The 70,815-nt window shown below is 48.3% G+C and overlaps 2 protein-coding genes across 3 annotated transcripts in view; both read left to right on the plus strand.

Moving 5' to 3' along the window:
* The first annotated feature begins 10,404 nt into the window (after window positions 1–10,404).
* Window positions 10,405–50,370, plus strand: DGAT2 (diacylglycerol O-acyltransferase 2). Of its 2 annotated transcripts, XM_023736570.1 has the most exons (8): window positions 10,405–10,650; window positions 27,600–27,728; window positions 33,545–33,652; window positions 34,061–34,131; window positions 40,986–41,190; window positions 42,707–42,881; window positions 44,255–44,457; window positions 48,527–48,822. In XM_023736570.1, exons 1-8 carry the CDS (start codon window positions 10,611–10,613, stop codon window positions 48,679–48,681), a joined length of 1,086 nt encoding a protein of 361 aa, XP_023592338.1. In that variant the 5' UTR covers window positions 10,405–10,610; the 3' UTR covers window positions 48,682–48,822. The 2 variants fall into 2 exon arrangements, with proteins under 2 accessions (XP_023592338.1, XP_023592339.1); XM_023736571.1 differs by lacking the exon at window positions 27,600–27,728 and having other exon boundaries at window positions 48,527–50,370.
* A 14,150-nt stretch (window positions 50,371–64,520) lies between these two features.
* The window catches only part of UVRAG (UV radiation resistance associated), a 363,460-nt gene continuing 357,165 nt past the window's right edge, over window positions 64,521–70,815 (plus strand). The window contains exon 1 of the mRNA XM_004381978.3: window positions 64,521–64,823. Coding sequence (XP_004382035.1) covers window positions 64,707–64,823 — 117 coding nt within the window. The 5' untranslated portion in view covers window positions 64,521–64,706. The remainder of the gene's footprint in view (window positions 64,824–70,815) is intronic.

Consider the following 70,815-nt stretch of genomic DNA (forward strand, 5'->3'; position numbering starts at 1 on the left):
GGCAGTGAAGAGGCTAGCATAGCTGTCTATGCAAGAGAAGTTGGCATGGCCCAGAGCAGTAGGGGTAGAGAGAACTGTTTCCTCGTTGTTGCTGTTGGAGGTGTTGGCGTGTGTGTTTCTGTGTGTGCTCCTGAGTGCCTGCATCCATCCACAGAGAGTCAACCTAATAAAAAATGCCAACTCTACTGTTTCACCACCTACCATACCCAAAAGTCTGGATAGGCTAAGGTTACCAAAGAAAGGTTGAGAGACATTCAGCAAAGCATGACTTTATATTTCTTCCTCTTCAACATGATCCTGTCAGATTTAACACTCTGATGTAGGTTGTCAGGGTCTTCTGACCCTGGTTATCTCCTCTAAAATATTTGCTCTCCTGCACTGCTTTGTGTCTCCTGCATGCTCTGTGTCAATATCCTTGCACAAGTCACTGATTAAAACACACACACACACACAAGGCCAGGCTGAGGGCGGGGCCTGGAGCCACCAGCAAAACCTCATTCTAGGATTAACTTCTACCTGAGGTAGCTATTCTTCCCTGGCAGGGTCTTCGCCAGCCTGCTAGTCATCGTGCAGGCTCAGGAACTCTGCAGAGATCCATGGGCCTAGGCCTCAGCCAGCTTGGGAATCTAGTGTTGCCATCAGAGAGGGAACTGACACACTGAAAACACTCCTTCCTGGTGACTCAGGCCCAGCTCCTGATAATCGACACTACCTTCTCTCTGGCCCACAGAACATCCTTCATAGTATGCAGTTTATATCACTGACCTCAGAATCTGGCCATGATATTGCAACTGTTATAGAGCCTGAGCTCTAGAGCCAGACCACTTAGATTTAAATCTTGGCTCTGCTGCTTCCTGGCTTTGTGACCCTGGGGAAGCTATTTAATCTCTCTGTACCTTGATTTCCTCACCTGTAAAATGGGACTAATGATAGTATCTACTTCATAGGATTGTTGTGAGGCTTAAATAAATCCACATGTGTAAAGTACCTAGAACAGTGACTAGCACTAATAAATACTCAAGTTTAGCAACTGCTGTTGTCTGCTGTAGTTCATGAAACTTGAAACCTGCTTCTCCTTTCAGAAAAAACCAAGACTGTAGGTGGCACAGTGGTTACAAGCTATGGCTGCTAGCCAAAAGATTGGCAGTTTGAATTCACCAGGTGCTCCTTGGAAACCCTATGAGGCAGTTCCACCCTGTCCTATAGGGTCACTATGAGTCAGAATCGACTCGACGGCAGTGGGTTTGGGTTTTTTTGTTTTTTGTACTAACCCACCTCTAGTCTCTCAACACTTCTCCAGCTGACAGCACCCTCCAGAGAGAACAGATTTCTCCCCCAGGTTCTCTGAGATACAGCCAGAACGTAACTCATGCTCCGTTACAGTCGAGCAGTGGCTTTCAAAGTGTGGGCTTCAAACCAGCAACATCAGCAAATCCTGGGAACTTATTAGAGATGCAAATTCTTGGGCCTCACCCCAGTCCTACAAGAATCAGAAACTCTGGGGGTTGGGCCCAGGAGTCTGTGTTTTCATAAGCCCTCCAGGTGATTCTGATGCAGGCTGAAGTTTCAGAACCAACGTAGTATAGAATAGCAGAGTCATTTATTTAGGTAGATATGGTCCAAGTCAACCGCCCCCTCCTCCACACTCCTCCACGAAGTGTTCTCTGATTCCTCTGGAACCCTTTTACTGACGTCTCTAACTTCCTCCCTGTATTATAGTCATTTGTGCCCAGAAGGGCCTCCCTGGATTGCAAATTCCCTGAGAGCAGGGTTGAGTCTTACCCATCTCTATGCCTGCTTCGGAAAGATACGCTGAGTCAAGGACAGAACATTTCCAGTCTCCTCTGACGACAACTATTTACTGGCCTCTCTTCCTCCAGGGACCCACCCCCCACATTACGTTTCCCTTGGTACATTGTGGTCATCTCTTTTGCTTGGGTGTTTGTCTTTTTGTCTCTTTTAGTGTCCTGTTCCACAGGTTTCTCTGGGCTTTTTCTTCTTCTCTCACCCTTTATGTTTGTTTAAAGCCCTTTGGACAGGTTGCCCCGTCTCCAGCCAAACCTCTCCTCCCCAATTCTTATTTCCAAGCATAAAACTTCTTCTGATAACAACGTTGGTCAAGTACTTGACTATGTGCCAGGTCCTGTGCTAGTCACTTTACATTCATTATTTAATTTAGTCCTTACAACAACCTAGGAGGGAAGTACTTTATTCCCTTTTGGAGGATAGGGAAACTGAGGCTCAAACACAGTAAGCAACATTAACTTGTAACAAGGTTAGGACTCATTCAGTCTGGGCCCCTGGTCAGGGTCTGGGTGAATGTGGATCAGGAGAAGTGCCTTGTCTAGGCATACTTACTATAATTACTATAAAAGTGATCCCTTGACAAATCTGTCCTGAGCCCCTACTCAGTCCGATGGATCTGACCAGGTTGGGTCCCAGGCCCTTATGTGGGAAGCATCTGCCTCACTGTCTACCTTCGGTGCTTCATAGCACTTACCATTGCGTATTGCAGGACTTTCAGACTGTGCTCCCCAAAGCCCTGGAGAGTGGGGTGGGTGAGCCAACCATGTGGCAGTCCAGGACCACCTGTGTTGCAACCAGAGCATCCTCCATCATCTGTGTCACCTCTTGGGCTCCCATACAAGGCTGTATTTAAAGAAAGTGTTTCACTGCTAAAGAAAGCTGGGAAAATTTATGTGTCTGTTTCTTCCTCCAGAATGTATGCTTTTGGAGAGTAAGGACTGCATCCCCAGCACTTAGCACAGGGCAAGGAGGTTCTCAGGAAAGATGGGCCACATGAAACATGAATGCACAAGTTATTCTCTGTGCAATATAAGGTTTACCCTTTGCAAGTCACCCTGCCCCTGCAGGGGAAAGGCCTTGGGAGAGTTGTGTAAGAAACTTGCAGACAAGATGATGCAAGGGAAGATTTCTGTACATATTGCAACACAGCATTCTAAACCGAGGCCAGGTCTGCCCTGATGGCTGGTTCCCAAGGGTCTCAGTTCTGTCCTACTCCCCTCGTCAGCCAAACCTGTCATACAAGATAGGGCCAAAGGCCCCTAGTGAGCCCTGCTTAGGCCTAGTCTTAGATCTGAGAGGTCAGTGCTCTTGGGTTCTGACTTGAAACCTAGAGTCATCTTCAACTACCCCACTCCTTACCTTCTACCCTATAAATACGTCACCAAGTCTTAGAGATTCTAAGTCCTCAGGAGCTCTCAAACCATCCCTTCTTTCCTTTTGCCCAGCCATCACTTTAGGTCAGACTATATCATCATCACCTCCCCTTCCTTTTTCCTTCTTCCCTCTCTCCCTCCTTTCCTTCCTTCCATCATTACCTGAATCCCCCTCTGTGGCTAGGCCCCGTGTTGGGCACTGGGACACAGAGAGAACTCTGATTCCATTTGCTTCCTGGGGGAGGTGTGTATAAACATTAAGAGCAACAGCGCTCTGAAAGAGAGGCGCTAGAGGTCCAATGAGAACACAGAGGTGGGAATGGTCCCCTAAGGCCATGTACTGCACACCTTCAATTTATATGCTCCCCCTGACCCAAATCCACTCTCCACCTTTCTCTACCCTGTCCTCTGCCTTGGATGCTCGATATGGACTGCGTAGACAGGCTCCCTCACCCTCTGGCCAATGGGAAGCCTGGCAGAAGATTGGTGGAAGCAAAGGAAAGAGTGTGGCCCTGCCAGGTCACTGTGGCTCAGCTGTGCCCCTTCAACGAGGGCCATAGCTTCTGTCAGTCACCCTCTGCACATAGCTCTCACTCCATCCAGCTTACTCACCTTGATCCCTCAAGCCACATCCCCCCTCAAAGTTATTGGCATTGGGGTACTGCACCATCCCTTGAATTTTCCCTTTACCTTGCCCACATCTTTGCAAATAGTCTTTATATTAAACATTCCCCAAATAACTCAGTTTGAGTGGGCCATCTGTTTCCTGCAGGGACTCTGACTAATACAGGGCAGAGGTAACCAGGAAGAGTGGTGTCCTGGAGGTGACAACTGAAGGTGTTCTTGCCTGGACAATGATGTCTCTAGAGCATAAAATTGGCCATACCTCACCCCTGCTAAACTCTTCTGTGGCTTCCCATTGCTCTCAGGATGAAGTCCAGACTCCTTAGCCTGGCACCCAAGACTGTATGCCATCGGGCCCCTACTGACCAAGCAGCGTGTGGGGAAGTCACCCAGAAGGGGGATAGTATCCACTGCTGTCAAGTCAATTCCGACTCATAGCTACCTTGTAGGACAGAACAGAACTGCCACCAAAGGGTTTCCAAGGCTGTAATCTTTATAGAAGCAGACTACCACATCTTTCGCCCATGGAGCGGCTGGTAGGTTCGAACCATCAACCTTTCAGTTAGCAGCTGAGCGCTTAACCACTGAGCCACCAGGGCTCCTCAGGGGGATAGTGTGCATTGCCATCAAGTCAATTCTGACTCATAGTAACCCTGTAGGAAGAGTAGAACTGCCCAATAAGCTTTCCAAGGCTGTAAATCTTTATGGAAGCAGACTGCCACATCTTTCTTCTGCAGAGCAGCTGGTAGGTTTGAACCAGGGCTTCGAATCGGTTTGAACCAGTTCAGTTATGGCCGATGAAGTGAAACTGGAACAGAGTCAAATGTTTAAAATTTGGGTGATTAGGAACCATAACAGGAATGGAAAAATTACAGGTTGAAGCCCTGCAACGGGAGACTTGGAAGAGGCGTAGTGGGCCTTTTCAGGAACCTGATGTGTGAGATTGGATTATTGCCAGGACTGAGGAGAGCAACACATATTCAAAGTGGCACAGTAGGCCACCATCTTTGAGCCGGGCACCTCTGTTTCTGACTCTGTGCGATATCCTATAGGTAGGAGATTTGGTTGCTATGCAGCTCGTACTCTGCCCTTGTTTTCTAAGAGGGAGATTAAGTTTTTATCAGGGCCTAAAACCCCAAAGCAATCTTTTGTGAAAAGCCTGTGAGCAGCCATCTAAGATACTCCACTGGTTTCACCCCTTCGGGAGCAAGGGAGAATGAAGAAACCAAGATACAAGGGAAAGATTAGTCTAAAGGACTAATGGACCACAACTACCACGGCCTCCACCAGACTGAGTCCAGTACAACTAGATGGTGCCAAGCTACCACTACTGACTGCTAAGACACAGGGATTGCAACAGATGGTCCTGGACAGAGCTGGAGAAAAATGTAGAACAAAATTCTAACTCACAAAAAAAGACCAGACTTACTCGTCTGACAGAGACTAGAGAAACCCCGAGAGTACGGTCCCCAGACGCCCTTTTAGCTCAGTAATGAAGTCACTTCCGATGTTCACCCTTCAGCCAAAGATTAGACGGGCCCACTAAAAAAAAAAAAAAAAAAAAAAATGAGACTAATGGGGCACAAAAGCCCAGGGACAAGGACTAGAAGACAGGAGGGGACAGGAAAGCTGGTAATAGGGAACCCAAGGTTGAGATGGGAGAGTGTTGACATGTCGTGGGGTTAACCAATGTCATAAAACAATATGTGTACTGTTTAATGAGAAACTATTTGTTCTGTAAACTTTCCTCTGAAGTACAATTAAAAAAAGAAAACTTGAAAAAAAAAATAAAAAATTCAGGTCTGCACTGGTGTCACTTCCTCAGCCATGACTGAACTCCAGAGAACCAGTTCAAAGCCCTAGTTCGAACTGCTGACCTTCCGGTTAGCAGCCGAGCACTTCACCACTGTGCCATTAGCAACCCTATATACGGGGATAGCAGGACACTTGAAAGGGAAGGGGAGGAATCCCAGGACAGTTGCCAAAAAGCAGCCCTGGTTGGCAAACTCCTAAACAAGGATGAAAGAAAGGTGAGAGTTTTTGGACCATGGGGTAATGACAGACTCCCCTCCCCCACCCTCCAAGTAAGCTGAGCACTGGACACAAATTTAACCCCAACAAGCCCTGGCCTTGGAGTAGGAGAACAGGGATCAAATCCTAACCCCATCATTGCCATTTGGCAAGCTCTCTAATTCCCTGAGCTTCAGTTTTCCCAACTGCAAATTGGGAATAACCTCATAGGGCCGTGGGAGAAGTTTAAGAGGCAACGGATGGGAATTTGCTTTTGCCACGCAGTTCCGGTGTTAGGAGTGACCCCTGTCCCCAGCCTTGTGAGGAGGGAAAACAAACGGGCTTGGGGCTCAGGAAGACAAGTTTGAATCTTGGCTTTACCACTTACTGTGTGATCTTGACAAGTCACTTCACCTCTCTAAACTTCATCTGCAAAGCAGGGTGATAATCCTTGCAGGGTGGCTGTGAGGATTTGGTGAGCTCAGGCAGGCCAGGGCCTAGCTTCGGGTAGGGTGCTTGGTAAATGTTGTTTCTGCCTTTCTCCCTGTGCATCTCTTAGGGCAGGCAGCCTCTCTGCCTTGTAGGCTGGCTCTTTACCCTCTTCATCTGTGCAAGGGAGGGGCTAAGGCTATTGTCATTTTTCCTGTCAGAGGGGTGCATGCGGTAAACCACTCAGGAACTGCAAAGCAGCAAACATAATTCCTAATGGCAGCACCACACTGGGGACTGAAGGGGGTGGTGGGAGGTGCTGCCTTTGACAAAGCTCACCCTGGTCAAGCCTTCCATAGAGGCTTGGCTTGACCTCTCTGCCTCTGGTTTGGCCAAAGCACCAGAAGGCTGGGTTGGGGCCAATGAGGGAATGATGACCTAGACCCCTGGAGTACATTCTCATAGCTATCCTGCTCACATGCTCAGTGGAGGAGCACGGGCAGGCCTCTACAGACAGGGATGAAAGGACATCAGAATGTGAGGAAGGGGCCAGGAGGAGTCAGTGCTTGGTACAAGCCTCCCACCCCAACCTCACACAGGAGAAAACAGTTCCAGGGCACTGAAAGCCTCCAAGAAACTTCCCCTCTAGGCTGCTCTAACTCTGGGTCTAGTTTCCATACAAAGCTAGCCTGGACCAAGCTGCTTAAGCAGTAGCCACGGGTGTGGCAGCTGAAGGCCACGGGGAGGGAGTGCTCTGGGAGTCAGGATGCTAGTGGCTACTAGTCAGTGAGGTGGCCTGAAGCAAACTACTGCCCCTTTCAGCCCGGACCTGCCTCTGCATCCTTCGGTGGATGTTCCCACGAATGAAGGATTCAAATTAGGCACCAGACTGTATTGTCCCATTCCCCAGACCCTCACCTCCACAACACCCACCCAGATGATCTTTCTAACCCACCAATCTGATCCAGGTGCCTCTGCTGCTCACGCTCCTCCCTTGGCTGTCCATCACCCACAGGATGGACATGTTCTTTTGGCAGGATTTCACGGCCCTTCAGATCTGGCCCATCAACCTCTCCAGTCTCATCTCCTACTCCTTTCCCATCTTCTAGCCACACCAGGTGCTCACGGCTTCCACCTCCTGGCCTTTGCCCACGCTGTAGACTCTACCTGAACACCATTCCCTTTCTCAGACTAATCATCCCAGGCCCAGCAGCAATGTCATCTCCTCTGGACTTCCCTAGTTTACCGTTTCCTCCTCGATGCTCCCATAGCACTTTGCCCACGACTCTACTGTACTCATTCATCAGTCAGTCCACCGTGAACTGAGCCACTATGCTGAGCCAGGCCCTGCACTGGGGCACAGAGTGAAGAGGTTCCTTTCCTGGGGGAGCTCCTGGCTCAGTGTAGAGGCAGACACTGCAGGCAGAGTGACAGCACAGGACGGAAAGGCTAAACTTGGCACAGTCTCCCATGTTTCCCTGCATCACAATATGGCTGTCTTTTGATCACTGGCTTTGTCTCCTCAAGGGCAGGTGTCATGGAATGAATTGTGTCCCCCCAAAATATGTGTCAACTTGGTTAGGCCATGATTCCCAGTATTGTGTGGTTGTCCTCCATTTTGTGATTGCAATTTTATGTTAAAGAGGATTAGGGTGGGATTGTAATACCCTTACCCAGGTCACATCCCTGATCCAATGTAAAGGGAGTTTCCCTGGGGTGTGGCCTGTACCACCTTTTATCTTACAAAAGGTAAAAGGAAAGGGGAGGAAACAGAGTTGGGGACCTCGTACCACCAAGAAAGCAGTGCCGGGAGCAGAGCACGTCCTTTGGACCTGGGGTTCCTGTGCAGAGAAGCTCCTAGTCCAGGGGAAGACTGATGAGAAGGACCTTCCTCCAGAAGGAGAAAGCCTTTCCCTGGAGCTGATGCCCTGAATTTGGACTTCTAGCCTACTAGATTGTGAGAAAATAAATCTTTGTTAAAGCCATCTACTTGTGGTATTTCTGTTATAGTGGCACTAGATGACTAAGATACCTCCTGAGATTTACTCACCCTCTCTGATCCGTGGTTTCTTCCCCCACAGCAGCTGACATTGAGGGCTTGCTGAGAGGGCCGAATGGATTGACACACATGAAAGACTCCTATGGCCACGAAAGGGTTGAACAAATGCAAGTGTTTGTCCCACTAACTGCACTTGTCACATGCTGCCCTGGCACTGTGACTTCTGTCATTTACTCCTGAAGAGATGGTAAAGATCTCAATAGCAGAGACTCCCCCTCCTCTTATGCTGTGACCTCATATCCAGTTTGCTCAAGCTGTGCCCAAGAAATTTGTCTTTTCACTGACAATAAGTCAGTCACTCCACCACATTCTGATAGATCTCACCTTCTCCTCTGCTTTTCTCTAGACCAGGCCTTCCCTCCATTCTCTCTGCCACTGCCCTAGCTAGCTAAGGGCTCATCCTCTCTCACTTGGGTCCCTCCCACCGCCTCTTCCCTGCCTCAACCATCAACGCCCCAAACTGCACTGGAGTGCTCTAAAAACCAATCTGACCACAGTTATTTCCCTACCTAAAGCTCTCCCAAGAACACTACCCCCCATCCCAGTATCTCAAGAGTGGCACTCAAGGACCTTCCTAAGATCAAGCCCCAGTCTCCCTTGTTCCAGCCTTTTTCCCATTTCCTGGGCTCCAGCCACTTCAGGCCCCCTAGGCCAACCTCAAACAGCCTGGTACCTCCCCTTTTTAAAGGGTTTATGCCTATCCTTCTGCTCCACACCCCCCTCCCCCCACACACATCCGTCTGCAAAACTCCTACTCATTTATGGCCAATGAAAATAATTTTAGAGCACTTTCTATGTACCAGGCCCTATGCTAGGCTATTTTTTTTTTTTTTTTTTCATATCTTACCTCATTTAGTTCCCATAGCACCACACAAACTGTTATTCCTGTTTTGCCGATATAGAAACTGAGATTCAAAAAGACAAGGCCAGAACAGGACTCCAGGTCTATCTGGTTCCAAACCTGCTGTGCACTGATCTCTCTAGGACAGAGGTCTCTGGGATAGATAGCAGCAGTGTTCTCTCTCCTCTGTGCTTCCACTGCTCTCTGGCTTCCCTTTTGTCTCAGCATTATTGCCAGCATCTGCGTGAGGCTGTGGCTGCCAGCCCCCACCAGTGTGAACTCCTCAAGGGCAGGGCCTGGGCTGATGAGCCTGGGTCCCCAGCACTCAGCAGTGTACAGATCCCCTGAGGGGCTTCTTATTTTTAAATTTAGTATTTTAAAAAATATTGATGTGTAATGGTTGTAAAAATTTTTTTCTTTACATTCTTTTTTTAATTTTATTTTGTTGTTCAGACTATACAAAGTAAACCATACACCAATTCAACTGTTTTCTACATGTACAATTCAGTGACATTGATTACATTCTTCAAGTTGGACAACCATTTTCATGCTCCTTTTCTGAGTTGTTCCTCCCTCATTAACATAAACTCACTGCCCCCTAAGGTTCCCATCTAATCTTTCCAGTTGCTGTTGTCACTTTGATCCCGTAGAGATAGTTCTTAAAAGAGCACAATGCTCTAGGCAGTCTTTTTTACTCCTTAAGTTAAACTATTATTTGGTTTTAAAAAGACTCCTGAGGAGTTTCTTGATAAACAGTTGGAAAGGTAAGGTAGCGTGGACGGTTTAGGAGCTCAGCCCTAACCTAACTAATCCCAGACCACCGACCATAAGCAGGACCTTTACCTCTGCAGCCAAGGCAAGGCCAACCCAAAAGAACAAAAAGAGGCGCCTGCACGCCCTCGGAATGCCTTGCACGTGCTCTGCTTCCTCGGCCCACGTTCCAGCTGCCGGGCCATACCAATTTCTACTGGGGAGGGATGGGGCAGACCGAGGGAGTAGCTGGAATAACCAGGCTCACCTGTTGGAATGAGGATTCGTGCACCATGTCTCTCCACCATTCCACGTATTCCGCACACCACAGGGTCGCCAGCGCTATCTTCGGCCAGCGCCAAGCCAAGACCCAGGCACCCTTCCCTCCCTCCCCCCGCGCGGAAGTGCTGCGGGCCGCGGGTCGGAACGCCCCGCCCCGCCCCAGCCCGCGTCTTGATCCTCCCCGTCTGTGAGGTTATAAAGTGCAGCGCTCCGAACAGCGAGCCTAGTGGTTGCAGTGTTGGTTTCGCTCTCCTCTTTTGTTTGGCAGCCGCGGCTCCCGGTTCCCTGTGTTCCGTGTGCCCGTATCCGCCCGCTTCAGCGCCGTCCCTGGGCTCCTGTGCGCTGCGCGTAGCCCTGGCCCCGGCGGCCGGGGCATGGGCCAGGGGAGCGGGGTAGGGCGGCTTTCCGCGGGGCCTTGACCTGCACCGGCTTCAGCATGAAGACCCTCATAGCCGCCTACTCCGGGGTCCTGCGAGGTGAGCATCGGGCAGAAGTGAGAGCTCTAATGGAGGATCTGTGCTATCACATGAAGGGTCTGAGGGATGGGCTGTCACAGCGGAGGGGTCTGCAGAGCCTTGGAGACTTTGATTCTGGAATTGTGAAACTGAATGAAGGTTTTCGGGAAAGGATGTAATGAAGGGCTTTAAGGCAGGCTGCCTTATGATGAGGGCACGTTGTTGGAGGACTGGCCGCAGCCCAAGTTGAAGTCCCATCCCCTTCCTTTTATTTTGGGGAAGCTTGCACCCTCTGCCCTCAGATCATCTGGAGATGAGATGAGGGGAGAAGAATGGTTACCAAGTCTTCTCCAGGCAGCCTGGCATCGTGGTCAAGTCTGGGTACCATTCTCCACTCTGGCGCTCATCAGCTCTTGTGACCTCTGCTTCATCGCTTCCCTTCTCCTGAATTTTTCTCTTTTGTGAGGTGGGAGTGATACCACGTTCCCTACTCTGTTACGAAGGATAATTCCTGTCCAGCCCCCAGCACCGTTGGTGGTCCCTGGCAGTTTCTTCCCCCCTCGCCTGACCAGGTGGAGCAAGCTTTGGCAGTGTGAGACTGGATGAGGCAGTTGGCATGGGTTTTGCAGTCTCCTGACTCGGAACATGCCCCACGCCCATCCTCTGTCTTTCCACTAACCAGGCCTTCCCTCTATTCTCCTACCACTGCTGTAGTTCAGGGCTCATCCTCTCTCACCTGGGTCCTTCCCACTCAACAGCAACTCTGAGTTGGGCACACTTAGAAGATGCAGCAGACCCTGGGTGTCCTCCAGTCTGGCCTACACTTCTGGGTTACCAGCATGGAGCTAAGGTCCTCAGTGAATCAGGGGCAAAGTTTAGATCCCAGAACTTTTTCCACTCAAGGAAGAGCATTCTTTCATTTTTTTCTGCCCCCCACCCCCGGGGTCCCCCTTCCACCTTATAGTTGGAGAAACTGAAGAAGTGAGAGAAGGCATGACCTGCCCAAGGTTTCCTTAAAAGATGCCTTGATCAGGGGATTAAATACAAATATGGAAGATCCTGGGGGTTATCACAGCTGTCCTGGTCTACGTGTCTGTCTCTCTCAGAACCTTCCTCTCTCTTACTTAGGATTTTTCTTTAGTAACTAACTGTTGCCTACTCCTTCCCTCACCTTCATTATAAAAATAAAACATGTTACTTACTGAAATTCCGAAAAATATAGACAAACAGAAAATAAAAATTTCTGGTAAATTGACTATCGAAAGATAACTTCCTGTTAACATTTTACTATATTTCTTTATAATTTTATTTATATGTATTATATAGATAAGAAGCTCTAGTGGCGCAGTGGTTAAGAGCTCGGCTGCTAACCAGAAGGTTGGCCGTTTGAATCTACCAGCTGCTCCTTGGAAACCTTATGGGGCGGTTCTGTTCTGTCCTATAGGGTTACTATGAATCAACTTGACAGCACTTAACAACAACATATAGATGGAGTTGAGGGCATGCTGTAGATAATAGTTCTGAATCCTGTTCTTTCCTTCTTAATATTAAATCACAAGTATTTCCTTGTGTTACTTAAAATCATTTATAACATTCTAGTGGCAGCAAGGTAACCCATCCTGAAGCTGCATCATGGTTTAACTGTGTTCTGGACATTGGCATTATTCCCTCTTGGGATTATCAATGTGGTGCTAGGTCCTTGTCTGCCCCTCTAGGTCTGGGTGCTACTTGTTGCCCTTGGAGAGGTTCTGAGCAGCGAGCAGACTGTGCTGCCCCACCATCATACCTGATAGCCCCTGACAACCCCTTCTCTCACTTGAGTGCCTTTTTATCCCCGTGCCCTTTGATGTCTATATCAGGAGAACAGAGAGACTTGCCCATGTCTTTGTCTCCAGATAATGGGGTATGGAATGCCCCCTGTGGTGGTCCTTCTTTGAGATCCCCTTCCTTTGGGTCTGTGCTCCACAGGCTGTGAGCTGTATCTTCCAGGAGCCAGGGACTCTGGCTCTCAAGTTTTTGGTCTAGAGTTTGTTCTCAGAAGGACTTCTATTCTAGCAAATGGTTTTGGGCAAATTACTTAATATCATATCAGGATCATTTCCTCATGTTGTCAGATCTGGAAAACATGATTTTTTACTGGCTGCAAGGAATTCCATCATGGGATGTAGCAAGGGCTGGTATGAAATGTAAACCAGTTTAGCTTGCTGGGATCTGCTTTTGTGAAAAACTGGGTGGAGTAGGGGAGGATGCTGATGGAAGTTTTGTGTTATCTGGGCATCTCCATTAGACCTGCTTTCTACATCCTTGGTCCTTGAAGACACTCCCCAGTGGCCTAGTTTGCCTCTACAGATAAGATCCCACTGTTGTGAGGTGGTGAACATCCTGTCCGTGACAATATTCAGGGAGAGACCATGGATTCTGTGAAGGGCAGTTCTGTGCTGGGTGAGAGATTGAAACAGATACCTTGGTGTCTGGTTCCTTGGCCAAAAGAAAAGGCCCAGCTGTTGGGGAGAATGGTAGGGTGGGTAGGTATTTGGGGGGGCGGGGAATCTGAGTTGCTGTTTTCTAATCTCCAAAGTATTGCTGAGTATGGAGGCTGCAAATTTAGCCACATGTGCATCCCTGCCTTTGCCCCTGAACAGAGGACTCTTCAGGTCAGAGCTGTCTGACACCTGCCCATATCCCTGGTGTTCAACACAGGGCTCAGCATGAGATGTTCTGAGCTGATTTATTCTCTGTGGCTCTAAAGAGCAAGACCAGGAACAAGGATGGGGTTTATAGGAGAGTGGGGGCAGGGAGGGAGTGGGAAGGAGGTTTTGATGTATTGGAGGAATCCTTTCTAAAAACTGTTGAGGACTGTAACTCACTGGGGTGGGTGGGGATGGAGTTCCCCATCACTGAGGGTATGCAAGCAGGGGCTTGGTAGGAGGTGAGAGTAAGTAGCTAGATGGTTGGGGGTGACTCTGGAACTGAGGGTTGACAGCCACTTAATCCCATCCTGGATCGTAGGATAAGAACATCACTCATATTCTCCTCTCCCCCAATTCTGTGTGGCTTTCCCCCTCCCTTGTACCACTCCCCAACTGCACAGAGACCATAACAGGGTGAGAATGTCAGCCCCTTGGGAGCAGGGACTTTGTCTGCTCAGTGTTGTGTCCCTAGCATCTAGCACAGTGCCTGGCAGGTAGTAACCAAACCAAGCCCAACCCGTTGCTGTCAAGTTGATTCCAACTCATAGCGAGCCTATAGGACAAAGTAGAACTGCCCCATAGGGTTTCCAAGGAGCGCCTGGTGGATTCAAAATGCCGACCTTTTGGTTAGTAGCCGAACGCTCAACCACTGCACCCTAGGGCTCCTGGCAGGTAGTAGGCACTCATTAAATATTTATTGAATGAATGAATAACTAATGGGACAAGCCTTCCTGAGAGCTGCCCCACCCTTCTTGGCAGGAAGACTTGCTCTTAGTTTCAGTGTGATTATCCAGGCCTTCCTCGGGCCTTCTCTGTGCCCACCTGTGCTGAGTGCTGGGGATACAGCTGCTCCCTGCCTTGGAGACACTCTCAGTCTGGCGAGGAGCTGGCTCTGGGACTGAGCCCCAAGTGGGTGGGGCTGGGCTTACCACAATCCTCCTCCTCACATCCTGGGCTTAGAAGCCAGGGGACCAGAATTCCAGCCCTGGCTTCCTTCTGGAACATGGCCTGGCTGCTCACTTTCCCTAGCGGATCTCACCCTCCCTATCTGGAAAATAAGATTGTTGTTGTTAGGTGCTGTAGAGTCGGTTCCGACTCATAGTGACCACATGTACAACAGAACAAAACACTGCCCGGTCCTGCACTGTCCTCACAGTCATTGCTATGTTTGAGCCCATTGTTGCAGCCACTATGTCATTCCATCTCGTTGAGTGTCATGGATTGAATTGTGTCCCCCCAAAATATCTGTCAGCTTGGCTGGGTCATGATTCCCAGTATTGTGTGATTGTGTTATCTGATATGATTTCCTTATGTGTTGTAAACTCTATCACTATGATGAGATGTATATGTGATCTCCTTATGTGTTGTAAATTCTGTCACTGATGAGGTTATTCTGATGAGGTTGACAAGATTAGTGTCTTAAGGCAATCTCTTTCGAGATACAGAAGAGGGAAGCGAGCAGAGACACATGGAAACCTCGTACCACCAAGAAAGCAGTGCCGGGAGCTGAGCGTGTCCTTTGGACCTGAGGTTCCCGTGCAGAGAAGCTCCCAGACCAAGGGAAGACTGATGACATGGACCTTCCTCCAGAGCCAATGGTGAAAGCATTCCCCTGGAGCTGAAGCCCTGACTTGGACTTGTAGCCTACTGGACTGTGAGAGAATAAACTTCTCTTTGCTAAATCCATCCACTTGTGGTATTCCTGTTAGAGCAGCACCAGATGACTGAGACAGAATTTGGTACTGGGAGTGGGGTGCTGCTCTAACAGATACCTAAAATGTGGAAGTAGTTTTGAAACTGTGAATAGATAGAGGTGTGGCAGCGACATAGAACCAGCAGCAGCAGAACCAGGAGACCAGCCCAAGACGGTGCTGGAGCCGACCCACGGAGCGAGAGAGCTGAGTGCCTGTGCGCTGGAGGCTTCCTGGCAGAGTGGGGTGCCTTCGGGCACTTATCGGTGGAGTTAGGCTTGCTGACCCACAGAGCGAGGGAGCTGAGTGCCTGTGTGCAGGAGGCTTCCTGGCAGAGTGGGGTGCCTCCAGGCACTTAATCAGTGGAGCTACCGAGCTTTGGAACACTTGCCCCAGTAGGGCAGATGCGGGCGTGAGGCCTGAGGGGCGAGAGACCACAGGAAGCAGAAGCTGAAGAGACAAGGAACACAAGAAGCTGAGTTGCCTCAGTCTCAAAAGGTATGGCCGAGACCTCTGGGGTTTCAAAGGGTGGAGCCATGGCCCCTGGTGTTTCTAAGGGTGGAGTTGTCACTCCGATGGACTAGGAGAACGGTGCGCCTTAAGCCAAGGGAGCAGCCCAAGGCCGAGGGGCCTCCACGCAGAACCTGGAGACTGTGGCCAATACCTAGAGTCTGGAGAGCAGGGCTATTGTGTAAATTGTCTGAGAGAACAGAGGATTCTTTTCAAAGCCTTGAGGGCTAATGTAATGTGTTCTGCTGACTTCCTTGGTGCCTAGTACCCCTTCTTCTCCTCCAGTTTCTCCCACTGTAATGGAAATGTCTAGCTTGTGCCTGTTCTGCCATTGTACCTTTGGAAGCAGATGACTTGGATTCTAGATTTCACAGATGAAGAGGAATTTTCGGATTTTGGACTTGGAGTTAAGACTTTTGCTGTGATATGATGAGAATATTTTGCGTGTTGCAAGGACATGAATTTTTGGGGGCCAAAAGGTGGAGTGTCATGGATTGAGTTGTGTCCCCCAAAAATATCTATCAGCTTGTATGGGTCATGATTCCCAGTATTGTGTGATTGTGTTATCTGATGTGATTTCCTTACGTGTTGTAAATTCTATCACTATGATGAGATTATATGTGATCTCCTTATGTGTTGTAAATTCTATCACTGTGATGAGGTTATACTGATGAGGTTGACAAGATTAGTGTTTTAATGCAATCTCTTTTGAGATACAAAAGAGAGAAGCGAGCAGAGTCACATGGGAACCTCGTACCACCAAGAAAGCAGTGCCGGGAGCTGAGTGTGTCCTTTGGACCTGAGGTTCCCGTGCAGAGAAGCTCCCAGACCAAGGGAAGACTGATGACATGGACCTTCCTCCAGAGCCAATGGTGAAAGCGTTCCCCCGGAGCTGAAGTCCTGACTTGGACTTGTAGCCTACTGGACTGTGAGAGAATAAACTTCTCTTTGCTAAATCCATCCACTTGGGGTATTCCTGTTAGAGCAGCACCAGATGACTGAGACATTGAGGGTCTTCCTTTTTTTGGCTGATCCCGTACTTTACCAAGCATGATGTCCTTCTCCAGGGAATGGTCCCTCCTGATAACATGTCCAAAATATGTGAGACAAAGTCTCACCATCCTCACTAATAAGGGACATTCTGGCTGTATTGGTATATTCAGTACTCTTCGCCGACACCATAATTCAAATGCATCAGTTCTTCTTTGGTCTTCCTTATTCATTATCCAGTTTTCGCATGCATGAGGTGATTGAAAATACCATGACTTGGGTCAGGTGCACCTTTGTCCCCAGGGTGACATCTTTGCTTTTTAATACTTTAAAGAGGTCTTTTGCAGCAGATTTTGTCCAATGCATATGTCGTTTGATTTCTTGACTGCTGCTCCCATGGGCGTTGATTATGGAGCCAAGTAAAATAAAAACCTCGACAACTTCAATATTTTCTCCATTTATCATGATGTTGCTTCTTGGTCGAGTTGTGAAGATTTTTGTTTTCTTTGTGTTGAGGTGTAATCCATACCGAAGACTATAGTCTTTGATCATCAGTAAGTGCTTCAAGTCCTCTTTGCTTTCTGCAAGTAAGGTTGTGTCATCTGGGTATCGCAGGTTGTGGATGGGTCCTCCTCCAATCCTGATGTCACATTCTTCTTCATATAGTCCAGCTTCTTGGATTATTTGCTCAGCATACATATTGAATTAAGTATGGTGAGAGGATACAACCCTGACCACACCTTTACTGATTTTAAACCATGCTATATTCCCTTGTTCTGTTTGAATGACTGCCTCTTGATCTATGTACAGGTTCCTCATGAGCACAATTAAGTGTTCTGGAATTCCCCTTCTTCACAATGTTATCTTTAATTTGTTATGATCCACACAGTCGAATGCCATTGCATAATCAGTAAAACACAGGTAGATGTCTTTCTGGTATTCTCTGCTTTCAGCCTAGATCCGTCTGACATCAGCAATGATTTCCCCCGTTCTGTGTCCTCTTCTGAATCCCGCATGAATTTCTGATAGTTCCCTGTCGATGCACTGCTGCAACAATTTTTGGATTTTCTTCAGTAAAAGAAAAAAAGAGTTAGAAATCTTAAACTCTCAGGGTGGATGTGAGGGTTTGAGTTAACATGAATAGGGAGTGCTTTGTAAACTAACTCTGATGCTCATGTTGTTGTTGTTAGTTGATTTGGTTTGCCGTTGAGTTGATTCCAACTCATGACGACCCCACGTGTGCAGAGTAGAACTGCTCCATAGGGTTTTCCAGACTGTGACCTTTCAGAAGCAGATTGCCAGGCCTGTCTTGCGAAGCACCTCTGGGTGGGTTCAAATCACTAGTTTTTTCACTCGTAGTTGGTAGCTTAACTATTTGTGCCACCCAGCTGCCACTGATGCTCATGTTAGTCCTTGTCATTTGTCCTGGGTGACATGTGCATCAGGCCCCCAACACCATGCTCTGGGGCATCCAAGGAAGCCTCACCAAGTTGGGGACTCTGGGTGTGAGTCCTTCTGTTTACCGATTGAGCACCTCCTGTGTGTTAGACCCTATACTACACACACAGATGAATCAGCTGCAGTTCCTGCCTTTGAGGGAACAAGACCAGTGGAGATGTGTACAAGATGACTGCGCCATGACAGGGAAGGAAGCACAGGGGATTGTGAAAGTTCATAGGTGTGGGTGGGGCAACTAAGTTTTGCTGTGATCAGGGAAGGCTTCCTGGAAGAGGTGACATTTGGTCTGGATCTTGAAAGATGAATAGATGTTAGCAAGATAGACAAGAACATTCAGGCAGAGGGAACAGATAGCGGCATGATATTTGAATGGATGGGGCATCCTGATTGTAAGGCTCCTGAGCAGCACTCCTGGGCTGGGGTCCTGGTGTACTGAGAAGCAGAGACAAAGGAGACAGAGAGGATGTTGTCTCCAGGCCTGGGGAGGCTCATCCAGGCCCATCGTGGAGGAAGAGTTGAGTTCTTGGGAAAAGAGCCTGGTGCAGTCAGCATTTCTTGGCCTCCAGCACCTCTGGGACCTTCTGGGTATGGAGCTGCTGCTGGAAGATTTGAGGGCCCATGGGCAGAGCCCAGGGCTAGGAGTCAGGCCTGTGGTCTGTCCAGTCCCTTTTCTGCCACTAATGTACTGTGTAGCCTCAGCAAGACACTACCCCTCCCTGTCCCTCAGCCTCCTTTTCTATAAAATGGGCAGAAGCATAATAAGAGTATCTGTCCAGGTTATAGTGGAGACTAAGGACGCTGGACCTGTGAACCCTTTGGGCAAGTCAGCAAAAGCAGGAAACATGAACTCCTTTTATTATTACAGCAGATTTCGCAGTCCTGAGCAAATGGCTAGGAGCCTAACTCTGCATCTGCTTCCTGTGTGACCTTGGGCAAGACTCTTCTTGGGCCCTCAGCTTCCTCCTCTGTATAGTGAGGTGGGCTGAATGAGATGACCCTTTTAGGTTCCTTCCAGCTCTGCTGGAGAAATACGATTCCAGTCCTGCCTCTGACTTCTGTGGGCCCCTCGGGGTCAACCTCCTTATTTTTATCTTCAGCTCCTCCTTGTGAAAATGTGGCTCACATCTGCTGGGGTCCAGGTAAGTGCCCTAGCAGAACCCGTCTCCCCATGATACCCGTGTGTTGTGATAGGGGCCTGTTTGGGGGATTCATTGATGATGTACCTGCAAGCTGGTGGTGTTGCCATGGCAACCCCTCCCACTTCAGTAGCTATTTGTTTTAATGTGCTAGGTCAGAGGGTGGGCGTGGGAAAAGACCTTGGGGATCCTCAGCAATCAAGTCCAGGGTCTTCATTGCAGCCCCCAGAGTATCGGGGACACGGTGTCCTGAGAGAGCATACTTTGGCCTCACCTCCCACTTCATGAAATCCTAATATGTGAAAACCTAGGCTTCTAGAGTAGCCTGAGGAAGGGTTTGTATTCCCTTTAGGGAAACCTTTTGTGGATAAACATTGACTAGTGATTTCTAGCAGAGCACAGAAGGCCAAGTTGGAAAGACCTCAGACTTCAGTTAGTCTACCCCAGGGTGTCCCCTAATTCAGTGCTAATGGGGAAACTGAGACCTACAGAGGGGAGGAAGAGGCCAGGGTCCCAGTAAGTCTGCGGATGCCCAGGAGGCCTGCTTCTGGCCAGGACCCTGAGCACCAGGCCCTGAGGAGTGCAGGGGTCCTGACTGCCCAGGCCAGGTGCTTCCCTCCCAGCACACAGCAACATGTTGGTTTTCCAATGGTTTGGCGTCCCTCTTGGGCCAGATGTCCTGGTGGGCTCTGCTTTAGGGACACCTAATTTTCAAGACAGAACCCTTAAAAGGGATTATTTGTCCTTCCAGAAAAGAACTCACCAGTGTGTTAGAACCAGGTAAATGGCTGGCTGGCTGCCTCGGGGCCCTTAGGCATCATCTGAACTTGGGGTGGAGGGGATGGGGGATTGGGTGGTTCTTTCTGACACTCAGGGTGGAGATCGAGACTCCTTGGTCTGGCATTCCAGTCCTTCATGCCTCCCTCTCCACTTTATCAATTAGGCTCACATACTCCATTGTCTCTGTGCTCTCTCTCCGCTCCAGGCCTTTGCAAATGCAGTTCCCACTACCTGGAGTCCTGACCCCTTACGTCCCTCCTGCCAGCCTGGCAAACTCTTAATCATCCTTTCCATCTACCTGAGGTGTTATTTCTTCCAGGAAGGCATCCTTGAGAACATGCCCTAGGCTGAGTGGGGGCCTCCCCTGGATTCTCTCACCCTAACTTACCCTTCTGTGTATAATTGTTCACAGCTGTGTCTTCCCAGCTGTATCTGGGGTGTAGGGCCTAGGAGCAGAGCTCAGCCTCTAGCAGGTATCCAAGAAGCAGAGGAGAGTAAGGGTCTTGAAGCTCCTGGCCTAGGACAGAGCCTGGCCTTAAAGGGTGCTTAGAAAGTGCTTGTTGGTTAGATGTTAACATTTGGGTTCCACTCATCTCCCTTCTTCCTGAGCCTTCCATTGTTGCCCTTACCTTTAACCCCAACCCCTCCAGCCTAGGGAAACCTTTCCTTCCTGATTCCCCAGAAAGCTCTATTTGCCCCTCATGGCACAGGCCAGTCAGCTGTGGACTGGGTTTATCTCTGTTCTTTTCCAGGCCCAGTTTAGTCATTGCAGTCCCATTCGAGCATTCAGTCATTCAGCAAACACTGACCAGACACCTGCTCTGTGCCTGACCTTTCACTGGACACGGGGACCCAAATGAATCGGATATGGTCCCTGCAAATAAACACACACCCTATCCCATAATGAGAAAGGCAGAGTACAGCAGTGAGGTGGGGGCACAGGGTGTGATGATTCCAACCTGGGGGGCAAGGAAGGCTTCCCAGAGGACAGGTTGGCAGGCTGGTCTCCAAGGGGTCAGCACTCAGTGCCTCCTAGGTGCCTGGGAAGTAGGTGGTGAACAATTGACCAAAGCAGACCTGGAGGCGACAGGACTTTACCTGAGGGATTAAAAGCAGGGCAAAGAGTGTGGGGAGATGTCCTGGAGGGCCGGAGTCTCTGGCTGAGTATGTGGTGCAGTGCTGGGTGGGAACAGCTTTGTGTGTGAGGCTCGGGAGCCTTGCCCTGGACTGGGACCCTTTAAACCATCAGGCCTGGCTCTCCAGAGTTGGCATCTTTGCATGACTGGCTCTCTCATCATCACACGTGTGGGCTCCTGCTGAAAGGTGCCAGAGGGAGCCTAGAAGAGAGCTCACCTCTGGCCTTAAAGAAATGGCATCTATTTGGCACTTGGCTTCACTAGCTTCCTGGACCTACCTGGGGCCGGAAGGGTCTGCCAGGGGTTTGCATGTCCATCCCTCTGCCTCCATGCAGGCTTGTACCCAGCCCTTTGGAGTAGTTTGGTGGTGACTTCCTTACTGTCACTTAGCACCTGGGGACTGAGGGAAGAGCTCTGGATCTGGCAGTAGGCAGTCACCTTAGGCCCAGGTGGAGCCAGGTGTGGTGTTCTTGGGTCTGGGGATGTGAGCAGGATGACTCCCCACTTGAGGAGCCCTTGAGGCTGTTGACACCTCTGTCACATTCCTGGCATCTTTCTAGCTCTCTGACAGATAAGCCAGATGCTCTGACCCTTTTCTAGGTGTTATTTACACTCTTCACAACAGTCCTTGGTCATACCTAAAGAGGAAACTGAGTCTCAGAGAGTGGAAGTGACTTTCCAGGTCACATAGCAGGTAAGAGTCAGAACCAGAAATTGAATCCCAAGTTGATCTGATGCCAAAGCCTGTGCGCCAGGGCACAGCAGGGGTTATTACACTCATTCAACAGGAGAGGACAGCAAGGCTCACTTGATAATTAACCAGCATTCATGCAGCTCTTTACTTTTTATGAAGCTCTTGCCTATGTGTTATCTCATTTAATTCTCGCAACAGTCTGGCGAGGTAGGTATTAGTGCCACGGTACAAATGAGGAAACTGCAGCTTGTCCAGGATGTGACTCACCAAGGCCTCCCAGTCTCCTGTCTCTGCACCATCTCCAGGCTGGCAAGCCCCCTCCCCAGCTGCTGGTAGTGGAGGTGGGGAGGAAGCAGTGTGGGCTGTCCAGGAGCTTGATTTGCCCATCTCTTCCGTAGACAGTGCTTCCTCATATGTGCTTCTGCCTCCCAGGGAGGCTGGCCCTGCCCAGTGCCTCCTGCTGCACGTGCCACAGATCCTCTTGCCCCCCTCTCTACCTCATTACCCCAAATTCTTTTTCTTCATAGCTATCGTTGCTGCCTGATGTTACATCATAGGTTTACATGTAGGTGTTTTATCTCTCCCTTAGCAGAATTTAAGCTGCTGATAGCTGGGACATTATCTGCTGTGTTCACTGCTGTTTCCATAGCGCTAGAACAGTGCTTGGCACCTCAGAGGTGCTCCGTGTTTCGGGTCTTAGCCCCACCCACCTCCTCCAGGAAGCCACTGTTGACTACTTGAGCTCTTCTCTATTCTCAACTTCTGTTTTAGATAAGCATGAGCCCCCACTTCTGGGATGTTGCACGTTCCGTGTTGACACCTACCTCATTATAACTCCCTCCGAGTCCTTGTTTTGGCACTTCTTCCCAATCACGGTGCCCACTTTCCTCCTCTTTCTCTCCCCAGATCTTGTCTTCAGGGCCCTGCCAAGGCCTCACCACTTTCTTGGAGCCTTTCCTGCCACTACCTGCTTCTATCACACAATGTCATGACCACACACGTCTTGGAAAACTTTGCATTTGCTCATTATTTCTACCCCTTCTCACTACGGTAGACGATAAACAATGACAGTGGCTACCCTTTAATCACCTAATAAATGCCAGCTGCCTCTTAATGCAGGTTTTTTTCATTGAATTTCCCAACAACCCTGTGAGGTGGGGATCGTTATCTTCATTTTACAGATCAGAAAACTGAAGCCAAGAGAGGTTAAGTGACTTGCCTGAGGTCACAGAGCAAGGTAGGGGCAGGACTGACCCAGGACCCTTCTATGGTTGTGGGGGCTGGGGCTCAGACTCTGCTGCCCTCTGGAGTGTGTGAGATGAAGCCCAGCAAACTCTGGTTTCATCAGCCAAGGGGTCACTCTGCTATCAGATGTTGGGCAAGGAGGTATCCAGACACATCCATCACCACCCCTACCCTGGGCCAGGCCCCTGGGACAGATGGACATTTGTCTCCACTACTGCAGGCAGCTCTGGTTTAGCCCTCACAGCAGGAGCTCGACTTACGGAACTTGTGGGAGCACGAAGGTGGGGGTTCACATTCCTAACACAGCCAGTCTGTAGGAGAAGGCCCCACTAGACTTGGGGCCTGGTATGGGGCAGAGCCGGCAGCCATCCCGTAGCTGGGGGTGTGTTCCTGAATTCTGGGTGTGGACTGGTTTGTTTTGTGGGGGCCAGCCTGCAATAGCGTGGCATCATGGAAATGATGAGGGACTCAGAGCCCAAATACCTGCCTCGAGTCTTGGCTCCACTATATCCACGCTTCGAACAGGTGATTTGACCTCTTTTGGGTTCACTTCACCTCAGTTTCCTTCTTGTGAAATGGGGTTGACAGTCCCTGCCTTGCCTATCTTCCCGGGGAGTGCTGTGGGACAGTGAAGCACCCTATAGTCATGGGGAAGGTGGTACATTTCTGGGTGGTAAAAAAGCTGCTTCAGACTTCTCTGGCAGTTCTTCTCCCTCTGCCCTTCACAAATCTAGGAGCAAATGAGCTGTGCGAATAAGTGGTGAAATGTGCTGGGGCTGGGGAGGGAGCAGCTATTTGAATAGACTACAGGCAGTCCCCAGTTACGAACTTCCCACCTGTGTACAGCCCATAGTTACAACCCGTAGTTACAAACCAGCTCCCCCAAGCCTATTATAGTAAAAATTGGGGCTACATGAAATGGTTCATAATAACAAAGGAGTGCTACTTTGCAATGCACATCAAAACGTTATTATTTCTGTATTATTAGGTTAAAGATGTTTTAGTGTATATGGAAGTGTTTCTTCAATGTTTGTTATGCATAGAAAGGTACACTGTATACTAAGATGAACATTTGAGTGATGTTAGATACTAACCGTACCTACGTGTTCTGACTTAACCTACAAATTTGACTTAAAGACACACTTAGAAACTGAACTTGTTCATAACCCAGGAAGGCCTCTATTGGGAATCTTTTGTCACAGGACTTGTCAATTTATTCTACTATAGCCTCACCCTTCTCCTCCCATGAAAAAAAGAGTCTGTAGGTAGGGGGTTCTGTTCTCAAAGGTGGGAAACTGGGACTCAGGGAGGGCGAGAGGCTCACTCTGTCTCCGGGTTCCTCAGTGGTGGGGCTGGCTTGGCCTTCCTGCCTAGCAGCTCAGTCTAACTTGTGGGTCCAGGCCTTCAACTGCCTCTAGGATTTATGGATTCGCTCACCCGTTCACAAACCTCTACTGGTTCCTTCTCTCATCAGGCCCCATGCAAAGCTCTGGGCACACAGATGAATCAGGTACCAGCCCTGACAACCAGGACTCACTAGCAAAGGGGCCAAGTGAATAGGTCTAACTATGGTGGGACTGGTGCTGTGAGAGTGTGAAGGTGTATGGGTGTGCCGAGAGAGGCTGGAGGGTGGCAGGGGAGCAGATTTGACTGGGACTTAGCTAGATGCTGAGGCTCCCTGCTGGCCCCATCCAGGTGCTGGGAGCACTCAGGCTGGGTATGAAGGTGGCACTGGTGGCATCTGATAGCAGCATGGGCATCCACACCAGCTTCTCCTGGACCCCTCCCAGCCACACCTGGGGCAGAGGAAGTGCTGACAGCTTGGTGGCAAGGACTGGTAGTGACCTGGGGGTTCCCAACTGAATCCTCACTTCCCATCTCTCTGGGCAACTGCACCAGGGCTGCTGCAAGGTGGAAAGTGTCTAGGTCCCAAATACCTGGCCAGGAGTCCTCAGGAGGGTGGACCTCAGAATCAGAGCAATCCAAGGGACCATGCAGTTCATTTCTCCCTCTTGCACTCTATTTTATAGATGAGAAACGGAAGCCCAGAGAGGTGAGGTGACTTGGCCAAGGTTACATGGGAATCAGTGGTAGAGCTGGGACTGGAACCCCAATGTCTGCTGCCACTTTACCTGCCCTCTGAAGGAGAACAGGTCTTTCATTTACCCCTGTCCCCTCCCAGCATCCCCCCAGCTTTGTTGTGTGGAGAAGACAGAAGGCACTTGGAAAAACCTGCAACATAGGGCCAGAGCACAGGCCTGGAGTTTGGGCCTGAATTGAGTCCACTTCTGCCATCTTCTGGCTGAGTGACTTTGGTCATGTCACTTCTCTGAGCCTTTCTCCATCAGTATCAAAATGGGGGTGATGATGCCAAACTCACTGGGGAATCAGAGTATACCTATCGAAGTGCTTTGGAGGCCCCAAAGCTTCGTGGGCTTCTTGGCATCATACCTGCCACTCAGCCCTGCAGGCAGGGAGCCAAGGGGCCCACGGAATGGCCATAGCAGAAACTTGCTCTTCCTTTCATTCAGCAAACCTTTCTGAGTACATGCTCTCAACCAGGCCTTGGCAGGGCACTGGGGACCCAGACATGCGTTGACCCAGGCCAACCTTCAGGGATCTCCCAGTCTGATGGAAGAATGGATTTGTTATCAGCAGTTAGTACCAGGTGAGGGGTAGTGGGAGCCCAGAGGGAGGGTCCCAGGAAAGGCTTCCTGGAGGATGTGCTGCCCTGTCTGGGTTTTGAAGGAGGGTTAGAGGATCATCAGACAGGCAAGGTGGGGAGAGGCGTTCTAGACAGAAAGAGCAGTGACTTGATATTTCATAGGTTCATAGGGAGCTTCCACTGGAGCCTGGGACCCAGCCTCCATGGACAGGCCAGCTCCTGGGGCTGGGTTCTGGTCAGCCAGGTTGGGATTATCCAGTCAGGAGGCAGCTGAGAGGTCCCAGGCCTGAGGAATGCAGAGTTCCAGCCCTCCCTCTGCCTTCCCTCTCCAGAAGCAACAATCCTTATTCCTCAGTGGACTTTATGAACATGCCTCACTTTGTTAGCAGAGCAGGGCTGTGGGTGCAAGTTGGGGCTAGACAAGGCAGGATAAGAACAGAATGGGCAGTGTGGGAAAAGCCTGGGCTTTGACTGGACTTGCTGTGGGATTTGGAAGAGTCCCTCAGGCCTTCAATTTCCAGACAGTATAATGAGGTGAGGGTTGAACAAGATGGTCTACAGCTCCTGCACTCTGACCTTATCTAATTATGAGACCTACTAAGTTTAGCAGAAACCCTGGTGGCATAGTGGTTAAGAGCTATGGCTGTTAACTGAAAGGCTGGCAGTTCAAATCCACCAGGGGCTTCTTGGAAACCCTATGGGGTAGATCTATGGTGTCACTTGAGTCGGAATCAAGTCCACAGCAATGGGTTTGGTTTGGTTTTTGGTAATAAGCTTAGCATAAGGATTTGGATTAGGCACAAAGAAGGATTTTTAGGTCTTCTTGGCTGTTGGAGATTTGGAGATATCTCAGTTAGGGGTATGTCACCAATGTGGAATTTCTACCCCTGGCCCCAAGCAAGAGGACTGCCATAAGCCACAGTTGTTTAGCCCTGATCCAAAGGCAGGGGGCTGGACAAGGTGACTCCAAGGAGCCCTTTCCTTTAGCACTCCTTGAGCCATGGCCTTGGGGTCCAGTCTGCTGTAGGAAGCGGTTAGTCATGAGATGTCAGAGTGACCATCAGGCCACCTTCTCTCCATTACCATTTGTTTGGGAGGCAGCAGCTATTGGGAGTTCAGAGCATCTTCCTGGGGCACAGCCACAGAGCCAATTAAATGGGCACATCTTGTCCTAACTCCCAGGCTTGGCACTTCCTTGGTAGCAAACGTAATTCTAGCCCTTGGTATCCTCCGGGCTGCCTGCAGTTCATTGACCACTGGGCCCTTTGGGGAAGCAAAGGCTTTTACCTGTCTCCTCTCCAGGTCCCAAGTTTGGGGCACTGAGATGAAGCTGACAGTATACATCTCTCTGAAGGCCTGGGGGCCAGTGTTCATGTCTGGTGGTGGTGGTGGTGGTATTGGTGTTATTGGGAGGGGGTAAACGGACTCAGCTGCTGGGGAAGAGGTGTTAGCCTCAGAGATAAGGGGCACAGGGAAGGGATTAGGGGATGCTCAAAGTACACTTAAAGAAAAAAAAAATAAAACATTGCAAATTGGATATTGCACCTGTGTCCTTGGCCTCACAGACAGATAGCAAAGATCAAATATTTGTACTAGATCTAGATAAAGAACAAGGACAGGAGTTTGGTTGGAGCTGGGGGAGGGAAGAGAACTGGCAGTTACGGAGAGCCTACCCAAGGCCCAGCCCTAGGGCTAGCCTCTTTAGATATTGCATTTGGTGTCCGAAACTACTCTATGAGGGGGACACCATTTCCATTGTGTACATACAGAAACTGGGGCATAGGGAAGCATATGAAGAGCCCAGAGTTAACAAAGCTATTGGGAGACAGGGCAGGGTTTGAACCTGCGTCTGGCTGAATCTGTGGCCCCTGCTCCTCTAACATCTAGGATGGTATTTGTGGGAGGTGCGTTGGGGTGGGGACTCTGAAGCTCAAGGGAAGGGTGGCATCAGGCTGACATCTGCCCTCTGCTGCAGGCACAGGCTCCAGCATCCTCTCGGCCCTCCAGGACCTCTTCTCCATCACCTGGCTCAATAGATCCAAGGTGGAAAAGCAGCTACAGGTCATCTCAGTGCTGCAGTGGGTCCTGTCCTTCCTTGTGATGGGTAAGCTGGGGCTTAGAGGGCAGATGGGCAGGCAGGCTGGGGCCACCTCCCCCACAGAGGTTAGAGCAGAAGCTCTCCTCTGCAGGGGTAAGCAGTGAGGGCTACGGGCAGCCCTTGAAGAACATCTTCCCACTTACTCACCACCTTTTGGATCCTGGATCAAGTACTCACCCCCTAGACAAGCATGAGCACTCAGTGAGATTCAGTGGGAGGTGGTGATATGGTTCCCATTTTATAGATGGGAAACTCAAGTCCCAGAGATGGTAGGTACCTTGCCCAAAGTCATGCATATTTGGATCCAGGTCTGTCGGACCCCTAAAGCCTGTGCTTTTTCCACCGTGCCACGCTGTTCTCCAGTAAACATTTTCCAGCAGTCATGATGCTTTGCCTTAGGGATATGTGGTGCTGGGCTTGAGTCCTGACTACTGCAAATAAGCTCTGTGGCCTTACACAGGTCATTGAGCTCTCTGTTAGCTTCTGCATTTTGAATGCGAGGAAAATCTGACTACCTCACATGGCTCTTGTGGCGATTGGAGGTAAGGATGAAAGCATTTAGCACAGGGCCTGGTCAAAGTGGGCACCCATTATATGGGAGCTGTTTTTGGGAAGTATCCTCCAGCCTCAGCCCCAGCCATCATCCACCCTCTATTGACCATATTTCCCAGCTGCTTTGCCTTGGCCAGTTTAATGCCTACTCCCTTCTGTCTGTCAACACTTCCCATGTCAGTGCTTCGATTGCTCCTTCTGCAAGACTGGGTGGGTGGCCATCCAGGCCAGGTTCAGGACATTGTGGATTGGAGGGAGGGAGGGTAGAAGGCCACCCCCTGCTCTCCTAGAAGCTTCTCCCTCCCACAGGCCCCCTGTCCTCAGCATAAAAGGCAGTTTCCCCAGCATGTCAGGTCAGACAAACCTGCTGCAAAGCATCATGGAGTATATTCCAGAGCCTGTGAGTGAGTCTTGGGAGCTACGCGCTCTTCAGGATTGTCCGGGTTGATTGGAGACTATCAGGAGTTACCATGTCGGTGCAGGGCAACCATCCTTCCAGAACGAATGGGGGGCTCTGATACCATGCATCCAGGGCAGCTGCAGGGCAGAGGGGTGGGACAGGAGTGCTATATGTCAACCCCCCACAATGTACCAGGCACTTCACATGTTTTTCCCTGAATCCCCACTTCAAGGTGAGGAAATGGAAACTCAGAGAGGTTCCATGACAATTGAGACTTTGAAGCTTACTAAGTGGCAGAGTAGAGATGTGAGCAGAAGCCCATGCACGGGCCTTGCCTGGGAGTCCAGGATTAGTGAACCAGGTCTGAAACAGCCAGTCTTCATCCTTAGGCCCAAGGGTGGGCTTCGGGGCGGTGTCCTTGAGCCCCTAAAATTAAACGCAAAGACATATGTGAGAGTGTATGCACGTTTTTCTGGGGAGAAGAGTCATTGCTGTATCAGATAGATTCTTACAGGGATTTATGGCCTCAAAAAGATAAATACCGGTCTGGGGAACAAATTAAACTGGCTCCCTCGGGGCTCAAAGCCCCAACTTTGCCTGTATGTGGCCACTTATTAGAATACTACACTGGAGTGAACAGTGTTCAGATAGGGAACAGGGGCCCACTGGGGGCAGAGCCTGGCCCAGTGTCACATGAAAGGAGTTAGTAGGGCCAGGATAAGAACCCGGGGACTCCAGCCTCCCAGATCCCTGCCTAGTCAGCTGCACCAGCATTCTTAGCCTCCAGTTACACCCCACAAGCCACCACCATCCCTATCTTAGTGGGTCAGGGCTTGGCTGGTAGGAGACTGAGCAGCTAGTAGAACCCCATCCCACACGATGGGGACTGGCTCCAGGCTGTAGGTTAACAATCTATCAGGTCCAACCACATCCCAGAAACCAGCCCAGCATCTTCCCAGCGCCTTCATGAAGGTGGGAACTAGGCCTGGGTAGATGGGCAGGTCTGCTGAGCCACTGCTAATTACTGCCTGAGCAGCCCCAGCCCCTCCTTCCTGCTACCACCCAAACCCGCTGGCCAGGGCTCGCCCAGTGATGCAAAGGCTGCCAGGACCCTGTCAGCCTCCCCCTGGACCAGAGGTTTCTCACCATTTTTGTGCCATGAACCCTTTCTCAGTGTTTTTAAATGTATGACATAAAGTACATTGGATTTCAAAGATTTCCCCAAAGGAAACCAATGATATTGAAGTATAAATATTCACATTAAAAAAACAAACTTAATAGTATACGTTAATTAAAAGATTAAATAAAAAATTCTAGCAGCAGTTGTAATAATTACTGTAAATTCTTAAGTAATGATGAATAAATGATATTTCAAGGTATCTGCAATGTGATGTGAAAATACCTTTGCTTTCTATTGGTGTCTCTATCAACAGGTACTGCTAATACTACTCTGGTGTGTTAGCTGCATTCACAAGTGAAGGAAATGCTAAATTTCTTAAGAGATGAGTAAAAATACAGATGTCCTTTTTTTTCCCATCCAAGTCCACGGACCTCCATATCAGACACTTACTGTGTCAGGGGTATAGCAAGGATAATGAGCGCCCAGGGGCAATCTCTAAGTTGTATTGTCCCCCAACCCCCATTTCAAGATAAATAAATAAAAAACAAACCCATTGCTGTTGAGTCAATTCTGACTCATAGCAACTCTGTAGGACAGAGCAGAACTGCCCCAGAGGGTTTCCAAGGAGGCCCTGGTAGATTTGAACTGCCGACCGTTTGGTTAGCAGCGGTAGCTCTTAACCAGTACACCGCCAGGGTTTCCTCAAGATGAGTAGATGTTGATGGTGGTGATGAGTCAGCAGAAATGCCTTCCCTCCTCTTTTCTGGCTGCCTCAGTCAGGTGCCTTTCATATTAATGGCACCTTGGAATGTCATTCCTTGCCTCATCTGGTGCCCTCCTCCCACTCTCTAAGCTTCCCCTTGCTGTGCCTCTGTATTGTGTGCCAGGTTCTGTATTAAGCCCTCTTTAAACATTCTCAGTTAATCCTCCCAGCAACCTGTAAGGAAGTTAAGGCCCAGGGGTGGGCATGGCCAGTAAGTGGCAGAGCCAAGGCTCTAGGTCTGTGTGGCCCCAGAGTCTATACTTCCCTGGGCCATGCTGCTGCCTCCCCCACCACCAAGTACCCACAGGTTGCCCTGCACGCAGTACCTTAGGGGTCCAGAGTTTTGTATCACTAGCTACTTTGTGAGCCACCTGATGTATGGGGCAGGAGTGGTATGTGAAGGTGATCCTGAGCCTCCCATGTGTGGAGCAGAAAGGGTGTTACAGGTACATTGTTTTTATCTTATTGACCAGTGACATTGCTTTCTCCTGTGGCCCCACAACCTTAGAGGTGGAACAGGGTTCCTGGCCTGTTGTTTAGAGGATGATGGTTAGGCTCTGAGAAAAGAAGGTCATTTGGTGGGCTTAGTTCACTCTCTTGCTCAATAAGCCTTTCCTGTGTTGGTTACACAGACTGGAGAGATCAGTCTGACCTCGTTCTAGTTCCCAAGGAGCCCATGGGCTGTCTGTCAAAGGGAGGATAATGGAGGAGGCAGATAGCAATGATGAGTGCTGTGAGATAGGGGCTGTGGACACACAGGGGCTGGGAGGAGTGGGCCCCCCAGCTGAGAAAGCCTGGGACTGGAACACAGTCTCTGGACTCTTAGTTGGTTCTCTTCTCCTCCCTCCAGGCTGCCTTAGCATCAAAGGAAGGACAGTTAGGCAGGGATATCCTCTTTCCCAGGGAGACCAGACCTCTAGGCAACAGGACCTGGAACTCAGCCCCCTCTGGTCCTCTACCCCTCAGAAGAGTTAAGGGTTTGCCAGCAGCTACTTCCCCAGGCTGCTCAGACTCTAGCCTGAACCCCATGGACCCTGGAGCATCCACATAGCCTGTAAAGGAGTTTGGATACCTGTGGCGTCTATGGAGCTAGAGTGGTCCTTTTTCCAGACCTAAGAAAGGGGACCAGAGGCAAACTGCTAGACAATGTGAGTGACTCGTAAGTGGCCTTAACTTAGATATAGCCATTCACCAAGTTGTCTCAAGTGCTTCACAGTTTGCCTTTAACAGGGTCTCCTAGGCTGCACGTGCTTCCCTAGAGACTCATCTTCCGTATCTGTGATGTCACACTCCTAAGCTGGTCCTGAAAAACTGGATGCCTGGCTGCTCCATGTTTACTGCCCCTCCCAAGGTAGTTGTGCTCTATTTTGAGTTACCCTGGAGAGATGCTAGCCCAGGAGTCTAGAACAGGACTGGACTGGGGAGGACAGGGGCCACTATTCCCCTGCCCTCCAGGAACTCTTAGGCTCCTGGAGAATCTGTGTCTGGCCCTACCCTCTCCCTGAGGAAACCAGAGGAAGCTCAGCATGGTGGGAAGAAGAGAAGATGAGCTCCAGAGCCAGGGAGCCCTGGAGCACCTCTGACCAGCTCAGTGCCCAGCACAGGGTGGGCACACAGCACGAGTTGGCTTCTCTCCCTGGGCAATGGAGAGGGTGCTGGAAGGAGGCTATGCTTCTTCCACCAGCTGGGAGCGCCTGCTGCCCTCTAGCCCTGTGTTGGATGCCACGGGCCCAAGAGGTTAAGCACTCAGCTACTAATCAAAACACGAACTGTTCGAACCCACCAGCCACTCCACGGAAGAAAGATGTGGTGATATGCTTCCATAAATATTATAGCCTTGGAAACCCTATGGGGCGGTTCTACTCTGTTCTATACAGTTGCTATGAGTCAGAATCAACTTGACAGCAGTGGGTTTTTCTTTTTTTTTTTAAGTCTCTCAGAGGTGAGAGATTCATGATGTGGGATAGTATGATACTGGAGGTCGCTTCTTGAAGAGATGAGATCTGAGCTAGGCCTTGAAGTCTGGACAGGAATTGGAAAGAGACAAGCCCCATGAGGGCGTCTGGGGGCGAGTCATGAGATAAACCAGGCTTGGCACTGACTTTCCTTCCCTGCTGTGCCAAGTTATTCAACCTTGTGCCATGGCTGTGGCCAGAACAGAGTGACTAGATGGAAACTGGCCCCAGAGGAGGCTTCTAAGTGCCCTGTTAAGGTTCTCGAGGAGAGGCAGGTTGATGGGTTCTGTCACTGCCCCCAGCCCTCACAAGGTGGAAGCTTCTTTGGCGTGTGGGGGGCAGCAGAAATCCCCTCACGCAGGTTCTTCCAGTGACAGTCTGGGACATCTAATTTTGGTGAACTACTAAAGTCTGGTGCACAGAGTATGGCCTTTATAGTCAGACCTGGGTTTGCATTCTGGCTCCGCCACTGTCCTGCCAGGTGACCGTGGGCAAGTTACTTACCCCTTGAACCTCAGTGTTCTTATCTCCAAAATGGGGTAAAATTTACCCTGTCTCACAGACAGTGGCTTAGCCGAAATCCCGAGATGTAGTGGCTCTTGGAAGGTGTTCCCTCCCCTCCCCCATGGTAATTATGTACTGGACACTGGGTGAGGAGAACGAGCAAGGAGAGGACAGAAAGAATAGCTTGAAGAACAGACACAGGAAGCTGAAGCCCACCTCCTCCAGGACTGCTGCCCAGGCAACAGTGAGCCCCTCTGCCCCTTGATGCCAGGACTGCCACTTGTGTCCCTGTGAGCCTGTTCCTCCCCATACTGAGCATTCCCTTAGCCATTTCTCACATGACATGGTCACAAACCCCCTTTGCCTGTGGCCCCAGCTGTGCCTAGCTTAGTGCCATGATAAATGCTCACTTAGTCACTTGGTGAGTCTTGGTTCAGGACCCCAGACCTCCACTTCCCAGAGGGGAGACTGAGGCCCATCCCTGGGGGAGCAGGGCCTGACCTGTGGCCATCTGTGTGCCCCCCGCAGGAGTGGCCTGCAGCGTCATCCTCATGTACACGTTCTGCACTGACTGGTGGCTCATCACCGTGCTCTACTTCACCTGGCTGGTGTTTGACTGGAACACGCCCAACAAAGGTACCAGAACTGGCGGCCTCCCTCGGCTTACCCCCTCCCCTCACCCTTGTGACTGTCTCCCTTCTGCACCTACTTCACGAAGAGCATTGGGCTAGGCCAGAGTGTGGTTTCGAGGAGTGGGTAAAAGCTCCTTAAAGGGCGCCATTTTGGTCCTCATAGGAGCTCACTCTCAATCAAGGTTTATGTAACACAAGAGAGTGAATGTAGAAGGGGGTCTAGGGAAAGGGGGGCAGGTGCTGCATAGGGTGATAGTCATCTACCTCAGGATTTCAAACTGGAATGTCCATGTTCCCAGTTTCCTTGGGGCCTTGTGGCACTTTTCAACTCCCCTTTCTTGTCTGCCTTGCCCAAGTCTCCCCCCTCACCCCATCCCCACTCCTTCCCAAATTGTGTTTTGTTTCCCGGAAGGTGGCAGGAGGTCACAGTGGGTCCGAAACTGGGCTGTGTGGCGCTACTTTCGAGACTACTTTCCCATCCAGGTAAAGCCTTGTGGGTGTTATCTTGGGTAGGTGGGAGAGGATAAAAATCTGAACTCAGACTTTAACACACCCATCCAGTAGGTTAAGTGGTTCAACAACGTGCCAAATTGAACCATGTGACATCTCCCACTATAAGCGTCTGTTTGTACTCTACCCTGCGTAATGCAGAATTTGAGGCAATTTAGGATACATGTGGAGTCCCTGGGTGGTACAAACGGCTAATTTGCTCGGCTGCTAACCCAAAGATTGGTGGTTTGAGTCCACCCAGAGGCGCCTTGGAAGAAACGTCAGCCATTGAAAACCCTGTGGAACACGGTTCTACTCTGACACACATGGGCCATGAGTCAGAATCAACTCGACAACAACTAGTTTTAGGATACATATAATGCCATACAGTGTAAAGAGGAAATAAAGACTTGAGGGGAAAAAAAACCCTTAACTAGTATTTCAGCCATAAGGGTCAACAAAGTTATTGTCGTTGAACTTCACATTCAGCTCTGAATTTCCTGGCAGCCAAGGCAAAAAGGGTAACATAATCAGGATATATATGTTTTACACATGTATGTTATATACTGAGTGATAGAAGGAGCAGGTATAATAGCAGATATTATGGCCATTCTTTGCTCTGCCCTTCAGTGAATATTAAGGGCATGACTTAATATACTGTACCAGAAAAACCAAACCCATTGCCTTTGAGTTGATTTTGACTCATAGTGGCCTTATAGTACAGAGTAGAACTGCCCCGTAGGGTTTCCAAGGCTGTAATCTTTACGAAAGCAGACTGCCACATCTTTCTCCCGTGGAGCAGCCGGTGGGTTGGAACCGCCAACCTTTCAGTTAGCGGCCACGCACTTAACTCCTGTACCACCAGGATCCTTTAATTTAATATAGAGGTGGTTTATCAAGGGCAATACTAAGAAGGTCCAAGTTCATCTGGCCTGAACCAGAAAGAGAAGTTAAAGTAATGGAGAGGGGCAGACTTTGTTTCCTTCTGAAGGTCTTATAGGAATACTTCTTTCAGCCAGTTACTAGGTGGGTCACTGGGGGTCATGACCATGGGCTTTGAGGCAGGACAGCAGTTGGAATCTCACCTCAACCCTCACTAGCCTCATACAGCTTTGCCACTCTCTGACCCTCAGTTTCCTCTTCTGTAAAAAGGGGATTATCTTAATTCCTGCCTTATAGGCTGCTGTGAGGGTTAAAGGAGACTCCTTGTGGAAAGGTGCTGGCTCCTACCAGGCTGTCAGTAAATGCCTCCTCACCATCTCCCACACCCCAGGCTTATTCTCAAACTCAGCTGCCTGTGCTCTGGCTGTTTCCCTGCTTCCTCAGTGCTATGCTCCTTTAAGGTGGAGTTCAGGGAGCACCTCCTCCAGAAGCCTTCCCTAACTACTTTAGCTCCCAGGATCTCATCCTTCTTTCACTGCACATCAAGCTGCCTGGGCCCTTATCCCCACAGCCATGACCCCCTGCAACCCCCCCAGGGACTAGCTCAGACAAGTATTTCTGTAAGATCTTTGGAAGGCTCTTCCCACCACAGCATGCTGCCTCTCTGTGCCCCACAGCTGTGAGAAGCAAGCTGGGGTGCGTACACAGACTTCTCACAGGCTTGAAAGAGAGCGGCAGAAAAGCAATGACCTGGGTTAAGCACTGCCCCTTCCAAGGCACAATCTCCTCATATGAAGCAAGTTTAGGCCAGCTGGTCTCTTGGTTTCCTTCCTTTTCCACCACTGGCTGCTCTGGGGCCCACGCACTCTTCTTGTCTGGGGCCAACCCTGAGGTCTTGACAGGATAAATGGTGGCTCCATCTGGCCTTCAGTCTCATCTGTGTCTGGCCCCCTGTGGTGTGTGATTTGCAAGCTTGGCTGGCAGGCAGAGGCATCTGGGGCCCTGGTGCATGTGGGCAGTCCTGGTGGATTGCGGATAACTCTGGCATAATCCTGAAGGTTTGCGCCTCAGAGGAAAGACCTGTCTGGCCAGCTCACTCAGCACCTCAGCCCTGGCACGCCCTAGCTGCTGAGGTAACCCAGCAGAAGGCGGTTGGTCCTGAAGATTGGAGGTGGCGTGTGAGTGTGAAAGTGTTTGGGGCATGGTGTAGGGTGGTGTACATTTACTCTTGTCAGCAACTGGGACACCCTAGCGTGCTGCCTGGGGGAGGTGGCCCAGTAGTCCCACATTCCTCCCTTGCATTCAGTATTATGAGGGTGGTCCAGGGCCAGCTCCCTCTGCCCACCTCAGCCTAAACCCAGTTTTCCCAGGACCTTCCTGCTCCTCGGAGTCAAGGTTCGCACCCCTTCCTTTCCCTGACCCCATCTCTCGTCTGCAGAGAATTTGACGCTGTTGTTGCTGCGGGGGTGGGTGGGGGGTGTTGCATCATAGGACCCAGCCCTGTCATTTGGAGGTGAGAAAACCGAGTCCCAAAGAGGGACAAGGGCTTATCTAGGTTGCACAGCAAGTCTGTGGCAGCGTTAATGCTAGAACCCAGACTTCCTGAATCCCAGCCCCAGGTTCTTTCCCACTGAATACCCACTGCCTAATTCTCTGAGAGATTCAATTCTACGACTTTCACATTAGATTGGGGTTGGGGTTGGAGACTAGGTTTATCTCCTGCTCTGTCAGTGTATTCACTGACCTGCCATTGTCGCTCCTTGCCCAGTGCTGGGCTCTGTGCTAGGCTTGGGGACACAGAGTCAGCCCTGGAACCCACAATGGGGGGTTCACTATTTACTGAATCCCACTAGACTTTGTATTGTCACTTTCTGCCCCTGGGGACCATTGTCAACTTTCTCAAGCTTGTGGAACCTCATTTGCCTTATCTGCAAAATGAAGTTGTTTACATGCTAAAAGTGGTAATTTTTCATTGTGCGTGAGGGATTATGGACTCTTCTCTGTCTCCTGGGCCCTTTCTTCAGGGGCCTAGCCCCAGACAGTGCTCAGCATGGCCTGCCCAGGGCTCACTGTGGCCTGGTCTTCAGAAAGCTTCCTTGAAGCCGATAGCCCCCTCCACCCAGGACAGAATATCCTGATGATCGTTGGTCAGACCTGGGACAGGCAAGTCCCCCTCCCCACCTGATCTTCACCCTTCCAGAAGAACCTAAATAAAATTGCATGTCCCTTCCCCATCTGATCTCTGCCTTTCCAGAAGAACAGAAACAAAACTGTGTCCCTTACCATACCTTTGTTCCAAAAAGTCAGCTGGGAGTTGAGAGCCACAGGGCGCACGTGGGCTGGCCCCATGGGGGCTCCTGGGCACCAAAACCAAAGCCAGGCTGGGCATGAGGCAGGCTGGGGCACTGAGCCTCAACCTGAAACCTAGCCCAGGCTCTGCCCTAGCCTGCTGGTAACCTTGGCCAAGCTCCTACCCCTCAGGGCCTCAGTCTCCCCTTCTGTACAGGGAGGGTTTGGCCTTGGTGACTTGATGTCAGGGCAGCCCTGATGTTCTATGAGGTTATAGGCGTCCCTCCTGTCCCACCCCCTTTACCCAGCCTCTTGCCAATGGTTGTGTAATTATCTCCAGCTTCGCCTACCCAACTCTCCCCACTCCCTTCTCTTTGCCACCAGAGCAACTCACCTGGCCCAGAGAACATCCCTTCCCCCAGCAGAGGTGGGGCTTCTGTATTAACAGCAGCGAACAGGACTGCCGGCTGCCTGGATGAGGAGTGGTCAGTGCCCTGGGTCACCTCTCCCTGAAGTATAGACAGGCTCTTTGGAGAGAAGACCAGGAAAGGCTCTCTGAGTTAAGAATCATCTATCTGTTCATCTGCCTCATTTCACAGATGGGAATACTGAGGCCCAGAAAGGAGGGACTGTCCTAAGGTCACAAAGCAAGTTAGTGGCAAGTAGGTGTAGGAACCAGGACTTGCTGCTTCAGGGGCCATTCTCTTCCCCGTACATTTCTCTATGTTCATGACGCCTCTGAACATCTAGGGGCGGCTGGGGCTGCAGATCAGCAGGGATGTGCAAATAGAAGCCTGTCAGCTTTCACACTGAATCCTCCCATCACTGACGTCAGCCAGCTTGCTGACCAGGAGATCAAGAAGGCCTAGAGTGGGCTCTGAGCTGGGAGTGCCAATCCCCAAGTTCCAGTTCTGGCTCTACCATGCTCTGCTGTGTAAGCTTAGAAGTCCCTACTCTCCTCTGAGCCTGAGTATTGTCCTCTATATGGTGCCAGGGTGGGACCACCCTATCTGAGTACCTTTCCTGCCTCACCAGTCTGACCTTGTGTGGCCTGGGAGGCAGAGTGTGAGGACTGGTTTGCCAGGAACGTGTCCCGGGCTCTCGTTAGCCAGCAGGCCTGGCCTGGGCTCCACCATAGGCTAGAGCTTTGCTGTGGAACAGTCAGAGGACACAAGAGAGCGCATGTCAGCAGAACCTTCATCAGCAGTGCCCTTCCTCCTCCCTCCTGAATGGAGACTCTGTCCAGCCTTGGGGGAGGAGAGTGTGGCATGAGGATAGATCAAAGCTGTTCTTCTAGGTGTAGCACCATGGGCCATTAAGCTGCACTGTGCCCTGAGATGCCTCATTTAACCAGATAGGGAGTTGGGTGGGCCAGCTAGGGTTCCCTTGAGGGGACACATCTACATCCCAGCCACCAGGGAAAAGCGCAGCTGGTGGCCTGGACTAGACATGGATGGTGATTTGCTCTGACCTCCTCAGGGGAAGCAGCAACTCCCTCCTCTAGGCCTCAGTCTCCATCTTGTAATCAAAGGACAGGCCCAAATCCTCAGGGCTTTTCCAGCCCATTGTGTGCTTTGGGCTCCTGGTTATCAGGACAGGCCTAGACACCAGCTCAAGAGCAAGTTTCCAGTCCTCCACTGGCCGCCTAAGCTCTTAACTCAGTACCTTCCTTTTCCATGGAAATTGGCACAGGAGCTTTTTAATTCTAGCTTTTCCGAGAGGTAGATTACTGGGCAGACCTGCTGTTTAGGGGGTGAAACATCACAGCAACAGTCTTGCAAAGCTCATGTAAAATTGGGCTCCTTTTGATCCCCTCACTGCCCCCATGCCCCACTAGCCGTGGATTAGGGCACTGCTGTTCCCCTATTTATTTGGTGGGCAGCTGAGGGTTAATTGGATTTCTTACTTACTGAAGGGAAAGCAGGAGAAAGAGTATGAATGTCCTAAGGAATAGGTAGTAAAACTAAAGAGTCTTGCTTACACTTATACATACTGGCATTCACAGATTTGGGAATGGTACCAGCTACCCTATGTCCCATCCCCTCTCAGGCATCTGTCACCTATTAAGAGGTAAAGTTTTGGATTTCAGTTTTCCGATGCCAGCCACCAGCACCCTCTCCCCGCAAACTGGGCACCAGTTCCTCCCTTCATCCCAGAGGTTCCCAAAGGAGTCATGGAAAACCCGGGCTCTTGATATTCTGCCAAGGGCCAGTGACGCAGCTTGCAGCTGGCACCGTGCAGGGAAGTTGGCCTCTCATGCACTGCAGGTGGGATGTTAGTGGAACCATCTCCCTGGAAGCAGAGCAGCCAAAAGGACCAAGATGTTTATGCCCTGTCACCCAGGAATTGTATTTCTAGAAGTTTGTCCCAAGAAAACAATCAGATATGCAAACAAAGATACTAACTGATGCATTATTTCTAAGAGGGAAATGTTGGAAGGTTTTTACATGCCTGTCAGCTGGAATTGGATTCAGTTCTAGTCCATGTGGCAGAATTGTGTGGTAGAATGATATGCCGCCTTGAGACAGCATGTTACTGAGGAATTTTGATAAGGAAAAATAGCTATAATATGTTTAGTAGAAAATTACATAAAAGTAATTTTGAACCATGTGATCTGAATTTTGTGGTTTTAGAAAAAAAGTGTGTGTTTATGTGAGTAGAAAAAGGAAAGCCATCAATGCATCAGAGTGGTTTATCTGGATGGAGATATTATAGGTGCTTTTTTTTTTTTTTTAAACTTTTCTATATTTTTAAAGTTCTGAGTATTTGTTATTTTTCTAACCAGAAAAAAAGTGATGCTCAGCACCCTCCACTCCTATCATGTTCCTTGGAAGGCAGGTAGGGGGTCTCTGGCTCTGCGCTTCTCATGGCTGAGGGTTTCTGGAAACTTTGCATCACTCCACCCTCCAGGCTACCAGGACCAGAGCAGGGGGTGGGCCCTGAGGACGCCAGTCATTCTTTGGATCATCCCAGGTCAGCTTTGTTGATAGTGCCACAGGTCATCAGCTGCTGCAGCCCCTCCCGCCGTGACTGGCACAAGGGCTGTTTTTTAACCCGTCCTGTCCTTCCTGCCCAAGAGCCTGAGCTGAGCCTGGCTGCCTTGCAGGAACTTTCCATTCAGACCAGCTGCACTGGACCTTCTCTGGTGGGCTGGATGGTCCATCCAGTGAGCACAGAGGTCAGATAGACCCCACCTTCAAGGAGCCCACCGTCTCGGGAGACGGACAGGGAAGGCAGGGCTTGTAGCCAAGGCCCTGACTGCCAAACTTAAGAGACTTGGACTTTATCTTCATGGAAGTTAGACACCCCTTTTTAGTCTGGGAGTGACAGGTGGTTGGATTTGGGTTTTAGGACAATCACTCTGGCTGTGGTGAGGAGGATGGGCCCCAAAGGAGGGAAGACAGGAAGCTGGCAGAGTATGAATAAGAGGACCTGGTGCATGTTTAGCTGGGAGAATCGGGAGTGATGGAGAAAGTTTCCCAGCCCCTTCCCAGGGACTCAGTCCACAAGGGGACTGCCGAGCACCTGGGACTGCGGCCCCAGTGGTAAAGGTCTGAGGTCAGGTGTGGAGAGTCACTCTAGTCCCTCAGGCCTCCAGAGTCCCGGGTGGGGATTGGCATGCCCAGTCAGTACCCCTTTCCTGGCCATTTTTCTCTGACTCAAGGCTTTTCTCACAGCTGGTAAAGACACACAACCTGATCACCACCAGGAACTATATCTTTGGATACCACCCCCATGGCATCATGGGCCTGGGCGCCTTCTGCAACTTTAGCACAGAGGCCACAGAAGTGAGCAAGAAGTTCCCTGGCATAAAGCCCTACCTGGCTACATTGGCTGGCAACTTCCGCATGCCAGTGCTGAGAGAGTACCTGATGTCCGGAGGTGAGAATCCACCTCTCCCTGCCCCAGCTGTGGTCTGTTGTTGAGGTGTGAGCCTCTCCACTCAGCAGGACAGTATGCCTGGGAGCCAACATACCTGTAGCTGGTCCCGTGCTGGGAGTTACAAGGGGCTATAGACATAGGTGCATCAAGGCTGAGCTGGGGAGGTGTTCATACAGAGATGCGGGCGGTGTTCTCTGGGATCCCAGAGCACAGAAGGACTCATTCTGGCTTGGATGGAGGGCTTTTCATGTAGGAGGTGACATTTGGGTTGGGTTTTGATAGGCTTTTGATAAGTGGAAGGGAATGGTGACTGGGCCTTATCCTGGGATAAAAAATTGAGAGATGCTGCCTTAGATATTGAGTTCTCCCCAGGAGTCTGTAAAGCTGGACTCATTTCTCAGGAAGAAATTGGAGCAGTGATTTGTCCTGAAGGCAAGAGTCTACGCAGAGAGGATGAAGCTGGAGTTAAAACTGGTGGCTTCTATCTCTGCTGTCTCCATAGGCCCTACTGGCTGCTGGGTGACCCCTGGCTGCAGGACTCAGCAGTGTTGCTGCAGCCAGAGCTGGGTGTGGGCTCAGCCTAACTCTGCTTGTCTCTGCCTTGGGCCCTATTCCTGGTCTCTGCCTGTGTACTAGGAGGCTCCACTCACAGAATGGCCAGCCCTGGGTTGTACTGTTTCCTAGCTGTGTGACTTTGGGCAAGCCACTTAACTTCTCTGAGTTATTTTCTCACCTGTAAAAATATCTGACACATAAGGTCCCCTCTGAATCCAGATTGGTACCACCTCTCTTCTTAAGCTTTTCTGGTCAGTATTGCTTGGCCCATCTCTCCCTCTACCCTCCAGGCAGCTTTCAATCAAATTAGACCCAGTCTCTGGCATCCCACCAGGCCCTCCTATGCTGCCACCTCTGACCCGCCTTGACATCAGGTCTACGGTTGGCACCTCTCTTGGCTTGTGACTCTCCCTCTGGAGGGCTAGGCAGTGCCCCCTGGATGAGGGAGGAGAATCAGAGGACGATCTGGGTGACAGGGAAGAGGAGGTGGAGCTTAAGAGCAGGGCAGCTGACTTTCCATCTCAGGGTCCTGCTTGAGAGAAATGAATGAGAGAGAAGTGTGCAGAGCATCTCCCCTAGGAAACCTTCTCTGGGCACCCTTAGCCCCTGTGCTGCTCTAGTCATTGCCCATGACACTGTCATTGTTCACTTGCCCATCACCCCACCAGCCTGATTCATCTAGGTCTTCTGCACCCAGCACCAGCCTGACAGAGTTAGGACCTCAGAGGAGATGTTTGTCAAATGAATGAATCCCCAAAATAACCTTGTATCATGTCCCCATTTTACAGATAAGTAAGCTGAGACTTAGAAAAATGAATAGCTTACCTAGAGCCATACAACTTTTAAGTGGCTGGGTTAGATCTGGGGTCCAAGTCCAGGGTGCTTCCTGCTTACCCAGGACTGTGTGCAGGGGATGGGGAGTGCATCAGTGGGCAGCCCTGACTGTGCGTCCCCTCCTCAGGCATCTGCCCTGTCAACCGAGACACCATAGACTACCTGCTTTCAAAGAATGGGAGCGGCAATGCCATCATCATCGTAGTGGGGGGCGCAGCCGAGTCTCTGAGCTCCATGCCAGGCAAGAATGCCGTCACTCTGCGCAACCGCAAGGGCTTTGTGAAACTGGCCCTGCGCCATGGGTAAGTGCCTTCTCTACACACACACACAGTCCTAAAGCTCTGCTTGGCCTCTGGAGGCAGGGCTTGGACCCCAGGAAGGCATAGGAGAGACTTCCCTGTCTTGCGGGAGAGAGCAGGTTGGAGCCCAGACTGGGACATTCAGGCCAAGTTTGCCCAAGTGTATGCTGGGTGTCTGGGTAGGGCAGGGATTCAGCCTCTGTCTCCTGGGCCCTTGCAGGTCAGCTAAGAAGCCAAGCTCATATGTGGGTAAACATCAGAAGGGACTATGAAAAGACTTACCACCTGCGAGTAAAATGTATCACGATGCTAGGAGAGCAAGAGGTTAGGAAGGAGGATATATGACTGGAACATCAGGGAAGGCTTCTTGGAGGCGGTGACCCTGAGGATAGCTGAGAGGAACTGGGCAAATTGGAGTTCTGTGACCCTTTCTAGAAAAGCAGAGATATATTCTATGTAGTCACCTATCTAGCACATTTCATTTGACAAAACACTTCACTTCTCCTGTCTCCTCTGATTTCCCAGCAATCATGCAGGTGATGACATACCCATTTTCCACTGGAGAAAATTGAGTGAGGCTAAGTGACCTGGTCAGAGAAGTGAGCTCTTTGGGCTCCAAGTCCACTCTTTTCCTCCTATGTCTGGGTTCCGGGTGGCCCCAGGAGGAGGCACGGGCCCTGGAATGAAGTACTTCCAGCAGGACATAGCCAGAGTGGGAGACAGCGTGACCTGCTGTCACACACACATTAGGGATGGCACTAAGCCACTTCATCTAGGCCCCATCCAGCCTGGAGTGTGGCAGGGGTGACAGCAACCCTCCTCTGTCTCCTCAGGATCTTAGTTCAGGCTTCGGTGAGAAGACCCTGCTCTTTAGTGCCTGACCCTGTGCCAGGCCTTGGAGATACAATCAAACCAGACCCTGTCCCTGCCTTCAGGGAACACCATTGGTGGAGTTGGGGGAGAGGGCAGGAACAGACAGTGTGCTGAGAGCTGTGACATAGGGGTGAATACGGGGCTGAGGAGGCTTGGTGGTGGTGGGTGTGACGTGGAGGATTTCCTAGGGGAGGCAGGCCCTAAAGGATGAACAAGAAGAATAGGCATTCCAGGGCAGAGCTTTCAACGTTATTTCTTGCCTAGTGGTCCCAAAGCCCTGACATGATCCCTGGTCACTAGCAAGGTCAAGGCCTATCTAGGTCTGGTAGTGAGGGGCATATGAGTGTGGGATACCTCCAAGTGATTGTGGTATACCCTTGGGCGCAAGGATGAGCCTCGTGGGGGCAAGGATGAGCCTCAGTGGTGTCAAGGGCCTCTTGGGCTGAAAGTAAGAACTGAAGCCAGCAATTAGGGTGTGACAGGCCCTGTTGTCTCCCTTCCAGAGCTGACCTGGTTCCCACCTACTCCTTTGGGGAGAATGAAGTGTATAAGCAGGTGATCTTTGAGGAGGGCTCCTGGGGCCGATGGGTCCAGAAGAAGTTCCAGAAGTACATTGGCTTTGCCCCGTGCATCTTCCATGGTCGAGGCCTCTTCTCCTCTGACACCTGGGGGCTGGTGCCCTACTCCAAGCCCATCACCACTGTTGGTGAGTCCCCCAGCCTGCAGGCTGAGAGTTGTCCTGAGCATGTGGTGCCACCCGTCAGATCTGTGTTAGAATTGTTCTTGCTGTGGTGTGGAGGACATTTTGGAAAGGGAGTTGGCCCATATAGCCGGGCCAGCAAAATATTTGGCACAGAGTGGAGAGTAGTTCAGCTTTTAAAATTATTTATCAATTGCCTAAGGAGCGCTGGTGGTACAGTGTTTAAGCACTTGGCTGCTAACTGAAAGGTCATCAGTTCAAATCCACCAGCTGCTCCGTGGAAGAAAGATGTGGCAGTCTGCTTCTGTAAAGATTACAGCCATGGAAACCCTATGGAGCAGTTCTACTCAGTCATATAGGGTCGCTATGAGTTGGAATCGACTCTATCACAATAGGTTATCGATTGCCTACAATGCTGCAGGTGCTGCTTTAGGCAACAGTAGTACAGTTAGGCTATGTCTTTACCCTCCTGGAGCTTATATTCTAGTGGAGGAAGCAGACAAGCTAATTTCATTTGAAGTGCTATGAAGATGATAAAGCCAGGTGAGAGGATAGTGCTCCAGGAAGGCCTCATCGGAGATCTGGATTAAGGGAGGGATCCAGCCATGTGAAGATAGAGGGGAAGAGCAATCCCGGCAGTATGAACAGCATGTGCTAAGACCCTGAGGTAGGAATGAGCTTAGTGTATCCAGGGAACAGAAGAAAGTCAAGGGTGGAACAGAAAAAAGAACAAGTGCTAGAGAAAGAGGCGTAGGAGATGATGTCAGTGAGTTAGGCAAGAGCCAGATCCCCAGGCACAAGAGTTGGGACTGGATTCTGTGTGTGATGAGAGGCCTCTGGAGGGTTTGAGCAGGGGAATGGCGTGATCCAGTTTATGTTTTTGTGTTCTGAGGTATGTGGAGAGGGAAGAGTTTTGTAGCAGTGTAGGCATGAGAGGATGGTGGCCTCAGACTGAGGATCTAGGCTCAGAAGATGATGATGACAGATGAGGTGGTGGGAGGAGGTTAGAGTCAAGATACAAACTGAAGGTAGACTTGGCAGGTCTTGCTGATGAACTTGATGTTGGATGTGAGTGAGTGAAAGAAGGGAGTCAAGGATGACTCACTCCAAGGTTTTTGAACTGCACAAGGCAGGAAAGGGTGGTACCGTTTAATGAGATGGAGAAGGTTGTGGGGGGGAGCAGGTTTGAGTGAGAGAATCAGTTTTGTTTTAGATCCTCACATTTGAGGTGCCTGTTAGTGGATGTGTCAAGATGGTGTTGGATATACCAGTCTAGGGCTCGGGGAGAAGACGAGGCTGGAGTATTGTGTTGGTCAGCAGCACGTCAGTGGCATTTTAAGCCCTGAAATACGGTGACGGCACGCAGGGGGACAGTACAGATAGAGAAGAGGGCTGAGGACTGAGCCTCGGGCATGACAGCACTGAGAGGCTGGGGAAGTGAGGTGGAGCCAACAAAGAAGGCTGAGAAGGAAAAGCCAGAGAGAGGAGGAGAGTCAAGAGAGTGAGGTGCATCCAGAAACCAAGAGGGGACAGTATTTCGAGAAGGAGAAAGTGATCTTCAGTGCCATCACCTCTGAGAGCATGAGGACGATGAGGGCTGAACATCCACCACTGGATTTGGCAACTTGGAGTCTGTGGTGATCTTAACAAGAGTTGTTTCAGTGACTGGTGGGGGAGACACTCTAGCTAGTATGAGTGAGGTAAGGAGAGAATGGGAGGGGAGAAGTGGAGACAGAAGGAACCACTCTTGAGTTTTGCTATTTTAAGTAGCAGAGAAATAGGAGCAATAGCTGGAGGGAGTTGTGAGGTCAATAGGTTTTACTTTATTTTTAAGATGATGGTAGCTCACATGCATTTACCGTGTGCCAAGCACTGCTCTAAGCTCTCTTTCTATATTAACTTACTTAATACTCAAAAAGATCTAGGAGGTAGCTACTATTACATTTCTCTTTTAAAAATCAGGAAATTCAAGTCACAGAGAAATTAACTTGCCCAACGTCACACAGCTAGTTTGTGGTAGAGCTAAGATTCAGATCTAGGCCACCTGGCTCCATTGTCCGCGCTCTTAACCATGAGTATTTCAACACATTTGGGTGCCAATGGGAATAACCAGCAGAGGCAGGGTGGGGTAGGGGTGGGGACTATTGTTCCATTACTATGAGCCAAGCCCTGTGACAGATGAGAAAACAAGACCCAGCAGTCCCTGGGTTTGCAGAGTCCACAGTCTATCAGAGAAGACTGTATTACAGCAAAGACCAACAGTGATGAGGGTGTGGGGGTGTGGCATGCTCTGGAGGTCAGAGTGGACCCCAGGGAGGAGGCGACTCTTACATTGCTCACTAAGTAGGAATTATCTGACAGAGGAGGGGAGGCAGCGAGTTTCTGTCAGAAACAATAGGCTAAGTGAAGTTCCAGTAGCAAGACTGTAAAGATTTTTAGGAGCAGGAAAAAAAAAAAACACGACTGGAGCATAAACCTATGAGAACTGTAGCAAAAACTGGCTGCAGTTGGCCCTCAGCTGTGCTGTTTTGGTTTATTTGGGACAGTTGGGAAATGCCCTTGAGAGGATTCCAAGGAATTACCTGCTAGAGCGGGGGTGTGTGTGTGTGTGTGTGTGTGTGTCTGTGTGTGTGTGTCTGTGTGTGTCTGTGTGTGTGTGTGTGTGTCTGTGTGTGTGTGTCTGTGTGTGTGTCTGTGTGTCTGTGTGTCTGTGTGTGTCTGTGTGTCTGTGTGTGTCTGTGTGTGTGTCTGTGTGTCTGTGTGTGTGTGTCTGTGTCTGTGTCTGTGTCTGTGTGTCTGTATCTGTGTGTGTGTCTGTGTGTGTGTGTGTGTCTGTGTCTGTCTGTGTCTGTGTCTGTCTGTGTGTCTGTCTGTGTCTGTGTGTGTCTGTGTCTGTGTGTGTCTGTGTGTGTGTCCGTGTGTGTGTGTCTGTGTCTGTCTGTGTGTCTGTGTGTGTCTGTGTCTATCTGTGTGTGTGTGTGTGTGTGTGTGTGTGTGTGTGTGTGTGTTAGCAGTTCACAAACTAGCCATCACGTCAGGAAGGTTTGGGTCACAAGCAGTGGATTCTTAGGGGCCAAAGCTCACAAAGATAGTTTCTGTTATCAGTCCCAGGGGTTTTGCTTTGTACTTTAGATAGAAACAAATTACCTGCATTTTAGGTCACATGATCCGCAGACTCGCCCTTGACTCTGGTAATACACAGATCCCATACCAGGTCTGATCTCCATGAGGCAGCTAGGAACATGAGACAAGTGGGCCCCCAGAGGGGACAGGGTCCTGTGGGCAGTTCAGTTCTTAAGAATAGAAGGCTAGTTGAGGGTGTTTTGAGGGGAGGGATTCAGAGTTGCATTTTAAAGTTAGTGGTAGAGCTGAGAGCTGCTGTGTAGAAAATGGGTTTGAAGGAGCAAGAATGGAAGCCAGGAAACCAGTTAGGAGGTTTTTGTGGTAGACGGTGGCTTGGACTGAGGGGACGGCAGTGGAGATGGGAGAGAAGTGGATAGATTTGAGAGAAATTTGGGAATTAGCATTGACAGGACTTGGGGATGGATTAGATATAAAGATGGAGCAGGATAAGAAAATAAAACAATGCGCAGATATACAAACGTCAATCTCCAACTCCCTCTCTCGTCTTTACCACACTTTTCAAAGCATGCCAAGTTACTGCCCAGAATTCCCAGAAGAGCCCTATGAGGAAGGGTACCCATGTGACAGATAAGGAAACTGAGACTCAGAGAGGTGAAGTGACTTGCCCAGAGCGGGACAAAAGCAAAGCTGTTTACTTGATCCCACAACTCTTACAGGAACCCCCAGCAGAGTGCATTGGGTAAGGGCACTGGATCACCTGGTCTGGATCCCCACCTACTGCTTAGTGGCTGTGTGACCTTGGGCAGGTCCTTTCCCTTGCTCCTGGGCCTTAGTCTTCTCATCTGTATAAAGGGACAGCCTGAGATGAGACACATAAAGCATTCAGCACTGTTCCTGACACGTAGGGTAGGCACATAGCACAGGGGTGCTGCCATCAGGTGCGGGTGAGGGGACTGAATGGCATTGACTAACCTCTGCCCCATCCCTGCAGTGGGTGAGCCCATCACCATTCCCAAGCTGGAGCAACCGACCCAGAAGGACATTGACCTGTACCATGCCATGTACATGGAGGCCCTGGTGAAGCTCTTCAACAACCACAAGACCAAGTTCGGCCTCCCAGAAGCTGAGGTCCTGGAGGTGAACTGAGCCAGCCCTCAGGAACCCGGGAGGAACCAGCTGCAAATCGTTTTCTGCCGAGTTCTCGAGTGCTTTTTGTTCTGTAAATTTGGAAGCATCATGGGTGTCTGTGGGTTATTTAAAAGAAATTATAATAATTTTGTTGAACCATTACAATGTTAGGTTTTTTTTAAGGAGAAAAAAGTGACTATTTCAAGCTCTTTCACTTCTGGTTTGTCCTGTTCTAGGTGGTGGCTAATACACCTGGGCCTTTCTAGTTTCTCCACCAACTCCCCTTCTCTTTACCAAAATTACTGAGAAAATTTACTCCTGGCTAGTCAGGGGAAAAGGGACAACCATTAGTGACTCAGGCCAGTTAGATTGTTCACTCTTTGCCCTGAGGGATGAGAGGCAGAAGCCACTTCTAATATAAACACTTCTATTCCCAGCCGCCCCACACTCGACTACAGGGAAGTCCCTCTTGTCAAGCGGAAGACTTAGGGGGCACAGTTGTCCCTGTTTTGCAGAGGGCAGTGGTGTGCCTCTGGCATGCTCCAGCTTGATTCTCCTTTCTCGCCAACCCCCCTACCAGGGAACTTCTCCAGCTCCTCCCCACAGTCCACTTCAGTCTCTCAAATCTAAGCCTGAACTGGTTTTCTCCAGGGCAAGGATGGGGGTGGCAACGGTACCACACTGGCGAACAAGACTGACCTGGATACACCATCTCTTAGAAGGCTACCACGTTCTGGTTGGAGTGATTGGTTTTCCTCAGGAGTCTGACGACCCAGCATAAACACAGCACTTGGCCTGAATCATACTTTTCCCAGTGGCCTCAGTTATGCTTCACCTACACCCCCAAGTCTGTGTGTGAGGAAGAGGATCCCTCTTCCTGTTCACAGAGGGGACCTGCCCCTCTGAGCAGCAGACTGGTTCCAGGACAGGAGGCCCCTGAAGACAAGCCCCGCATCTCTGTGCCTTTCTGTGGGAAGAAACCCAGCCCCTCCTCTGTGTTGTTTTCTCTTAATGAGATCATTGTACCATGTGAGACTTTTGTATATTTCTAGACAAATAAATGGAAATGAGAGTTCTGTATAGGTTATTCCTGGGGCTGCATCTGCGTCCTGACGCTGAGAGTTGGAGAAGATCCCAGCCCCAGCTGGACTGCTTGCTGAGCCTTCCACCTTCTTGCTTCTTAGCCCTCATGGCCCTGTTGTGGTATGTTAGTTATGTATTGCTATGTAACAGATTATCCCAAAACCTAGTGGCTTAAAAGCACATCTGTTTCTCACAGTTTCTATGGGTCAGGAGTCTAGGTATGGTTTAGCTGAGTCTTCTACTTAAGGGCCTCTCACAAGGTTGCAGTCATCTCAAAGCTTGACTAGGGGAGGATCCACTTCCAAGCTCATTCATATGGTTGTTGGCAGGATTCAGTTCTTCAATGGCTGTTGCCCAGAGGCCATCCTCAGTTCTTTGCCACATGCGCCTCTCTATAGGATAGCTTACACATGGCAGCTGGCTTCATCAGAGACAGTAAGCAAGAAGAGCCAGAGAGAGTAGAAGCAAGATGGAAGTCACAGTCTTTAATAAGTTAATCTTGGAGGCAATAACTTATGACTTTTGTCATATTCTGTTCATTATATACAAGTCACTGTCCAGGCCACTATTGAGAGGATTACTCAAGGGAATGAATGCCAGGAAAGGGGGGAGTGGAGCTGTCATTGGAAGCCACTTCAGAAGCTGTCTACTACATGTGGTAAAGGGCAACTGTCTAACTGTAGGGTCCTGGGATGGCCGAGCTGGAAGGGCCCTTGTAGCTCATTCAAACTGTGTTCCCTGCTCCTGGCCTCAATTATACCAAAAAAGAGGAGGCCTGGCTTGCTGTCACCCTAGTGATTTCATGCCACACCCAGGTCTCAATGAGCAGTAAATACCTGGGAACCCTTCCCAGCTAAGACCAAAGGACCTCATCCAGTTTTCTCACTTCCTAAATACCTACCCTTGCTTTTCATCCACCCCAGGGACCCTTCTGTCAGAAGCTATGAGTGGGCTGCTTGGGACATAGCCATGAATTGGATCCATGATGACAGCAGAGATAAACATTGGAAATAGGGTGGTCAGAGCTGTAACAGATGCCCCTAACCCAACCTGGGGTGCCTCTTTGAGGAGGTTATGCCTGAGCAGGGCTATCTTAGTTACCTAGTGCTGCTATAACAGAAATACCACAAGTGGATGGCTTTAACAAAGAGAAATTTATTCTCTCACAGGAGTCTAGAGGTCCAAATTCAGGGTGCCAGCTCCAGGAGAAGGCTTTCTCTCTGTTGGCTCTGGGGGAAGGTCCTTGTCATCAATCTTTCTCTGCTCTAGGAGCTTCTCAGCGCAGGGACCCCGGGTTCAAAGGATGCACGGTCCTGGCTCTACTTTCTTGGTCTTATGAGGTCACCCCTCCCACTCCTCGTGTCTCTCTGCTTCTCTCTTTTGTATCTCAAAAGAGATTGCTCAAGACACAATCCAATCTTGTAGATTGAGTCCTGCCTCATTAACATAACTGCCACTAATCCCATCTCATTAACATCATAAAGATAGGATTTAAAACATAGAAAATCACATTAGGTGACAAAATGGTGGACAATCACACAATACTGGGAATCATGGCCCAGCCAAGTTGACAGATATTTTTTGGGGACACAATTCAATCCATGACAGGGGCCTTGAAGGGTAACTGGGAGTTTGCCAAGGAGGGAAGGGAGTGAAGGACAGAGCAGCAAGAGCAATGATAAGGGAGACAGCACTGCTGATTTGAAAGAATGAGAGATGGTGGTAGAGCAATCTGCAGAGTTCAGTGTTTTGTTTTTTTTTTTCTTCTGAATATTTTGTTTAGTCTCACTTGGGTCTACTTAATACCATTAAAGGGAGTTACGATATACCACTTGTGAACTTTGTTTAAAAACATTGAGATAATGTAGCTGTGTTTAAAATAGAAATCACCCATAGTAATAGGTGTCATTTATTGGGCATTTACAAGAACCAAGAGTTTTACATGCTTTATCCTTTTGCAGGTAACAAGTCTGGTAATAGGACTGCCTCCTTATTTTAATCCGTTCTACACCCAGCTCCCATATTAACCCCTTGTGGTGGGTGTTTTTATTACTCCCACTATTACCCCCATTTTATAGATAAGGAACTGAAGATCAGAGAAGCTGAAGATATGACCCGAGGACAAGCTAGTAAATCACAGGATTTGAGCCCAGTATTCTGACACCAAAGTACATGAGATTTGCTATAATACCTACTTTCATTTCTTTAAATTACCTTTCAGCCTTTTTTTTTTTTTTTTTTTTTTTTTTTGCAGAGTTCAGTTTCTTTAGTGAGTTTTTAGGAGGATAGAGCAGTGAGGAAAAGTGCTGCGGGGTGGGGTTAGAACGGCCAAAAGAGGCTGGATTCTGCAGCCCCAGGCAGTAGTCCTCAGGGTGGAGGATCCTGTCAGAGGACAGGCATTTCCTTTAGGATGGAGAAAAGACTCCTTTTCTGATTAGAGCCTCACCCCCCATTCCAGCCCCAGCCTAAGCATAGCCCTCACCCTAAACTGGTTGTAAACTCAGCCTCTGTCAGGCCAAGCCCTGGCCCAAACCTAGGCCACTCCACAAACGCAGGACATTATTGTCAAGATTCATTAATTTTGTGAATATTGAACTATATCCCCTGATGGCGCAGTAGTTAAGAGCTTGGCTGCTAACCAAAAGGTTGGCAGTTTGAATCTACCAAGCTGCTCCTTGGAAACCCTGCTCTGTCCTATAGGGTCGCTATAAGTCGGAATTGACGGCAACGGGTTTAGTTTTTGGTACTATATCCCCAAGGGAACTCAGCCATCTCTGCCTAAGGAGAACAGTGACCATAACCAAATCCCAGAAGGACCCCCTTGCCCAGGGCAATGTATGTCTAGCAGCATCCTGTCCAGAGCAGAGGCAAGCCCCCCTCTTAAGCTGTGTGTGAGGAACTCCAGGCAGATGCTGTGGCCACTGCCTTGAGTTAGGAGTTATTACCTTTTCTAAAAGGCTCTCCACCTTTAAGCAGTGGGGGTGTGGCTGCAGTCCCAGCCTGAAGATTCTCAATTCCATGGTCCTGCTTGTGGTAGATGGTGCAGGACTGGGCAGTGTTTCCTTCTGTTGTATACAGGGTCGCTATGAGCTGGAACCAACCGAAAGGCACCTAACAACAAAAACTGTGGTTCCCAGATATGGCCACTAGGGAGCACTAAAGGTGGATCTAAGGAGAACTCCACACAGCCAGCTTCCAAAGCTTTCTTTTCACAACATTTTGACATTAATCCAGCTCCTGCCCTGGGCTAGAAACTGTTTTGTTGTTACCTGCCACCCGGACTTATGGCGGCCCCATGTGTTACAGAGTAGAATTGCTCCATAGGGTTTTCTTGGCTGTAATCTTTACAAAAGCAGCTCACCAGGCCTTGGCGAGAAATTGTTGTTGGTTACCGTCGAGTCAATTCCAATTTATGGCGACCCCATGTGTGCAGAGTACAACTGCTCCATAGGGTTTTCAAGGCTGTGACCTTTTGGAAGCAGATTGCCAGGCCTGTCTGCAGAGGTGCCTCTAGGTGCCTTTGAACAGCCAACTTTTTGGCTAGCAGTCAAATGAGTGCTTAACCATTTGTGCCACGCAGGGACTCCTAGGGGTAGGTAATATCACATACCCACGAAAGCTCAGAGCTAGACAGGAATTTTAGAATCATCTAGAGCAACTTCTAATCTCGGAAACTGGCACAGAGAGGCCACGGGACTTGCCTCTCATCACACAGCAAATCAACAAATATTTACAGCATGATTAGCCTTGAGAGGGCATGCAATGAGGGGCTTCCAAACTGAATGTCCCTTATTTTTAGGTGTTTGTAGTATAGTAAGGGAGGAAGAAATGTAAATCACTCATCTTTTTACAATTATTATTGTTGTAAATATATATATAAAACACACATTTGCCAATTCAAGATTTTTCCGGTGAACAATTTAGCGATATCAACTACATTAATTATGTTGTAAAGCTCTCATCTTAAAAGAAAAAAAACCCTTTGCCTCCTCTTATATTCTTACCCAGTCAACAGAACCAGCCATCCAGTCATCATGGATTCCTCCCTCCTCCTGCTCTCCCTACTCCACTACCTGCCTGCTAATGCTACTGAAATCTCTATTTGTGATCAAATAAAATCAAATAATCTTTGTCATCAAGAAATATAACATTATATACATATGTGTGTATATACATGCATACATACGTTTAGGGAACCCTAGTGACACAGTGGTTAAAGCGCTCATCTGCTAACTGAAAGGTCAGTGGTTCGAACCCACCAGCCACTCCACGGGATAAAGACGTGGCAATCTGCTTCTGTAAAGATTTACAGCCTTGGAAATCCTATGGGGCAATTCTACTCTGTCCTACAGGGTTGCTATGAGTCAGAATCGACTCAATGACAATGGGTTAGGGAACCCTGGTGGCACAATGGTTAAGCGCTCGGATGTTAACTGAAAGGTTGGCAGTTTGAACCCACCCAGCAGCTCTACAGGAGAAAGTTCTGGCGATCTGCTCCTGTAAAGATTACAGCTTAGAAAGCCCAATGGGGCAGTTCTACTGTCACATTGGGTCACTATGAGTTGAAATTGGCTCTTTGGCAGCTAGCAACAACATATATATATAAATGTGTGTGTGTGTGTGTGTGTGTTTGGAGCCTGGTGGCGCAATGGTTAAGAGCTCTGCTGCTAACCAAAAGCTCAGAAGTTCGAATCCACCAGCCACTCCTTGGAAACCCTGTGAGGCAGTTCTAGTCAGTCCTGTAGGGTTACTATGAGTCGCAATCAACTTCATGGCAACAGGTTTTGTTTTGTTTTGTTTGGTTTTTTGGTGTATGTATATATGTAAATGAAAAGTGTTCACCCCAGGGCTTGGCCCCATAGTCCCTCACCAGGAAATGGTAGCTGTGATCTTCTTTGTAATTATCATCATCACACCCTTACCATGTTTCCCTGACCTATTGCATTGGGCTCCCTGTTTCCAGGCACCTCTACAGTTCTCTCCATGCAGCAGCCAAGTGGTCTTTTTACTGTTAGCTTGTGGCCACAGCACTCCAATCTCTGCCTCCATCTTCACATCACCTTATTTTATGTCTTAGTCAAATTTCTGGTCTCTCTTTCATAAGGATACTTGTGATGACATTTAGGGCGTACCCAGGATAATCTCCCCATCTCAAGATCCTTAACTTAATCACATCTGCAAAGACCCTTTTTCAAAATAAGGTAACATTCCCAGGTTCCAGGGATTAGGACCTGATGTCTTTGGGGGCCATGATTCAGTCTACTATACCTATCTTAACAATATTAAGTCTTCTAATCCATGAACATGGATGTCTTTCCATTTATTTAGATCTTTAATTCCTTCAATGATATTTTGTAGTTTTCAGTGTGTAAGACTTGTACTTCATTTGTCATATCCTAAAACTTTTATATAACAGTGAATTGCAATTGTTATAGTTAGCTGCTGTCTTACTTATCTAGTGCTGCTGTAACAGAAATACCACAAGTGGGTGGCTTCAACAAACAGAAGTTTATTCTCTCACAGTCTAGAAGTCTTGAAGTCCAAATTCAGGGCATCAGCTCCAGGGAAAGGCTTTCTTTCTATGTTGGCTCTGGAGAAAGATCCTTGTCATCAATCTTCCCCTGGACTAGGAGCTTCTCCGTGCAGGGACTGCGGGTCCAAAGGATGCACTCTTCTCCTGGCACCACTTTCTTGGTGGTATGAGGTCCCTATATCTCTCTGCTTGCTTCTCTCTTTTATATCTCAAAAGAGATTGGCTGAAGACACAATCAGAGCTTGTAGATTGAGTCCTGCCTCATTAACATAACTGCCACTAATCCCATCTCATTAACATCATAGAGACAGGATTTAAAACTCATAGAAAATCACACCAGGTGACAAAATGGTGGACAATCACACAATACTGGGAATCATGGCCTAGCCAAATTGATACACATATTTTTGGGGGACACAATTCAATCCATGACAGCTGCCATTGAGTCTGCCCCAGACTCATGTGGACCCCATGCTGCCAGTCCTGTGCCATCCCCATGATAAGCTGTAGATTGCACATTTTTAACTGCTTAGTCTGAAATTTAGAAACCTGGCTGATGAATAGTGAAAAATTTGTTTTAAAAGTGAGCTCATTAAAAATACAACTTGTTGTGGGGAGGGAGGGAGAGGGGAATTCACTAACTAGACAGTAGACAAGAATCAACTTGGGTGAACGGAAGGACAACACACAATACAGGGGAAGTCAGAAAAATTGGATGAAACCAAAAGCTAAGAAGTTTCCTGAACACAACCAAACACTTCGAGGGACAGAGTAGCTGGGGCTGGCGTCTGGGGACCATGGTTTTGGGGGGACATCTAGGTCAACTGGCATAACAAAGTTTATTAAGAAAATGTTCTTCATCCCACTTTGGTGAGTGGTGTCTGGGATTTTAATAGCTTTCGAGCAGCCATCTAAGATACATCAATTGGTCCGAACCCACCTGGAGCAAAGAAGAATGAAGAACACCAAAGACACAAGGAACGTATTAGCCCAAGAGACAGAAAGGGCCACGTAAACCAGAGACTTCATCAGCCTGAGACCAGAAGAACTAGATGGTGCCCAGCTACCACCAATGACCGCCCTGACAGGGAACACAACGGAGAGTCCCTGACTGAACAGGAGAAAAGTGTGGAACGGAACTTGAACTCACATAAAAAGACCAGACTTAATGGTCTGACTGAGACTGGAGGAACCCCCGAGGCCATAGCCACCAGACGCTATGTTAACCCAGAACAAAAGCCATTCCCGAAGACCGCTCTTCAGACAAAGATTAGACTGGACTATAAAACCTAAAATAATACTTGTGAAGAGTGTGCTTCTTAGTTCAAGCAGATACACAAGACCAAATGGGTGCCTCCTGTCTGGAGGCAGGATCAGAAGGCAGGAAGGGACAGGAACTGGTTGAATGGACAAGGGAAACACGTGGTAGAATGAGGGAGTCTGCTGTCACATTGTAGGGATTGCAGCTAATGTCATATGACAATATGTGTATAAACATTTTGTATGAGAGATTAACTTGAGCTGTAAACTTTCACCTAAAGTACTATATATATACATATATATATATAACTGGTTGGATCCTTTATTACAAATATAAAAGGCAGTTAACACACACCCAAACTTACCATAAGTGCTTCAACCATCCATCACACAACATTATTGGGACTTACTCATCTAATACTTATTATACTATTATGCTAAGAGGAAGACATGCAGCAGCACCAATGCCTTGCCTGGCCTTTAATTGATTTCAGTGCCCTGGATGCTACAAAAATTGTATTTTTTGTACAATTTTATATCAACCGATATGTGCAGCCTGAGTTTTATAAAAGGCTTTTCAATTGCCTCATATGCATGCAAAAGTTGGATAGTGAAAAAGGAAGACAGAAGAATTGATGAGTTCAAACTGTGGTGCTGGCAAAGAATACTGAATATACCGTGGACTGTCAAAAGAGCGAACAAATCAGTCTTAGAAGAAATACAACCAGAATGCTCCTTCGAAGCGAGGATGGTGAGACTTTTGACTCACCTACTTTGGACATGTCATCAGGAAAGACCAATAGCTAGAAAAGGACATCATGTTTGGTAAAGTATAAGGTCAGTGAAAATGACGCAATCCTCAACAAGATGGATTGACACAATAGCTATAACAATTGACTTAAACATATTAATGGTCATGAAGATAGTGCAGGACAGGGCAGCGTTTTGTTCTACATAAGGTTGCCATGAGTCACAACCAACAACAACAACAGTGCGGAGCTACTATCTTCACATTTATAGTCAGTGACATACTGTGAAAACCACTAGACTTGAGGAAGGAGCCCTGGTCTTAGAGGCAGGAGGCCTTGTGTCTTTGTCTCATTTTTTTATAACCTTTGTGTGACCTGAGCAAGCTCACTTCCTCTCTCTGGGGTTGTGCCCATTGAGGGAGGTATGGAGGCACCATGGCATGCAAACATTCACCTACTCAAGCATTTGTCCATTCATTCACTGACTTTATTCATTCACTCAGTCATTTGCTCATTGAAGCTTATGGAGCTTGTCCTCTGTGTCAGGCCCTGTTGGGGATGCTGGCAATTCAGAGAGAAATCAAAAGTAGGCTTTCACAGCAGAGCTGGGGAGGCAAACATATAAACCACTCAGCATATCACTAGGAAGACAGATACATGTGCCAAAGAGGGGCTAGGCAGCCACGGTGGGAGCCCAGAGGAGGTAGCAATTAGTTCAGATCCAGGAAGGCTTTTTGAGGAAGTGGCCTTGAAGGGCTGGGAAAAAGGCAGAAGAAATGCTGCCCAAGGACCTGCCTTTCAGGTCTGTTGGGTGTGTGCAGGCTCTTTGGGGAACTGTTCTTTTTTGTTTTATAATTCTCCCTGGCCTTCTGGAATAGTCTTCCTCTTTTAGTTCTGCCCCTTCAAAGCCATCTCCCTATGGCTGCCTGAATGATTTTTCTAAGTGACTTCCTATTGCCCAGGATCAAGCCCAAGTTCTTCAGCCTAGTAGCCAGGTTCTTCCCATCCAGGCCCTGTCTTCCACTTCCAGCCTCTTTGCCTGTTGCTCTCCACGTAACTTCTATTTCAGCCATGTTAAATTAGCCAGTGGTCCATGCTCCTGCCATGTTATCTGCCTCTGTGCCTTTACTTATATTGTTCCTTCTGTCTAGAACACCCTTTCCCCCCTAGGAAACCTTCCTGGACAACATGCACACTGCAGCAAGCAACTTCCTCTTCTGTGCTTCCATTGTATCTTATAAATCACCTCAATTACTGCACTTACTACTTTGTACTGAAGTAATCTGTGAACTCCTTGCAATCAGGGATTCTGTCTACGCCATTTCTGTAATGTCCAGGCTGGACACCTCGTAAAAGTCTGATGGGTGTTTGAATAACAGGCAAGTAAATGGAAGAGGGTTCTGTTGAAAGGAAAGGGATACATTTAATTCAATTCAGTCTGAGACATCAAAAGACCAACCTGCCCTATCTTGCTCTCATTTCTCCAATGCATTGCCCCACCCTCCCCCTCCAATCTGGAGAATGAGATGGGAGGAGGAGGGGGAGGAGGAGGAGGCAAAATAGATTGGGATAGGTTTGGCTTTTTGGCCTTGCAAAAGGAATGACTAAAATACCCAACATAGTACTACCCATTGACATCGAGTCAATTCTGACTCGTAGCTATAGGACAGGGTAGAACTGCCCCATGGGGTTTCCAAGCAGCCGCTGGTGGATTCAAATTGCCAGTCTTTTGGTTAGCAGTTGAATGCTTAACCACGGTGCCACCAGGGCTCCAACATAGTACCAACTGGCTGTTAAAACACCAGCCATCAGGGAACTAACCCCCTGCCATTACCTATCAAACTCTTTATCATCCTTTAAAGTTTTTATGAAACTGGCTCTGACCTTGCCCATCAGCCCCTGCAGAGTCAGTTGGTCACTGTCTGTGCTACTACTTGACTTTGAACCTCATTCTATCATTGCATATGCCTGTATGTTGTATTTAACTACTTTATAATTCATGCTTCCCAAACTTGGGTACATATTTCTCTGGGGGATACATTCCAAACCAAAACCCATTGCCGTCAAGTCAATTCCAACTCAAAGTGACCCTACAGGACAAAGTAGAACTGCCCCATAGGGTTTCCAAGGCTATAATCTTTACAGAAGCAGACTGCAACATCTTTCTCCCATGAAGTGGCTGGTGAATTCGAACCACTGACCTTCTGGTTAGGAACCAAGCGCTTTAACCACTGAGCCGCTAGAGCTACCTTGGAATGAAATAGAACATATAATAATAATGACAGGTAACACTTATTGAACGGTTACTATGCCAAAGGCACTGTGCTAAGTACTTTATATGACTTATCTTGAATATTTTGCAAACAGCAGGCTACTTCAGTTCTCCCCCAGGCTCCTGGGGCTGGGAGTTTCCTCTCTCCTAGTGCTTGTGGCATGTAGGTGGAGAAGTCTGAGAAGGGTTATTTATCGGATGTTTGAATTTTTAGCTTGGTGCACTATTGAACCTTAGTAAAGACTTGTGGAAAGAATGAATCCTGCTTTCTCTGCTAGAATGTTCTTTCCTCCCTCCCTGACAGGTGAACTCTTATTGATTCTTCAGGAATCAGCCTTTGTTGTTGTTGTTAGGTGGCGTCAAGTCAGTTCTGACTCAAAGTGACCCTATGTACAACAGAAGGAAACACTGCCGAGTCCTATGCCATCCTCACAATCATTGCTGTGTTTGAGCCCATCTGCAGCCACTGTGTCAATCCATCTCATACAGGGTCTTTGTGGTACGATGAATTGCTTTTATATTGCCTTTGTCACCATGGTCTCATAACTCTTACCAAATGACTAGGTGTGAATATGCAAATGAAGTGCTTGTGGCCCACCAAGGGGATTGGATAGCTTGCTAATAATGCAAATAAGGTGCATGGCACATTTGTGGGAGTGGGAGCATGCAAATAATGTGTATGGAAACCCAATAAGGGGATTGGTCAGTTCAGCCATCCTGCTAGGCTTAAAATGAGACTTCCCAGAGGTAGATGGGGGACATCACTACCACCAAGAAGAGACAGGAGTGTAGTGTGTCTTTTGGACCCGGGGTCCCTGCGCTGGGAACCTCCTAGACCCAGGAGATAGCTGTAACACTGGAGACAGCACAAGAAGGCGAGAAGCAGCAGCAAGTGCGGCAGAGAACTGGCAGCAGCAGAACCAGGGGACTGGCAGGAGATGGCGTAGTGGGCTTCCTGGCCCACGGAATGAGAAAGCTGAGCGCCTTTGGGCAGGAAGCATGCTGGTGGAGCAGGATGCCTCCAGACACTTGGCAAGCGAGGCTCGCCAACCCTTCTCTAGGGACCGATCCCTCCTGATAACATGTCCAGAGTACATGAAACTTCATCTCACTCTTCTAGGAGCATTCTGGCTGTACTTCTTCCAAGACAGATTTAATCGTTCTTCTGGCAGTACATGGTATATTCAATATTCTTCACCAACACCATAATTCAAATGCATCAATTCTTTTTTGGCTTTTACATCACCTTGACTGTGAAATGTGACTCCCAGCTATGTTCTCTGGCTCCCACAACCCCATGTTTCCTTCAGACCCAGCACTGAGCACCTGGATAATCACTCTTTATTTACTTATTGATCTCCCCTACAAGTAATTGAGATCTTCTTTAGGGATGGGTCTGGGTCTGATTCCTCATCATGTTCCTATCACATAGCAAAGGGCTTCACACAGAGAAGATCTCCGTGAATATTTGCTGAACGAATGAAGTAATGTTAGCTAGTATCCAGAGCTGACCCCCAAAAGAGGAAGAAGTGATTCTGTGTTCTCTCTCTAGGCTTATTTTCTTAGCTTGTGTAGGGGCTGAATGGTGGCCTCCCCCAAAAGATACGTCTATATCCTAACCCCCAGAGCCTGTGAATGTGATCTTGCTTGGAAAAATGGTCTTTGCAGATGTTAATTATGTTAAGGATCTTGACATGAGATCATTCTGGATGAGTCCTAAATCCAGTGACAACTGTCCTTGTAAGAGACAGCAGAGGAGAAGAAACAGGGAAAGGGGAGAACAGGGCCCTGCACCAACTTCAAGATTGTCGATAGGTTTGAGTTCATTGTTGTGGCTTTGTGTCAGTCCATCTCATTGAGGGTTTCCCTTGTTTTCGCTGATCCTCTACTTTACCGAACACAATGTCTTTTTCTAGTCATTGGTTTTTCCTGCTGATGTGTCCAAAGTAAGCTAGTCAAAGTCTCGCCATCCTCACTTCTAAGGAACGTTCTGATTGTCTTTCTTCTAAGACTGATTTGCTCGTTCTTTTAGCAGTTCACAGTATATTCAATATTCTTCATCAATACTACAGTTGGAACACATCAATTCTTTTTCTCTCTTCCTTTTTCACTATCCAACTTCTGCATGCATATGAAGTGATTGAAAAGACCATGGCTGGGGTCAGGCGCACCTTAGTCATCAAAGTGACATCTTTGCTTTTTAAAATTTTACAGAGGTTTTTTGCAGCAGATTTGCCCAGTTTTAATATATGATAGTATATGCTTATCTTTTATTAAAAATATTTTTGAGTGCAACTATTATATGCCAGGTACTCTGCTGGGCACTTTACATATTAAATGATTTCTTTTATAAGGATCAGCACAAAGCTGGTTCCTATAAGGCAGAGGTTAAAACTGTCTCAAATATCCAACTTTTCCAAATTGCCGTATCACTCTGTCATCTCTAACATCAACTACTCCTCCTCAGTACTCTCCTTCCCATCTTTGGGTTCCGTAATTCACTGCAACATCTCACAGAACTCACAGAGTGTATCAAATAAATGGCTCATGCGGTTGTGGAGGCTGGCAAGTCCCAAATCTTTGGGTCAGGTGTAGGTTTCTCCTGTCTTATGTGGCTGCAGGGCTGACAAACCCAAATCAGCAGGCCAGATGACAGGCTGCTGGCTCACAAGGTTCGGGAAGCTGCTGGCAAATCCTAGAATTGGTGGGTCAGATGGCAGGCTCCTGGCTCAATCTCCAAGAACCAGAGGTCAGATGATGATGCAACACATGCGGGATACAGAGTGAGTGAGAGGACTTTTCTTTTTTTAATTGTTGTGATTTAAGTGAAAGTTTACAACTCAAGTTAGTCTCTCACACAAAAATTTATACATACATTCTTTTGTGACCCTAGTTGCTCTCCCTATACTGTGACAGCACACTCTTCCTTTCCACCCTAGATTTCCCGTGTCCATTCAACCAGCTCCTGACCCTGTGTGCCTTCTCATCTTGCCTCTGGACAGGAGCTGCCCATTTAGTCTCATGTATCTATGTGAGCTAAGAAGCACACTCTTCACGAGTATCATTTTATGTTCCATAGTCCAGTCTAATGCTTGTCTGAAGAGTTGGCCTCGGGAATAGTTTTAGTTTTGGGCTAACAGAGAGCCCGGGGGGGGCCACATCTTCCAGGGTCCCTCCAGTCTCAATCAGACCGTTAAGTCTGGTCTTTTTCCTAGAATTTTAGTCCTGCACCCCACTTTTCTCCTGCTTTGCCAGGGACTCTCTGTCGTGTTCCCTGTCAGGGCAGTCATTGTGGTAGCTGGGCACCATCTAGTTCTTATGGTGAGAGGACTTTTTTTTTTTGAGAAACTCCCCTTACTTGAGCAAGGTGGTGCAAGGATGTGATTTGAGTAAGGCGGTGACTTCAGTCATGCCCTTTAGTAAACGTGTGCCTCAAAATACACCCCACTCTAATCCTATCACATATTTTATGTGTACAACACATACAATACTACCAAATGGAAGATAATCACATCAGATCACAAAATGGAAGACAATTACACAATACTGGGAATCATGGCCTAGCCAAATTGTAACCATCACAGGTTCCATACACTTTATTTGCCTGGTCCCATCCAGTGACTGTGTGGGAGTCACAAAGATTATGGCTAAAAGGGCCATAATTACTTACTTAATCTCCACAGAAACTAGGAAGTGGCAGCCAAGATTCCAACAGTGCCTGATTCCTGTTGTGTCTGACTCTAAAATCTTGTGTTCTTTCTGCTACGTCAGTCCAGGTGGTTGAAAGATCAGTCTAGGAGAAAAAAAAAGACAGATCAATATCGTGCAGAATGACTCAGTATTTTTTTTTTTTTTTTTTTTATCATAGAAGCAATTGCTATAGGAGCTATCATGATGATCAAGAAAGTCTTTACGGAAGAGATGGCATTTGAGCTGGGCCTTCACTTCAACAAAACATTTCATGATTATTTTTTGTTCCAGAAATCAGACACGGTCGTCTTGCTCCAGGAACTCACAGTATATATTTGTGTGTGCTATTAAAAAGAACAATGCAATGCAATCAAGCACAAGGTTTGAGAGAGTTTAGACGAAGGATTTCTGACTGAAGGTCTTAAAGAGGATCAGAGAATGCTTTTGGAGGAAGGGACCTCCTCCCCCCTACCCCCCCCCGGGCTGAGATTTGATGAGTAAACATCAGCCAGAAGGAGAAGAGTAGCAAAGGTTTTCGCGGGATAACATAAACAACCCATCCGCAGAGGTGAAACAGTATCTAGGCACACATTGCAGCTCAGCGTACTAGTTACTGGCGAAGAGGGGGGCGTGGAGTTGTGGGTGGAATTGTTCGTGCAAGAGCTTGTGGTACTGCCCGACAGGTCTCTGGTCTCATTGTATCCTGCGTGGCGGCTCTCTGCTGAACCATAAAGCATTCCTTTTCCATCCCTTATGTTCACGGGAATACCTCGGGAACACCTCGGAACAGCCATCTCAGGCGCCAATCAGGTCTCCACCCTCCACCGGAGGCCCATGACCATGGCAACCAGGTTAGGGCGGAAGTGGCTCAGAAGACTGACTCTCACTAATCAGGTGACTTGCCTGCCTTCTGCACGTGACACCGGAGCCCTGGCTCGCTTTCTACCTAATCAGACCCTGCCCTTCTTCGCTTTACCGACAATTGACAGCGACCTAGAGCAATGGCCCTTACGGCTCCACCGGGAGACCCCGCCCCTTAGTAATGAAAGAACCAATTAGACTGTGAACAGAAGAAGCAAGGCCCCACGTTTCACCCCAGTTTGACAGACGCAATTTAGGCCATCCTCTGGTTCCTCCGCCCCTAGCCCTATCGGCCGGCGATGGACAGACCTTCTGCCCAATAGCACATACCTTGGATGTCGTTGGGGCCCGCCCCTGTAAGAGCTGAACCAATGAACAAGCCAGGTCCCGGCCGGGCTGGTGGGGGTTGCACTGCGGTAATATGGCTCTTCCTTAGCCAGCGGCGGCGGCGGTGGTGGCAAGTGGTGGGATAGAGCGGTCCTGCTTTTCGGGTGGCGGGTTTCTAGGCTGTAGGAGCTCGGCCGATCGTGGCTAGGAGGTGGTGGCGGATGCCGGAGGAGCGCCGGCTCCGCCGCTTGGCGGCCCCTGGGTCAAGATGAGCGGCTCAGCGTCGGTCGGGGGCCCGGTCCCCCCACCACCCCTGGGCCCGGCCGCCGCGCTGCCTCCCGGTTCTGCCGCGCGGGCTTTGCATGTGGAGCTGCCGTCCCAGCAGGTAACCCCGCGAGCTCGCGGCTTTCGGGAGGGACCGGGAGGAGGCTCGATGAGGAGACCCTGTTGGCACCGGTCTGATCTTGTGCCACCGGGAGACCCTGAGAAGTCACCGAGGAGAACTCAGAGGACTGAGAAAGGCTGACAGGAGATCTTATGAGGGTAGGGGATTCAGTGATTGTCGAACCTCTGGGAAATCCGGGTGAGAAGAAATCCCGTTACAGGAGATGGGCTTGGTAAAGAGAACAGTAAGAGACCTTGTGAAACTCTGGGGCCCCGGCCTGAGTCCACCTCTCGCTTTAGAGAGTTGAGGATTCCCTTGCGCAGACCCTCCCCCTTATTGCTCCTGGGAAGGGACCTGGGGAAGCCCTTCTGTCCCTTGGCAGACAGGGAAAGAGCTTTTCCTTTCTCTTCTCACCAGTCACACCGCTTCCTCGCCACCCCCCCGCCCTTAGGAGACTTCAGGTTCCGGCATTTACTTTTAATCTCCCTTTACTATGAAGTACTCTCCTCAGCCTGTAAGAGAAATGTATTTGGGACTTTGGGGTTTTCTTCTTAATTCCCAGACCCCCCAAAGAACGCATCTTAACAATTTAGGGGAATCTTTCCTACTTCACGCCCCCAACTGAAAGTCTGTGGAACGAGGATTTGATGTATATATTCATGTCCTCCCCCCTGTCTTTTAGCAAAGGACTTCAAGGGCTTCTTGGGTCCACATCATAGGGGGATAATAAAGAGGGAGCACTGAGTTTGGGGATCTGATAAAATCCTCTGTATCTCTCACACATGTATGTAGAGTACTTTTTCTACCCTTCTCTCCCGTGCCCTCCCTCTATCCCCGGGAGGACACTTTGAAGGAATATTAGCATTAAAGAAACTTAAAGTACCTTTCACCCTCTCTGTCTTTCTTTTTCCAAGAAGACCTAAGAAAAGCTGTCAGTTATTGAGAGTTCTCTTGCCTGACTGGTGCAAGGTGCTCAGCAGGCATTAGCTCTTTTAATCCACACAACTCTATCAGATAGCTATTTTTATTATCCCCATTTTGTAGTTGAGAAAACTGCGGCTCACAGATGTAAAATCACTTGTCCAAAGCCTTACTGTTAGTAAGTGAATCCAGCGGTCTGACTTTTCAGCCCATGCACGTGGTTGTTTTGCTTGAGTCTTGAGCAACCTTTTCTCTGCTACCTTCACACAGGACAAGAAGTTTCCTTCAAACTTGCCTTCCTTCTTTAAATCCTGGCCTGTGGTACTTAGGAAAGGATTCATAAAGAAGAAAGCAGAGGTTGGGGGAGGGGGTGGGTGAGAAAGGGGATAGATTTGAATTCAGGAAAGTGAGGGGCGGGGGAAGGGAAGAGAAGATTTGGAGGTTACAGCCCCAGTGCTGGCCATTGAATTGTTATGTGCCCTGGCGTCAATTTTTGACTCGTAGTTGACCCCATATGACAGTAGAACTGCCCCACAGGTTTTCTTGGCTGTAATCTCTACAGGAGCAGATTGCTGGGTCTTTCTCGGCACCACTGGGTGGGTTTGAACCGCCAACCTTTTGGTTAGCAGCTGAGCGCTTAACTATTGTGCCACCAGGGCTCCTGACCATCGAGTAGTGTGGCTGAATTGTTTGCAGAAGCAAGGCTTTTTGTTACTTGGGAGGCAGAATAGGATGTAAAAGACTGGAACAGCATGTGTCCTGGCCATGTGGCGCTGTTGGGAAGGAAATTTGCGGAGATTATTAGGAGTTTGAGGGTAGTGAGGTTTAGATTGTATTGTGAGGTGCTGGAAGAGGGTAAAATTGTAGTTGGGGAGACTTGTCTCTGGAATGGGCATTAATGTGCACTTTCCTATATGTGGGGAGGTAGATTGTGAGTGTGGATCCTGGGAGAGGCACTGGGAGAAGTCTTAAGGAGTTGAGGGCCAAGGAGTTGAGTTTGGGGGAGCTTTTAAAAAATGTGGAATTTGGAAAGGGAAAGCATCATTTATTTCATAGAACATTTTCTCTGAAAACAATTTACACTTTAACGTTGGGGGAAATAATCCAAATAAGCTGTCCATGGAATAAATTCCACTGCATTTGTTAGTGTTTGTCAAATTTTTGGATTGTTGCCGAGGGATATATAGTGGCTTAAGTGTACGGCTGAATGCTGTGTTAGTGCTGAGTGTGGTATTTATAGCTTTCTGGGGGTGTCATCCTTCTTGAATTCTTGGAAGGCAGCCCATGTAACAAAATACTTTTACTTTTTCAATTGACATTATTTTAACTTTGTATGTCAAAATGCCCAGGTTTTTAGCATATAAATATGTAACATTTAAAAAAGTGAACACTTTCTGTGGAAGCGTTATCTGAGTATAGTCAAATGCACAGATCACTAGTATACAGTTTGGATAATTGTTCCAAAGTGAACATGCTTATGTAACTACTACCCAGATTAAGAAATACAGAATTCTTAGCATCCCAGAAGTCCCCATTATGCCCCCTTCCAGCTTTACCTCTCCTTTCTCTCCAAAAGTAAACACATTTCTAACACAAGAGATCAGTTTTTGCCTGTTCTTGAAGTTTCTATACGTGGAATCATGCAAGATGTATACTTTTGTGTCTGATTTCTTTTGCTCAGCATTGTGAAAGTTATAGTTTGTGTGTGTGTGCATAAAGTTTTTTTCTTCTAGCATTAATTCATTGTCCTTTTCTGCTTATGGCTTTTGTTAGATTTTAAAGGTTTAGTTAAATTGGAAAACCAATTAGTTAACTTTCTTTTAAATAAGATTTTGAAAAGGTGTCATTTCAGCAGATCACCATGTTGGTTGGCAAGATGTCGATATTTCTAAACAAATCAACTCTGTTGATTCAGGATTTCTGGGATAAAGTTGGTCATCTCAAAGCATAGACTCAGTGGTCCCCAGCCTACTTTTAAGGAGGGTTTCTCAAGCTCAGTACTATTGACATTTTAGACTGGAGAATTCTTTGTTTGGAAGGGGAGACGCTGTAGTAAGTATTGTAAGATGTTAAGCTGAATCCTTACCTTCTACCCAGTAGATTCCAGCAGCACCCTCACCCCCCTCCAGTCCTGACAGTGAGAAATGTTTCTAGACATTGCCAGTTGTCCCTTAGGGAACAAAATTGTCCCTGGTTTGGAATCCCTGTTCTAAGGTACATTTTCATTTTAGGATAGAGAGCATCCCTGCTATTAAACAACATCAACAAAATAACCCATACTGTTGCCTTCAAGTCAGCTCTGACTCATAGCGACCCTGTAGGACAGAGTAGAACTGCCCTGTAGAGTTTCCAAGGAGCAACTGATAGATTTGAACTGCTGACCTTTTGATTAGCAGCCATAGCTCTTAACCACTGCACCACCAGGGCTCCTTCCTGCTGTTATCCACTTGTTTTTTCCAATCCCTCTAGGTCCTCTTGGTTCTAAAAGTGGCTGCAGTGTTTAAGATATTAATTTAACATATAGCATATTAATTCCGAAAGTATTGGAGTTCCCACACCTGTCTTCAGAAAAAAGCCTTAGTTTGTTTGTGATCATACAAAACAAAACTTAAATTTTGTTTGTGTTCAAAGAAAGCGCACAAAACTACTTACAAGACGTAATTAGTTTTTGTCTTATTTTAATCGGCTCATTAAAAAAAAAATTAATTAAGACTGCATAATTGTTGAACCTTTACATGTGTGGGAGCCCTAGTGGCACAGTGGTTAAGAGCTCGGCCGCTAACCGGAAGGTCGGGAGTTCGAATCCACCAGCTGCTCCTTGGAAACCCTACAGGGCAGTTCTGCTCTGTTTTATAGGGTCTCTATGAGTCAGAATCAACTCAACGGCTCGGGGTTATATGTGTGAGTGCTGACTGTAGTCCATTTCAGCTATTGTAACTGTGTCAGATGGGGCTACTACTTAATCTTTGCCTTCTTTTGTTTCTGTATAATCTTACTTTAAGCATGAACTAGTTACTAACACATTTGGAAGACTTTTTGTTTTTTAATTTTTGGTTGAGGTTTGTAACTAACTAGTGAATATAGGCTTATCTGAAGAATTTCATTCACACTCATAGATTTAGTAGTCTTGAAAAAATAATTTGTTTTGTGTGGTAGAGGCATTTAATATGTCCTTAAAAGCTTTATTGAGAGCATTTCTTTCCTCCCCAAAGGCTTCCTTGACTGGGTATAACCTAACTACATTTCTCAGATACTTGGAGCTTGAGAGGCTTTTCAGTGATTGTTCAGTTACCCTTTTGGGGGAGTCACAGATTCCTTTAGAAAACTCACTTAAATACGTATACATACACAATTTTATGTACAGATTTCATTGTTCTGAAGTATAAGTGGATTTCGACTCATGGCGACCCCATATGTGCAGAGTAGAACTACTCCATAGGATTTTCAAGGCTCTGACCTTTTGGAAACAGATCGCCAGGCCTATCTCCTGAGGTGCCTCTGGGTGGGTTTCAACCGCCAGCCTTTTGGCTAGTAGTCGAGCGCTTATCTGGTTGTGACTCTCAGGGACTCCTAACCTGGTTTAGTTCCTCCCTTTAAAAAAAGATTAAAGTTTGCAATTTTTTGTTTTTTGGTTTATTGGACAGCAAGTATATATACACGTACCACGTTTTACATAATAATGCTGACTTACGTTTATTTAACTAGCCCTTTATTGATGGACTTTTGGACCATTTCCAGTTTTTCTCTACTACATTGTTGCAGTAAAACCCATATACAGGTATCTTCGTATTCTTGTATTAATATTTCTGTAGGATAAATTTTGAGCAGTGGATCACTCAGTCAAAGAATACTTTTTTTTTCTTTTTTTTACTTTAAAAGATATTGCCAAAGTATTTCCCAAAAAGGACGTGCCTATTTACACTCTTACCACAAATTATAACAGGGTCTTTTTTGTGGATTTTTAATTTTACATGTGTTTAAATATTAGTTATATTTCAGTAGCTTCGTTTAGTATATAGCAGATACTATTGCAAAGTACATGATCTCATTTATCCTTATATAACCCTGTAGCTTTGAATTCTTTGTATAGGTTTATTTAATATTTTTATTTTTTCCGTTGTGAATTGCTTGTTTATGTCCTTGGTGTTAACTTTCTGATCATTTGCTCATGTTTTTCATTGATTTAAGAGCATTCTTCCTTGTCCTTTTTCCTGGAAGGAAATGGGCTATATTAGGGCTACTAGCGTTTGTTTCCTTTGAATTTTTTTTTTTTTATAGATTTTTTAGAAATAGATTTACAGAAAAATTGAGAAAGTTCAGAATGTTCCCATATACCCCATACTCAGTTTCACCTATTTTTAACATTTTCCATTAGTATGGGTCATTTGTTATAATTAATGAACCAATATTGATACATTATTATTCACTGAAGTCTATAGTTTATTTAGATTTCGTTTTTTAAAATTTTATTGTGTTTTACGTAAAAGTTTACAGCGCATATTAGTTTCTCATTCAAAAATTTATACATATTTCTTTAGTTTTTACCTAATGTCCTTTTTCTGTTCCAGGATCCCATTCAGAATCCCACATTATATTTAGTTGTTGTGTCTCCTTAGGCTCCTCTTGGCTATGATAGTTTCTCAGACTTCCCTTGTTTTTGATAACCTTGACAGTTTTGAGTACTGGTTGGGTATTTTGTAGGATATGCCTCTGTTGAAATTTGACTGATGTTTTACCTCATGATTTGATTGGGGTCATGGGTTTTTGGGGAGGAAGACCACAGAGGTAAAGTGTCATTTTCATCACATCTAGTGTACATACTATATTAACATGACTTATCACTGTTGATGTTAACCTCCATCACGTGCTGAGGTAGCGTTTGTCAGGTTTCTCCACTGTAAAGTTACTCTTTCCCCTCGCACCTTCCTTTGGAAGGAAGTCACTATGTGCAGCCCACACTTAAGTAGTGGGAATTTATGCTCCCCCTCCTTGAGAGTGGATTATCTTCATAAATTGTTTGGAATTCTTCTGCATGGGAGATTTATATTATTAACACTTCCTTTTACAGATG

The sequence above is a fragment of the Trichechus manatus genome, unplaced genomic scaffold, assembly GCF_000243295.1.
Source record: "Trichechus manatus latirostris isolate Lorelei unplaced genomic scaffold, TriManLat1.0 scaffold00088, whole genome shotgun sequence".
NCBI classification, from domain to species: domain Eukaryota; kingdom Metazoa; phylum Chordata; class Mammalia; order Sirenia; family Trichechidae; genus Trichechus; species Trichechus manatus.

Coding starts and splice junctions, on each gene's coding strand:
- DGAT2 (XM_023736570.1), top strand. CDS start 10,611: ATGAAGACCCTCATAGCCGCCTACTCCGGGGTCCTGCGAG. Junction 10,651..27,599: donor CTACTCCGGGGTCCTGCGAG/GTGAGCATCGGG, acceptor CCTCTGCTGCAG/GCACAGGCTCCAGCATCCTC. Junction 41,191..42,706: donor AGAGTACCTGATGTCCGGAG/GTGAGAATCCAC, acceptor TCCCCTCCTCAG/GCATCTGCCCTGTCAACCGA.